This window comes from Carassius gibelio, chromosome A23, assembly GCF_023724105.1.
Source record: "Carassius gibelio isolate Cgi1373 ecotype wild population from Czech Republic chromosome A23, carGib1.2-hapl.c, whole genome shotgun sequence".
NCBI classification, from domain to species: domain Eukaryota; kingdom Metazoa; phylum Chordata; class Actinopteri; order Cypriniformes; family Cyprinidae; genus Carassius; species Carassius gibelio.
This window is the reverse complement of record NC_068393.1, coordinates 21,408,769-21,459,307: the sequence shown is the minus strand read 5'-3', so window position 1 is coordinate 21,459,307 and position 50,539 is coordinate 21,408,769. Positions and strand designations below refer to the sequence as shown.

Here is a 50,539-nt window from a genome sequence, read left to right as displayed (position 1 = left end):
GCAGTGAACCGATAAAAATATTGTGCATACTGACTTCCAGAAACTGCGTGAAGCAAGCTGATTGGATTTGAGATTTGTAAGAAAGTTCTTGCTGTTTTTGTGTGCAATATGCAGATGATGCTGAAACTAGTTGGTGGCAATCTACAGTCTGGGTAAGATTTACACAAAGACCTTAGGCTCAAGTTTTATTATTCCAATACTGTGTCTTAAGGTGTCAGATAAACTTACTGATGCTGTATGTGAAAAATATCTTACTTTAAGAGGAAATTGCATAAGTTTACAGCTTAAATGTAATAGTTAAAGGAATAGTTAACTTAAAAATGAAAATATACTCACCTTCAGGCCATCCAACTGTTTGTTTCTTCATCAGAACAGATTTGGACAAATTTAGCATTGTATAATTTGGTCACGAATGGATCCTGAATGAGAGTCCAAACAGCTGATAAAAGCATCACATGAATGCAAGTAATCCACACCACTCCAGTCCATCAGTTAATGTCTTGTGAAGTCAAAAGCTGTGATTTTTTTTTTAAATACGTAATTAAGAAATTTAAAAATTCTATTCAAAATACCAGTAAATAATCCATAATAACACTTGAAATGGGGAAATAGTCCATTGACACTGATATTTTTGTTAGATGACGACACTCTGTCTGCAATGGATCCATTGGTGAGTAAGCAATGTAATGCTTACATTTTTCTAAATCTGTTCCAGTGAAGAAACAGACTTAACTGCATTTTGGATAACCTGAGTGTGAGTTAATTTTAAGAAAATATAAATTTAGGGTGAACTATTCCTATAAATTATGTAATGTTTACAATTTTTGATGTCTATATCCTTTAACTTTCACCATTCATTGGTTTGTAAATTGTGAGGACAAGTTTCAGGCCAGAAAAGTCCAATTTGAATTTCATTGGGTCTTCAAACTAGTTGTGTAACTTATGTAATAGGACATCGTTTGCAAGACAAAGTATGGATACGTGGGATTGTGCGAAATATAGTGACATAGAATATATCCATGACAGTCTCAGTGAATCATATTATGGTAAGGATTTAGTTCTAGACTTCAGACATTGCGGAGTCCAAGATGCATGAACCCAGGCGTCTCCCAGGACAGACCCCTGCGGCACCCCGGGAAACTTGTTAAACTGTATGCAGTGACCCAAATGGCACAACCTTCCTCTTGTCTGCCAGACAGACATCTATCATTGCATCTCTATCCCACCACTACAGGGGGGATGGATTGATGGATCTACAGTAGCATCTTGCTCCTTGAATAGCAAATGGACAGTTTGTATAGATCCTGTTAACCTTCATAGCTTCAACCATACTTGTCAGCCTGATATTTCAGGATGTGCTTTGGGCCTTTATGGGCTTACTTAAGGGATTGAAAATGTATTTATTGTGTGTGTGTGGATGTGGGTGTGTATTTGTTTCTGGCTGATGGTATTTAGCGAACATGTTGGCTCTGTGTCTGAGATGATCTCATTCAGTTATGTCTGTGTAATCATTAATAACTTTCATACGACACCTCACTATGCTGATGACATCTCAGCTCGTTTTCTGCTGTGCTCTGGTCACGGCGCCGGCAAGTATGCATGGGTCATTCCCCGAGATCAGATCACAGTCTGTTTTTTAACCAGTCATCGGCTTTAAAGGCACAATATCCAGAACGTATGTACGTTTTTATTATACAGTAAAAACACTATTTCAGTTGTTTGTTGTACTTTCCATTTCTTTGTTATTATTTGTTTGACTTACCAGCAAGTTCTGAGTAAATAAATTGTTTCACCACCCAATTTTTTGTATATGTATATTAACAGTGTGGATTAGAGTGTATGCTGCTAAAGCGTGTAGCATCTCCAAACAGAATAATAATCTCTGTTTTCAAACAGGTTTCCCGACTGCCAAGTTGTAGTGTCAGGGTGGTTTTACTGATTATTGATCTCAATGTAAACCTCTAACTTTTTTGCATTAGCTCATAGGTGGAAGAATAATTTACTATTTAATCAAATTATAAATATGAGGCAGATTGCTGCTGTAAGGAGGTTCTGGTCTCCTGTGCTGATATTCCTCTGGTCTGAGGGACAGTATGGAGATCAGGTGATCATTTTCTCTCTGACACCAGTGGCAGAGTTCACATTTCCAAGTCTCAGAGTGACTGAGAGTGTGATTTTCTCACCCTCTTGAGTTGCTCTATTCTTCACTGTCTCTTTACGTGTACTCAGGCAGCAGCTTTTACGCTCAGTAGAACTTTAGTCTTACATTTATTATTTTGTGTTTAGTGCTAATGTGAACGGTTTCATAACTTATGTATATACAGTAAAGGTATAATCTACCTAAAAAAAAAAAAAATGTGTCAGAATTTACCCTCAAATTGTTCCTAAACCACTAAGAGTTTCTTTTTTATTTTGAACACAAAATAAGATATTTTGAAGAATGTGGGTAACCAAACTATAATGAAAATAATAAATAATAAATAAAAGACTGTTTAAGACATTGGAGACCATAAAGGCATCCACTTTCTCCAAGATATCTTATTTTGTGTTCAGAAGCAGAAATACATTATTACTGGTTTAGAACAACAAATTAATAACATTCTCCCCAAAATCACTTACACATAAAATGTGACATATGCTTATCTGAATTGCCATAGCAACAGCTGCCAGTCTAAACCTATCAGAGGCTGTCATTCTAACAATCCAGTTGTCAGCACGGATGGCTTTCAGGATTGACTATCAGGTCTGTATTATACACAAGACTGAGCTATATCTGATGTGTGGACAGTCCTTTGGATATGACCATGCAATCAGCAACCTCTTTTAACCTGTCTGTGGTGTAGCACTAAATAGAAGTGTCTAAAATGCCTGTCATTAGAGGTTGAAAGATATATATATTTTTTTTATACTGACAGCTGTCTCTCTCAACATTTAAGGACGAGCTGTATTATTATTATTATTATTATTTTTTTTATGTGCAATGCCATGCTACCCAAATTTACCTTCTAAAGCTGAGTTCAAATGACTTTTTTAATGTGAAACGTGAAGCTCATTTCAGACCATCCCACAGTTTATATAAAGAACATGTATATTTTAATGTTTTTGAAAGTCTCTTTTAAATACCAAGGCTGCATTTATTTGATCAAAAAGGTGTTGTCCAAGTGACCATTGTTGTACTTTTTTTCTGAGAGTGTACTGATTTGTAAATGGTAGCAGCGATATGCATAAAAGTTGGAAAACCACTAAGTGTTTCAATAACAGAATGGTGCATTGTCTAAAATGGCACCAATTTAACTGCAATTTAACAGGTTTCATGTGTGAAATTTGATATTTTTTGTGGTAACATCATACGTGCAATAGATGCCAATAAAACTTGTTTTGAACCCGACTTTATTCAGTTTAAGATCCTTATTGATATGTAATGATCATTGAACCACGGCAAATGTCATTGTGAAAGTGACTCAAGGGTGGATGTGAAAATGGTGTGATCCTAGATCTCTTGGTTCTAGTTTGGCTCAAAATGCGAGGAACAAGCAGATCATTGTCAGATAATGGAGATAATGGCCTGCAAAGTGTTGATTCATTTCCTAAGTTGTGCCAAGTCATGCACGAACTAACTGTTCATTTCTCGTTAGTCTCCCAAATTGTCCCATTCTGACCTTTCCTCCCCCAGTGTCTCACAGACGTCATGTGGAGGTCTCAATATGGACCGTCTATCCACAGCTGTCAGTCAAATACAAACTATTTCTATTAGATACCAGGACAGCCGGCCTTTAATATCTACATCTAATCTATTTTGCTCTTGGTATACTTCTTAGTACTTCCTGTTGTGTTTAACACCACAGTGTGTTCAACTTATTAACAAATGGGGTCAAATGATCTGTCCTTTCCACTGTTTAAAGACTCATTACTCATCAGTATCTCCTTTCAAAGGGATGTTTTGTGACCTTTCTCTATTTTAAAAAACAGGACAGATATTCCCATGATCCCATAAGACCTGAGATCACAGTCCCAAGCAGTTGGATGGAAGTCTCGAAAGTCGTGAGGTGTCCATGATGCTTGTCTTCATAAGTCATAATCAGCATTGTCACTTGATCTTTTTCCATCCACTCTCTGACTCTTACAGTTAAATGGGTGATACTTGCTACTGTCCATGGAATGCTGTTATGTGATTTATCTTACTACAAGCCAAGAATAGCATAATATTTGAACTAATTTATTGTTAATGCATTAGTTATCAGGAACAAATGATGATCAACAATATGTTTCCCTGCATTAATGAATCTAGGTTAAAGTTACGTTATAATATTATACTAAATACACCATTAATATACACTGTAAAAAATAAGTGTAATTTTAACTGTAAATTTTTGTAAAAACGCTACGGAAAAAAACTGATAATAGGTTAACAGTAAGTTCCCGTACTATATACAGGGAAAAACTGTAAAAGATCTAACAAAGCATTTAATGTAAATTTACAGTAAAATTCTGTTAATTATACAGCTTTTAGAAGTAAAAAAAGAACAAATCAATGTATAATTTACAGTCTAAAACTGTAAACTGATATTCCCAGAATTCCCTGCGTGACACTCCACGTTTGAAAGTATTTTGTTTAAATAATCATGTTTTTAAATAGTTCTTGTTATCAGTTATGTACATTTGAGCTTTATGTTACATCTTCTGTTGCTTAATGAAAGTTTTTTGCATTATTTAAGTATCACGTGTGTTACCATGATGGTGTTTTGTGTTTCCATAAATGTGCACCTTCTATATGTTAATATATACTTCTGCTTGTGGTGAAGCTACTTGTGATGAGCTTTGATACTTCATGTGGCTTTCTCTTATACAGTACCATCTTTATTATTATGGTGGTTGTCAGTATTTTCAAGGTACAAAACAGATTTAATTTTGTGTGTTGTTGAATTTACTGGTTTATATTCACATTTTATTGTTTGTAAATTACAGCTTTATATTGTAAAATTAACAGTTTTTGACGTAAATGTGTTTACAGTTTTCTGTATTTTTACAAAATTATTCTGGCAACCACAGCTGCCAAAAAGTTTTTGTAAAAACAACAAGAAATTTTTTACAGTGTAATAGTATAAACTGAACAATTGAAATCTTGTGATCTTCTTGGCAAACATTCCCATTCAGTAAAAAATAGCCAACAGATCGCCATATCTAAAATGGTGACAAATCGCCATGAGTTTGTTTTGATTAATTAATGCTTTTGTAGTACATTATATGAATGAGATCTAACACTTTATTTTTATAATCAGATTTTAATTTTATTTAATTTTACAATTAATTTTTATAATAATGATCATATTTCACAATATTTATTAATAATAATAATGATTTCCTTAATTTTATCTCTATCACACAGACACTCTTTCTGTTTGACTCAACAGTGCTGAGGAGGGATGTATTCCTGCTGTGTGTGTGTGTGTGTGTATACAGTGTGACCTTAAACTGCAGGTCAGAAGGGGCAGGGTGTCAACGTGAGGTACACATGTGCCCATGCCACAGTCATGCTATTCTGTCATTAAGCCCACACCCATAATGCTCTCGACATGTTATTATCAGCTATTATAGCAATTAATGACCCTCTGGAGCCTTGTGGCTCTGACTGGCATTTGCCAGCAACTGTGGCTGTCATGTGTTTTGGGATTGGGAATTGCAACCAGCAGATAATATAATATTTCTCTGCTGATAATATTATGATCTCCGAGTATTATTTATATTATATTAGAATTATAGATATACTACATGGTCAGTGCATACAGAATTTATGCATACCTAATTTCACAGCGTTTGATGCATTTTTTATTTTTATTTTTTGATTGCGTAGGTGTTTGTCTACAGTGGCTTCAACAAATATTTCGACTTTACTTTAAAATGCATACATGCCACTGCATCAAATTAAACAGTTAAACCAAATAGTATTTATTTTAACTAATTATTGTACTAGTTATAATCATACATACGACTGCCTTTTCCCAGGTATTTTTGTCTTTCATGATCTCAAGAGATTTTCCTTTACGCTGGACTGATCAGAGTTTACTGATGACATTGCTGCTGGAAAAGTGTCAGGTCAGTAATCTGAGGAATAGATCTGGAAATGACATGCTCAGGGTGTTTTTGGTGGTCTACTGTGTGCTCTTGACATTCAATCTTGCTTATAACGTGTTGTTTTAGAGATTTTTGCTAAGATACAAACAGTCTTGATTCTAATGCTAAAGACTTTCAAAGTTGTTTAACACCAACACTTCTTGCAGGACAAAATTTATATTTTTTTATATTTATTTATATTTATATATTTTATATTACAAGAACCTGTTGCATTCTAATAGCTTCTAGGAGTGCTATAGTGTGCAACAGCATAAACCATTGTCAGTTTATTTGTTCAGTTCAATTTTTGTCATGCATCAACAGTTTTCTGAGAGAGTTTATTACTGTATGTAACTGTCAACATATTCTGGATTAATCTGCATATTTATGTAGAGTGCTTTACTGTCTTAATGTTCTCAGACTTACTGTACATAAAAGTCATTACACTTGAACTGAATGACTACAATAAGTACTGTATATGGATAATATTCATAAACTCAATTATCCAAACAGAGATCCTTATATACCTCATATACATATACCTCCATACAAGCATGTACAGTTGTGTTCCAGGATGCAACAAAACAAAATTGTGTTTCAGGATGCAACAAAACGTGAAATCAAATTTGCATAACTAGCTTGATTATGTTCTGGTTTCTCTTATATAATGCGCTGCAGCAGGAAACACATGGCAAGACATCTGAAGGGCTCCTTACTGGTTCTATTTCCTTTCTGACATCACAGGTGTGTTACTGGGCAAGTCTTACACATTCAAGTGGTTACTCATGCACTTCTACCAACAGCAGGTGACACCAGCTGAGATGCTCTGAGATCAGCGTTTACATTGTGAGCTTTATTTAGCCAAGTTGTTGGTGTTCTGCTGTCCAGGATTAGGCTTCGGTAATTCAGCAATTCCACAGAGACATCTTTGCGACGTCATGGAGAATTCCCAGCTGCCCATTTAACCCTTTGACTTTATAATTTCTTTTAAGTCATCAAAGCTAAGGCATCGCTATTGCTATTACTTTAGCTTGCCCCAGAATATAATGAAGACTTGGGTCTTTGGTCTGCAAGTATCTGTCTAGCTCCCAGAATCACCACTCACACAAACCTCAGGTTTTAAAGGACACTAGGGTGGTGGTTAAGTGGTAAAGGCTAATAAGGATGCTGGTTTGAACCTCACAAGTAAGCAATGAGCTCTCACTTTAGGCATTAAACCCCAGGGTTACTCCAATAATAATAAATCCACGTGGCATGTTATGAAGACCTCACACGAACGTTGTGAACATCTATTATTCAAGACCTCATTAAAATGCTGTTATGGAGCAGGAAAGCCTTTATTACTTTATTACTTAATATTTACAGATTCAGAGTGAGACATAGAGAGATTCAGCGCTCCACTGACATGTCTAAGATTACTGGCACCAAAACAACGTCACACTTCCTATTTCAGGCACAGGTGCAACATTTCAGCAGTGGGTCGAGTAACTGCGAGAGCAGGATTGAAAGAGATACATTAGGACTCTGAATGAGGAATAGGATGTTAATACTGTTAATACTTCTTAACAAGGCGCTATTTAAATATAGGCACTTTACTATGTTGGCATGAAGCATCTTCTGCTTTTGCTTTTGTTTTGTTGTGTTTTTTTTTTTTTTTCATTTTTAAAGGATATTATATGTGGTGGCTAAGTTATTTCTATGTGGTTAATAAGGTTGTTAACACATTGGTTTACACATTTGGTTGCTTACTGCAACAAGTCAAAAATGCCCACTCCCAACTCTTTATGACTGTCTAGTCCTTAGATGACTCAGGTTGCTCCATAAGCCTATACAGGTTTGTTGTCTGATTTGTAGTCTGTAAGGTGAAAATAAGCTTGTCAGATTGCAAAGAAAAATAATAGCACGGTGAGCAGAAAAGGAATATTAGTGCTAACATTAGCAATCATAAAAAAAAAAAAAAAAAAGCATATGAAGTCAAGAGCATAGAGTGTAACTTTTCAAAGCACTTGCATTTATTATCTGGAGAAAAAAAATCATACATTTTTTAAGGGTCATATCACAACAATAAATAAACATTCCAAAAGCATTTCTTCTTTATAATATTGTCAAAAGATATTTTACTTTTCAAAGATGTGGACATTTTTTATTTTTTAAACAAGGCTGGAGAATTCAGACATGTTCCCGCAAAACAATTACCATACACCAAGTAATTACAGCCCACGTAAAGTGCAGTTAAATAAGGCTTAAAAAAAATATTATGAGCCCATTATCATGTTAATATTATGAAGCACTAATGCAGTACTGAAATGGACTTTATGACAGAACATCAAAACATCTGCACACGCATTTAAAGTTTATGCATAATAGATAAGGCTCAATAACTGACTGCCATGTATGTTTAAATACATGTTATGCCTGTTGCAAAAATGCTTATATGGTTACAAAGAAAAAATGTCCAAGATGGCACGGCAACAACTGCACTGTACATAAAGCACTCTGGAAAATAAAAAAACAATAAACAATAAAAGAAAGAACATTTTATGAGAATGACAGAAAGAAATTAAGAGAAAAGGCAATAAAGGGTTCATAGGCACAGAAATTCACCAGGTCAGAGAATGTCCACTGGAGTTTCTTTCCAAAGCACTTCAAACAGCGCAAAGTTAAATGAAAGCAGCATTCTTTTGAAGTTATTAAGGAAAATACATAGGATATTCTAGTGGGCTGCAATATAAGGTACTTTGATGTGGTGGTGTTGGTTACATATACAAAAAAAAGTAGATTGTGTTCTACAGAAGGTCAAAGTTTAGTTTATGCTATTGGGCGAAAGTGTCCTTTGAAGCTTGCTGGATCCTGTTCACATGATGACAGTTTCTGTGTGCCAGGAATATGAATTCAAAAATTGTTTGGGATTCAGGCCAGGGCTTGTTGGGCTAGATGTGTGGGTGATTTTTCTTGGGTTAACCCATCTGGATGGACGGCGTTGATTGGCTGGTCGAACAGGACGAGAAAAATGGCTACTGCTGGTCGCAGGAGATGACTCATAGTTGACCTGGAGAGAAAAAATGTTTTAATGTAAGTGTCTTTATGCATAAATTATCAATACTTGGGTGAATCTACTTGTATTTTATGTACCAAGATGTTATGACTTTAGGTAACACTTTATTTTGATAGTCCACTTTAGACATTCTACTAGCAGTAAGTAACTTTGCAACAACATGTCAACTAGCAGTTAGTAGAGTATTAGTAGACTGTCTGCTTAATCTCTTCTAACACTTTCTTTGTCAACTAATTGTCAACTTATACTAAGCCTAAACCTACCCCTAACACTAACCCTAAACCTACCCTAACAGTCTACTCTGAGAGTTAGTAGACATGTAGTTCCAAATTTCTGAGATTTAGTTGATATGTAGTTGACATATAGTTACAAAGTTACTTATAGTCAGTAGAACATCTAAATTGGACTATCGAAATAAAGTCTAACCTGATTTGATTTGACAGATATGCAGAAACAGAAAGCAAAGTAGCAGAATGGAAAGATTGGAGAATGGGATCAGGATCACAGTTCCTTCGCATTAAAAGCAACATTCCTCATTCTTGGTCTACTTGGTCTCATGGCAAAAACGTACCTGTGGGGAATTTTTTTGTGAGATGCAAAATACATACCAATTAGTATATATCACTGCAGTTTCCAAAAGGAATGAACACTAGAGGTAGTAAAACTCAGACACCTTACTGAGTTTCGATTAATAAAGCGTAATTTCGGCACAATTACTTATAAGAATATTATGTTATGACTTCAAAACCATTTTACTATTCTGGGAGATTTGAAAACAGATGCTTTTGAGTCTTAGCATCTCACATATTCAGCTTCACATCTATGGGTTTTCATAGACGGTAGGTTTGTTCGGTAGCTCACTGAGTATGGAGATGTACTTGAGAGGTGAGGAGCTCTGGTTCAAATCCTGTGTAACTATGGTTTGACAAAATTTGCATTTGTTAACATTATCGTAATGTGCAGTAGGGTACGTAAAAACAGTGTTGCGGAAAAGTACCAAAGGTAGATATTTTAATGAGACCAGGTTGTTCTTGGTCCTGGAGAACCACTTTCCTATATAATTTATATCCAATTTTAATGCAATGTGCTTGAATTAAATAATCAATGTATTTGTGTTTACCCGAAAACCAAATGTGTTAGAGCACACTTAGAAATATACTCTTCATGAAAGTGGCTTTCCAGAATCAGGAATGAGGAACACTGGACAAGACCATGTGTACCATGACTCAAGAATATAAATACAGCATTGAAATTTAGTGTGTGTTCTGATCATATTTGTACCCTCTTCACCTGCTTGTTGTCCAGTTGCTGGGAGGATGTGGCCCTCTGACATATGTTGTTCTCTCTTTCCATCATTTCCAGAAGTTGCTCCAAGTTGTCATTTCCCAGTCTCATCATATCAACACCATGTCCTCTGTGTACCTCACTGGAGTTTTGAGATCCTACTCCCAGAAAGGGGAGTAGGCAGTCAGAGAATAAGTCCTTACTCTGGAACCCTGCTTTGTGGACTTTAGACATTGAAGCCACCTTGTGATACTCCGAATTAAGGTGAGACTGTGACTGGCTTAAGTTATAGGCCAAGGCATGCTGTTCAGGAACACAACCACCCCTCCCACTGGGTCTGTCTCCATTGAGGAGGTGTCTAGAAGGACCAGCTGCCCAAGACTCCTGACTGTGCTCCAGATCTGCTACCAGTACATCACAGTCTGCATGGCGTTTCTGGACGTGCGCAAGTGAGGATGCCCGCCTTGCATCAAACTTGCTCTGGCAAATAGGAGTGCTGGTTTGCCTCGGAGGTTCGGTGGAGACGATGTTGGCCAAAACACCATTCTCTATCAGGGTTTTTCCCTCATTCTCCTGCAACATGGCACCAAACTTACGCAACACTGATGGGCTGCCAGATTTCCTGTCGAGCAAGAGGCACTTCCTGTCAGGTTGCTTTGATGATTCATTGTAAGTGGAACGAGGGGTTACAGGAGAAGAATCTCTCTGTCTGATTGTCAGTTTGGAAGCTGAGGGTAAGTTTTTAAGGGTAAGGTTATTTGATGAAACCGGGACTTTACAGATAACGTGGCAGGCTTGGGGGTCATCCCAACTTGATTTCTTGTTCTTTTTGTTCTCAGCCTTATCAATCTCATCCAGAGCAAAACACGAGGCAGTCCTAAAGTGAAAAGACAAATCAACCAAGCAGTCACAAGAAGGAACTGGGCAAACACTTTGCTTTGGTCTATAACCAACAAGAAGCATGCATGATAATAGGACTACAATAGGAATTAGACTGATAGGTTGAGATCGAAAAGGCTTTACCTGTTTGTCACCAGGCTGGTCTTCATGCTGTCTTGATAACTGTGTGTAACTGGATATACCTTGGGGTTCTGAATCTAAAAAAAGAGGGAGATATGAAGGGACAATGTGTGAAGTCAAATCCTTGAGGTATAAGAGTCCAGTTTGAGGAGATATTTATCAATAATGAAAGAGGTACTCACTCTGTTTGGAGCTCCAAGATTCCCTGGGTTCCTTCTAAAATGCGGGTCCTGTTGGAGGTATCCATTGAGTATGTCTACGGTGGCATCTAGCCTTTCAAGATCATGACAGCTGGCAGGGTAATGGCTGCCGTTGCTCAGAGGATTAAGCATGTAATTGTTGGAGCAATTACAGTATTCACTGGGGTGGTGAAACCCAAAGCTTTGCGTAACTGAAGGATCTGCTTTTATTTCAATGCATTGACGAATTGGGAGGCTGTTGTTGGGGTGACCATGAGGTTCGTGATAACCATTGGCCTGGTGGCTATACTGAGAGTTTACAGGAAGCAAAGCAATGTCCAGGTTTTTATTGTTTGTGCTGCTCTCGCTGGCTTCTCTTCGTGCTTTGACCTCATTATACAACTGAAATACAATCACAATGTTAAAGACAAACTCATTTGTATGGTTTCAAGTATGATTTTTTGCCCACCTACATGAAAGCAAATGTTTTAAATCCACAAGACAGTGAAAACAACTGGCATAATGTTCTGCATAGACTAGTTATGCAACATTTGCATAAGTAAACAACATGGGTTTCTACTTTAGAATGGGTCAGTGAGAGGGAGGGCTTGCATGCTCAAAGGTTAATTAATCTACCAATATATAACCTGCTTGCTTGGCAAGTTTCAGCAGGAATGCATTAACTTATTGTGTTTTGGTGTGAGAGAGATTGTTTGTGAATGTTTTGTAAGTAGCATGTAACCCCTATCCTTTTGAGTTTAATAAGCTTGTCAACATCTGTCACAGTCATGGTGTTGTTGGGCGAATCACCTTTTATTATATCCAGGAAATGCAGCCAACTTAAGCAACATGGGGTTAAGATCCCTTTATCCAATAACAATTCTAGTTTGTGCCTACTATCACAACATCAACAAATCCATGCTGTATTGCAGTGCCAATGGAACTTTATGGAAAGTTTGTTTACATTTTTGAATAAGGATCTCTCTCTCCCTCTCTCTCTCTAGATATGGAGATGGTTGAATGGATATGGATTCTGTCACAATGATTGGCATCACCTCTGTTAAAAAAGTGTCTCACCTCTTCAATTTTTCTCTGCATGTCCTGTAACTGATCTTCCCATTCCTGCATCTCTGAGTCAAAACTGTCAAGCAGGTTAGCTCTGTCTCCAGCCCACACACAACTCGCAGGCTCTGGCCCACAGTGCAATTCCAATGCAGCCATTCTTCTGTGAACGTGTGCCTGTGCTCAGAATCTTACGCTGCAATTCCTGAAAGGTCACTGGAGTGACCACATTGGCAAGTCCACCAATACCTCTATGAAAACAAAAGAGATATTCATCAGTGAGAAATAGCCTATTCATTATTTAGAGCACTCTTAAGTAATCAAAGTATCTGGTAGTAGTGGTTTCTCAAAGTAGATGACTGTTATGAATGTGAACATAAGTGAAGTCTTCATAATTGTATTGCATTCAAGGAGACGAATGGAAGGAAACAAAGTCTCAGCTATTTGCCCTGGACACCTGTTTTAAAGCTTTGACCCATTTCTATATGCATTCCCTGTCCTTTAAACCAGCACTTAACTGTCAAAACTGTCAGCACGCTCTTTAGACACCAACTTCATTAGACATGCTAAAGTTACCTAAAGGGATTTTAAAGTCAGTTTTATAACACAGAGAGGCTCCTTGGAGTAAACTGGTCGCTCTTGATCAAAGGCACAATAGTAAAATGTAACTGGTCTATCCTTCCCAAACCTACACCTACAGCCAAGCTAGATCTTTAACTGCAAGGTTACACTGCTTCTTTTGGGTTAGGGATGAGGTCAAAGTTCCAAGCAAGTGCAGAGCCTTTTACCCACTTGGATGAGCTCAGAATAGAAGCATAGTAGCAGTTTTTTCTGCAACGCAGATTGGATTTACAGCTGGTATTAGGGATGGAATTTTCTTCCATCAATGAACATGACACCCAGTGTAACTAATGAAATTTCCAGAATACAACACCATAAGACATTAGTTATACCCTCTGTAATTGTGTGTTATAAAATTATATATGAAATTCACCTTTTAATAAAAAAGAGATACACACTTACTCTCTGTATGTAAAAGTAGCTGATCACAATAGTAGTAGATCTCAGTGAATTTATAGTTCCATAAATTATTTACATATTAAGGACACATTGTTAGTTAGCATTCACTGAGTAAGTATATGCACTTACACAAGTCAGTACATTAATTTAATTTTTAACTTTTATATTACATTACTTTTAGCGTAAAGTGTGACCAGTGAGGCAACAAGGTTATTAATGTTATATATTCAACATTTTCAGCCCAAAAGAAAGATCATAGAAAAGTGAAACATTTAAAATTTTAATTTAAAATGGAGTTTTCTGTTCTGTACTTGTATAAAAATCATTGTTAATCCTTACCGGTTGAATCGTATTATTGGTTCCTCCAGTAACTCCCTCTCATGAGTTTTTGATTAATTGAAACGGGTGCTCCAGAATATGAGTAGTATTTGAGTAACCTGTTCAAGTACAGGTTTGTTGCTTAAATCAAGACTGCGCTTGTTTCAGTACCGCCTCGCCTTTGACAGCTCCTGTACTCAAATGGGATGTTACTTTGCAAAGACCGCGAAGGATCGCTTCCAACGGTGTGACGTAAAAATCCTGTGCATCAGATCTTAAATGTTTCCTCTATCCGGCCCTACGATCCTGTCCGGAACTCAGGGGGTAAACAACTGCTTTATAGTGACTCGAAGTATTTACCCTTGCAACATCAGACCTGCCAGGTGTCTGGCGTCATAATGTCAGATTTATTCCGGCATTCGTGGTCTCCATGCAAGAGACTGTGGTCAAAGACATTCTAGGTTAAAATTACAAAGGCAGAAGGAGAGTGTTTACATGGCTATTTTAAAATGCCCAGTTCTACCCCACCTCTGTGAAACTGTCTTGTTGCTAGTCTGCTTTTAGGACTTGGCAGACTGCAGTCTTGTGACTCCTGTTCCAGTTGTTTCAACTTCTACTAATGCCCACAGGCAACTGGACTATTTGTGACACTTAAAACACTCTGTCCATTTTATTTTTAAGATTCCACTGGACAGAAATAGTGGATACTAAGGGTGCTATCCGCAGTTCTTAATGGGCACCTCACACTTTTATTTATCTAACACGTGTGTCTGTTTTGCAATAAACAGGCGGCCGACAGTTCAGCCCTAATATTGGCCGCTGACTCAAATATTTTCCAGGCACAATATGGAGAGCAAAGAAAACAACAGCGAAAGCCTCTGAGAATGGAAACACAGTAGAACTTGTACATTTTAGTACAGAGTTGTATGTTTGATGTTTTTAATGATAAAGAGATGACTTTCAGCTGGCAGAAAATTAAGAAGAAATGACTTGCGATCCCCAAAAAGAGACTCATAGAAAACAGATTAGTTGTTTTCTTGTCAATCACTTATACCCATCTAAACCTAAACAAATGTATTTGTTCTCCAAATAAATTGTGAAACCAACCCTTCAACAGATATTGTTTTTGGAATTATTTTAATCTATTTACAGTTTTAATTATTTAACTAAGGATCTACTGCCGACAACTTGAAGACTCAGATGCTTCAACTGGCACTAAAACTGGAGATGCCAACAAGCTAAGTAAACTCATAAAGAAAGCAAGCTCTGATTTCCAAATTGCTAATCCATAACATGCTTGCAGGAATGAGGAGAACATTCCTCAATATACTGATCCTGCTGTGGTGTGTTACGTTTATGAACTTTCTGTTCCCTTATTTGGTTACCTTCCTCGTTTTGGTTAATTGATTATTCCCCACCTGTCTCCAGTTCCCTCATTACCTCATGTGTGCTTAAATACCCTGTCTGTTTAGTTCTTTTTGGTCCGTGATTGAATGTGCATCTGAATGTGAATGTCTATGTTAATGCTGAATGTAATATAGTATATTGCCTGTTTGTCTCCTTCGTCATCCAGTAAATTCCTCATTTTGATCACTATCCTCCTCTTGCTCTTTGTCTTTCGTTTACCCCTACCTCATTTTTAACATGGTGCAACAGAAAGCGCCAATCCCTGCACATTTTTTGTGCAATTTCTTCAGATAATTGTGCAATCGATCAATCTATGCAAAAGTTGTTCTCGTCACAGAAATTACACATGCAATCAGATGATCTCCAGTCAAATACACTATAAACCCTATTACTTATTCTCCATTCATACACATGTATGCATATTCTTTCTGACTTCTTGGAGTATACAGTTATATACCATGTTCTTACTCACCTTTGCATGGTTCTGACAGGTAATCCTTCCAGCCAGTGTACAGTATCTTTAGAGTGCTGTGGCAGGCACTCCGAGTAATGTGGTAATGTGCGCTTTAGTAGTAAACTGCAGTTGCATATTTCATTGCAAGCCTTTGGTGGCAAAGCAAGCGTCAGTGTTCCTGATAGTCATAGTCCTCAATGAAAGAAATGTCTTCTGGGTAATGTAGTTTCCAGTGGCTCAGTGTTTTCTTGTGAGGTGTAATTATTTTTAGTTGCAAAAAAATAAACCTCTTGTTCTGGTGATGTACCTTCCAATGGCAGCCATACATATGCAACTTAGATAAAACAGTCTCCAGCCTTTTGGAAATTAAGGTTTTGCAGACTTCTGTGCTTTAGTCTTGCTGTCTGTGCTTGGAAAGTGACCGTCCTGTGATTCTTCAACCATGGTGACATACACAACATTGACAAACAAACACAACAAAGGGCGAGACTATGCTAATGAGTGAACGGATAGTGATCACAGGACAAAAAAGAGGGTAAAAAGAAATACAAGTTTAAAAATGGTGGCATAAGAGAGTGAGGAGAACAACACTAGTATGAGGATGAATAAAATGATGGGCTGAAACATCTGGGTGAATAACCAGCAGAATTAACCAACATGCATTAAAGAACAGGGGTGCGTGGGAAGACAGGATCAGAGAGAAAGAGAGAAATATTATAGCCATTAACATTTTCTGTTTGCATAGTTTAAAAAAATCTTGGCAAATAATAAAAATAATAATTAAGTGCTAAATAATAAAAGCAGACAGGAGATGAACTCTGAAATATGTAGCGCTTTCTTGTTCTTCACAATCAAACTCACTCCCTTTAAAGGAATAGTTCACCCCAGAATTAAAATTGTCATAATTTCCTGTGGTTCTCTTTACTTATGTGGAATTTAAAGGGGTCATGAACTAAGAAATCTAAATTCCCTTCATCTTTTTACATTGATACTGTTCTATAAAAACATCCTGTAAGTTTCATAATTCGAAACTTTTCTCATTATTCTAAAAACAGCTTACATTGCAGCCAATCTTCCATAATGACAGGTTATAGAATGTGCCACTTTATGAGGTAATAGTGTGGCTAAAGATCAACATCTGCCTCTACATCACAGCCTGTTTAACCCCACCCACCGATTAGTGCACGTAGTGTAAATAACTAGAGAAGCAAACATGGGTCTATGCAGAAAACAAAAATAAAAATGCCCAGAACACAACAAAACGGTTTGATATGTACTTGATACGTGACCTAAATCACAGCAGAGTCCATCTATGAAGAATATGGGCTGTCAAACATACACTATTAGCCGATCGTAGCAGTGGGTGTTTATTTCTGAGTCTACAATCCACATACATTTTCAAACAGTGCGTTCTGATGAGGGGGTCAAAACAGGACAGAAAATAGCCTATTACTTCTAATTTATGATGTTTTGTCTAGGTTAAAATCTTGAGATTAATATAAGTTGACCTCAAAGAACAGTACAAAATTATAAAAAGGCAGTTCATGACCCCTTTAAATAAAGGTATGAGTTCGCATTATTTGGTTTCTGTAGCAACATGATAGCTTTGTTAGATGAACAGACCAAAATATAAATATTAACTGAAATTATTTCTGCTGCAGTATAGTTAAAGAGTTTTTTATACTGTTATAGTGTTTAAATAAAAAAATATATTTATTTTATATTTTCAGGTTTTATTTTAATTTGAGTGATTTTATGTGCTTTTGTCATGTTTATTAGTTTATTTTTAATATTATTTTTTATTTATTTTAGTTTTATTTGTAGTGATTTTACTATTTAAAATGCTAAAGTAATCCTTCTCATTTCTTGTTTCATTTTAATTAACACAATTTTTTAAAATATATTTGTAGTTTTTGTTAACAATATCAACACTGCTCTGCTATAAGTCACATCTCATTTGTGCTTACATTCATTCAATAAAAATTTAGATCAGTAAAATCAAATATCAGTAAAATCAAACATTATATGTTCTGGTATGTTTTGTGACCAGTTGTCATTTATGTCAAACTCGACATGATGAACCTTGATGCAAATTAACCTTTTAGTGAATTAAAACCTTATTATTTTATGTTTCTCACTTAAAAGTATATGAATTTAGAAGACTTAGAATAGAGTCCATTTTACAGCCTACTAATATGGTGCTCTTTTTTGCCCTTTTATTAGCTTGATTGCCCCTGTTGCATAAACACAACTATGTTAAGACTGTGTTTTAAGATTAAGAACTAGTAAGACCAACTAACAGTTAGCCAAGAGATAATCAGTCCCACTTTTCTGATTTAAATTGGGCCAGTCTACGTTTTTGTAACTGACTTTTAACAGTTATGACGAGCAAAAAAAATGAAATGGCTAATCTTTTAAGACTAGTCTAAGCAGTTTATGCAACCAGCCCCTTACTGTTTCATGGAAGAAAGAGAATCAAGGGTATATAACAGAACTTTGAATTTTGGGTGAACAATTCCTTTATGGTGTGTCACACATTCTTGTTGTGCTTCACATAGACACACAGACTCTTGCCAGACTCACAGATAATGGTTCTTCTGAATCTCTTTCCTCGGGTTTTGGGACTTCAAGTCGGTCTATAAACCCCTGCAGCTCCTTCCTGAAAGCTTTCATTTGAGCATTGATGCGGTAGAGTAGCTCGTGCTCCCTGATTCGCCCACCATCTTCGTCATCTTCCATACACCCAAAAAGATTCCCATTAGCCACGAACACCCGAGCCTCTGCAATGATGGTACTGGTGTCGGCTATGAGCCGGTCAATGGTTCGCCCCAAATGCTCTGCTTCCGCACGGATGTCAATCATCTGTTGCCTGTCCCGTATGGAGCGTGAGAGGAGCCGAGCGGATTCAGGAGAATAAAGAGAACGAGTTGGCGTGAGGCACCGAGCATTGCAGACTTCCTCCGAGTCACTTTCTCCTCCAACTGGACCCTCACGTTTGCGATGGGGAGGGAGGCGAGAGGAAGATGAGTCGTCATCGCTACCTCTACGCCCTCCAATTCCAGGACCAGTGTCACTCTCTGCGTCGCTGTCCCGTGGTGTGATGGCTAGGTGAGATGCTAGATCATACCGTTGCATGTTGGAAAGCAGCACACGGTTCTCATACTGCAGCTGCATCACTTTCCCACTCAGTTCATTGATCTGCTTCCTTGCTCTCTTCAGCTCCTCCTGCAATGCCTCGGCTTTGGAGCTGTCTCCTGCTCCACTAGCGGCACCCATTGCATTGCCACCCGAGTTGTGCCTTGTACCCTCTTTAAAGCGCAGTTTGTTCAGCTCACATATCACTCTCTTATTTTGTTCCTCTACATCGGCCAAGTTCCTTCTTAGAAGTTCTGCCTCATCCTCCACCAACTGCAGTTGTTGCCTTAGCTCCGAAAGCTCCGACCCCTGCTCCCGCCCCGTCCCTCCTTCCGCTCCGGACAAGCCCCCATTAGAGGACTCTTCCCCTCGAAGGTCATCCAACTCTGCCCTCAAGCCACGGTTCTCCACCTCCAATTCGACTATTTTCCGTCCCAGGATGTTGGCCTCTTCTTCCACCAATCGCAAGCGGAGTTTAAGCTCGGATTCCCTTGTAGTGGGAGGGCCACCAGCTTCACCCTTTGGATGAGGGCTGTCCAGATCCCCATAGAAAGAACGATACTTTTGTAGTTCTTGTTCCAAACGGTCCTTTTCCTTGTCAACCTTGGCCATTTTCTTTCTCATTAAGGTAGCCTCCTCTTTAATGAAGGCCAGCTGGCATTTCAGGTCCTCATTGTCCTATGGACAAAAGTGCTTTGTTAAAGTGTTGTTTTGGCAAGATTTTGTGGACAAAAAAAGATTGATTGTTGATGGTTTTGAAACGTATCCCAAATATGTCACTTTTAAACCAAACAACTTTCTGTTGGTGAACAAAGCTTATTTGAGTGACCAGCTTGATTACAAGCAAAACCTGAATGCGCAACTTTGTCTCCTTCATGTACAAAATAACATGGATTTCTATTGAAATAACTGTATTTTGCCCACAAACTTCATAATTTCATAGAGCAAGGGTAAATGTGACAACAGCTTAACATTTTATGAATTGATATATATATATATATATATATATATTTTTTTTTTTTGATTGCATGGCATCTTTTCATTCTGTATATTTAGTAATGTAGTGCACTCCATATCTCCATACCAAAAAAATAATAATAATAATAATTACTGGTTGCATTACTGGTTGTGATTTAAATGAATTACTTAAACTAACAGCCTTCATTTGATCCTAGAGTATACTGGTTGATGTCAGTGTTTCATTTTCACCTCTGTAGGAGTCTGAGTTTTCCTCTCAGGCTTTTGTGCATCTTTGCTTCCTCTTCGTTTCTGAGTCTGGAAACAACAAATGAAAGCTACGCTATGAATATGAATTTAAACCTATTCAGATCTGCTGTAGTGATTTTTTGTTTGCATTCCTACCTCTTTGGCTTTGTCCAGCTCATTTTGCAAGGCTTGTTTGGTGACTTCCACCTCAATAAGTTTCTGTCTCAGTCGCTCATTTTCCTCTTCTGTCTTTGTTCGTTTCTCCTCCACGTTCTCCAGCTCATTGTGGAGTCTTACAGAGACATCCTTGGCAACCTGTCAGAATGTGGGGGTGTGGCTTAGTGGTTAAAGCTCTGATTTGTAAACTATCAATGTGCTCTTGAGAAAAACACTTAACCTTAGGTTGCTCCAGGGAGACTGTCTTGGTAATAATTGCAATGTTGCTTTGGATAGAAGCATCAACTAAATGACAAGTTAGTAATTAGATAAAAATGGTGCAAATAATTGCTTTTGGATGGGTAATTATCAAATACCTTTTCTGCTTTCATTTAAAGAGAAATACATGGGTACTTGCCTTCAAATCTTGCTCTAAGCTCCTTAGGAGTTCTTCATCAATTTCTCCAGTTTGTGCATAGCGAAGTCGTTTGCGCTCGGCCTTACGGAGTCTATACTGAAGGATACGACTATTCTTATTTGCACGCTCAAGTTCACGCCGCATTTCTTGTAACTGACAGGTGTCCTCCTCATAAAAGGTGTCACGCATCTCCTCCATTTCCATCCGCATCTCCTCAATCTCATTCTATGAAAACCAGAGTGTGCTCATTAATAATAATAATATTAATAATAATAATAATTTGAGAAATCCTTATTTTCATGCTTTCTATTCTGCAGTTATATCTACATTTACATGATTTGAATAATTGCACATTTCTATTAATTGCATGCTTAATGAATCCTTGGCAAACTGTTGCTTGAACATGCAAATTAGTGTTTTGCACATACCAATGCCATTTTCATAAATGTACTATGATTTGTTCTGAAACAGGGAATGAATTGTTACAATGTTGCATCTCTCATTGTTCCGTTCACTCTCAAAAGGTAACAAGTCACCTGAGAAAACTGCCCCCTCATCATCATAATGTTTATGTCCTCTTTATGTTAAAGGGTTTTGATCAGAGTGTTATTTCAAGATGATTGGACAATCATCTCTCCTCCTAGCTATTTCATTCATCCATCTTTTTTAAACATAATACATTTAATCGCCATAATTTCTCAAGCATAGCAAACAAACCCTAAGATCTTCGTTTTCATCCTCCAATCTCTGGATTTCGTCCTGAAGGGCTTCATTCTGCTGTGTCACGGGCTCGTCGACGACGCTCTTGGCCTGTGCGGCCGGTCCCGGTTGCGTCTCGCCTGATGCTTTGCGTTGCATCCTGTCGCGTTTCTTCAATCTCTCGTTGATGTGATACTGGATGAGCTCTGACTGCAGAAGCCCGAGAAGCAGCGCGTGCCCGGCGGTGGAGCGCGATCAGTCCGCTCCTCGGTTTCCCAAACCGCATCAGTTTCAGCACCATGAACAGCTGCCGCACCTCTCACCCTCACGACACGCGCTCCTCGAACAAACTGCTCTCCATCGCGTCCTTTAATGCCTTTCCTCCGATCTGCGACGCAGCGGATGATGAGGAGCGCCTGCCGATGGGTTTTGAGGCCGGTTTGACGGGGGTTTTGTCCGGGAGATGGTCGCCTCCTCCCTTTGGTTTTGTTCGCTGATGTTGGAAAATCCGCAGCGCCACTTGCGGCAGAACTAATCATGTCCTATATCAGACCTCCAAAAAAACAAGAGGGGAAAAAGAGAGTGTTAAATTAAACTTTATTGTTATTGTGCAGAGTACAAGTATAAACAATGAAATGCAGTTGTCTTTATATAGCAGTCATATTAATATATAATTTAATAGCCTATATTTATAAATACAATTAACATACAAACGAACATAGCTTTTCTGAGAGAAAGTGAATTCGTATCGTTTAAAGAATTATCTAGGTGAGTATGAAACATTCATTTCAGACTTAGAAGCTACATGTATTTGTCAGTCAAGTTTATTGACATTAATTTCAGTAGGCGTCTTTCACAGTAGCTAGTAAAATGTTCTGAGAATCTTCTGGTTCTTTGCAAGTTTATAGCCTGTCCAAATAAACATATAATGATTACATCTTGGTTCAGTCATAATTGAAGTTATTCCTCAAGAAAATGTAATATGTTTTCTTACCTGTTTATAAACTGTAATCATGTGTGAGACAGTTCACTTCAGCTCGAGGTACCAGGCACTGCCTATGCACGCGAGACACTGACGTTTAATATTCATGAGATGACGTAACAACAGATATAAGGAAGTGTGAGTACCATGTTGTCAAAATAGTTAAGTACCATATTAACTACCATGTTCTTAAAATGCTTTATATAAACAGTTGATTAAAAAAAAATCATTATAAATATAGGCAATAATATTAATAATATTTTTATATTATTATATAATATTTTATATAATATTTTTATAGTTTATAGTTCCCTTTAAATCCTTATAAGGAGGAAGACTGAATTCTGCTGAAGTTTGCTGCTTCACAGATAAACTGGTGAAAATGCATTGTCATTCCCACACACTTTTATGCATGAATAGATTCGAAAGGTCAGTCTGGAATGTGTGCTCCCGACAGGTCAGTACTCAGACAACAGAAAATATATTTTTTTTTTTTATTGCAAATGCAACAATTGCACTAAACTAAACATTAAACTATGATATTATTTCAGTTAAACCAACAGTCTTGGTCTTTCACTAGTCTTTGTCTGTAATTTAAATCAGTCTCTCACATATTAAAACCATCACTGATCGAATGCTCTAATCTAGACTGCACTGAATTGTAAATGTAAATGTTATAATTATGCACACAGTGAATCTCAGGTCGTGATATCAGTCTGTAACACTGCCTGTAAACACTGGAGAGCGCTGTCTGTCTGTGTACTTGAATTGGAAATCTTCTGATGAATAGAGGATATAACATTTCCTATTACATCTAAATAAGATGTGGGAGTCTGAGTTATGTGATAGGAGGCTTTTTGTGTAGACACAGAGAAGAGCTAATAATCTCAGGGAGTGTTTGTAGTGTATGTTATCAGAGGAACAGTTTGGGAAAAGGTGAAACCACTTTCTGTTAATAGGGCCAGTGGAAATCTCTGGCCTGTTTGCAATCCTCTTATTGACGAACATCCTTGAACAGACACAGGAAGAGAGAGAGAGAGAGAGAGACTGTAGAATGGGTTTGGAGAATAAGAATTTGAAGATGATAGCTATATGCAAACCAAATGCATTTTCTGTAAGATATTAGATTAACTAAAACAATTAATTTAGTTTTAGTAACTAAGTTTCAGTTTGGTTATACTATGTCAAAAATAATATTAATACTAATTATAATTATAATTTTTTTTGCACTTCACATAAGTATTTTTTAAGTGTCAGAAACAGACAGATTAGACTGTCCTATTAAAGTAAAAATAATAAAGAGAGTATTATTGAAATTATTGTCATCATTATTCGTTATTGAAATGCATTTAAAGAAACTGCTTTAGATCAAAGACTGTATGTTGTGCTAACATATAAAAACAGCTATGACCATTTATGGTTTTCATTCATATGAATTCTGCTGGCTGGTTTAAATGGTAAAATTACAACAACAACAAAAAATGTTTAAAAAATGTGTACAGGATTTTTTTTGTTGCAAAGACCTTTGCACTTCATGCAAATTAGACATTTTAAAGAGCAAAAAGTATGGTGGTTTGGTTTTTGGAAATGTAATTGAGAGAGCTAGTTTTTGATTTTACTAGTTGTCAAATATAAAATTCCCCAAAGAATTAAATACATTTTTCCTAGTTAGAGCAGCATTCACTTCTCTTTTCCTGCATGATGGGCATTTATTATCTTATTTGGCATACTATATATAGAACATTTCTAACTTATTGTGGATATATGCATGTGTAATTGTCATGTCTGAAGTAATTTATTGCATCCATCTCGTCTATTTAATAGTTTTAGTTTAGTACCAGTGTAAGTTTCCCCCACTGTGACCTGAATAATGCTACAAACTCTGACGTGGATATAAGCTCTTTTACAGCGAAAGCCAATTTACAGCCTGATTAGTCCAGATCTGTCTGCCCAACCCCTCAAAGCTCTGGCCTGGGAGCTCCATCGCGGTCGGAGGACACTTATTTAAAGGTCCAGGAAGGAGAGTGGTGGACGCAGAGGGTCTGCTAGAATAGGCAGTCAGACATCCTCTTCTCATATTAAAGTCCTATGCCATGGATGGTTTAGAAAAAAGCTAAGGTGTTTTGTGCCTTGCTAAGTAATTGTTAGGGTGATCCTATGTGGTTGATAGGGGTGTTCTGGTGGTGTCTTATTGGCTAAAGTAATACCAATCACTTAGAAAGGCAACAGAACATCTCTCTTAAAAGGCTCCATGATTTGAGATGTCATCAATGATTTACACTAGTATATATATATATATATATATATATATATATATATATATATATATATATATATTCTCATAATTGCAAGACACAATGCCCAAAATTGTGAGATAAAAAGTTGCAGTAACCTTTTTTTTATTATTATTATTGATTTATTCTGTGGCAGAAACATGATTCCATTATAATAGCAATGCTTGAATTAGCAGAACAAAACAAAAGAGTTATTTGTAAGTAGCAAACACACGCATGAAGGAGAGTGTGGGAAGACAGAAAATAAGGTTGACATCCTGTTTATTTATACAAGAGGAACACTGACATTTGTCAAATCTGTTGTACACAATGTGCAGATCACAAACACAGCCAGTGTACTTCCTTTGTGAATTTAAGAGTATTCAAAGCTGTTTTCAAACATGTTTTGTCTCCCTTCTTTTTTCCCCCCTAATCATGGGATTCTAATAATACAGGGAACGTTTTTCATAAAAGGGAACAAAAAGCAAAATTAGTTTAACTGTAATGTGATATGACTTGCAAAAACTTAATAAAAAGCTACATGCACAAAGCAATAAAGAGGAGTACACATACCTGAACAGACATTAAGGACACAAGTATGTGTGTGTGTGTGTACGTGTGTGTTTGTGTGTATGCAGTATATGTGTCTAATTTTACATATGGAACAAAAATATATGAAACTACCTGAGTATATAGCCATAACACCATCATTACTGCACGCCAATCTCAGGAACTTGTTTTGCACAGGAAATTAAATCAAAATAATTACATTCTCTAATGCAAGAGTATAAACCCACCAAAAGTACGGTGATTTTCTTTGGTAGAACTGTGTTGCCACTTAAGCAATTTAGTAATTTGTAATAACGGTCACCTGAGCCCTAGCTTAAACACCAGTTTCACTAAAAATGGTGATTCAAACAGACAATAATAATAGATGTAAAAAAAAAAAAAATTATCCTCATGTTTTATAGAAGTGATTCAGACTTAGCATCTTGAATGATTCATTTCTAGATATCATTTTTTTTTATGGCCTCAGTCTTTCGGGATTCAAGAGTGTCACGAAAGCTGAGCCATTTATATAAGAATCTTTCATCCGCTGTGTATACTAAATAAAAACTTTTAAGAGAATCAGCTTCTGTTTATGTGAAAAAGCATATTCAATTTTAACAGTGATTCTGTGGGGGGGGAAAAAAACCCTGACTATTCTCCCCCCGATGATAACTAACCATCTCAAAGTAGTTTGCTATTCTGAATCAGTAAACCATAAGGGACATTTCAGATTATAAAACTGTCACAAGTAGCCTAAACAGCTCAAAAGAGATGACTGAGAAAGTGACGTCGCTCAGGATTGGTTGCGTTGGAAATGTCCCTAGTTTGAAATACAATCAGCAAGTTAACAAAAAAAGACCAAATTTGTTTGCACATTCACCAAACAGTCCGTAGCGGTTGAGGTTTCATGGGTAATTTTGAAGCCCATGAGACACAGTGTTTCACTTCGTTCTATGTTTCTTTTCAGTCATGCTTTCCTTTTCCTTTCTTTTGTTTCTTGCCATTTTCCACGACCTCCGGTGCCTTACTGGTGCCATTGGAGACGCCGTTAATGGCAGATTTGGCCGTCTTGAGGCGTGGCTGGCGGCGGTAGGTCTGGTAGTAGAAATTGGCAAACAGGATGATGAACGTGACGGCGTAGCCAATCAGAGCCCACTGCATCCAGGCCGGGAATGGGCAGTCCGTGTAGAGAGAATGAGCGGCATGGCCAATGGTGACGTGGAACTGGATCTAACATAAGCAAATAGATATGTAAAAAAAAATTGCAACTTATCAAATTATCACTTCTGAAGACTTATTTGATTACTTCAAGTAGTCTAGAATCAGATCGTGTCACAAAATGACAATTTCACCACCAAGAAATGTTATATCTGACTGATGTTGTTTCACCTCAATAGTTTAAACACAAGATTTCACTGCATTCAACCATAGGACTGTAAATATTATTCAGTGATTTGCTAGATGGCCAAGGATTCTGTATTTTTTTTCTCTAAATCAACATATCGATTCTTAATTATTTTCAAAAAATCTAAAAAAAAAAAAAAAAAAAATACACAACTGTAACTGGATAAACTATTTACACTTTAGAGGACTTTGACAAAAACACACAAGATTGTACATTCACAGACAAAATAATTGTATTATAAAGCAAATTAATGATTAGTTTATTAAATGCTTATAATAGTAATTATAGCTTATTATTACATTCTACAATCATTACATGGCAATTTCAAAGGTTGCATTGCATTTTAAATACCTACTCAGCTTATTTACCTTATTTAACTATATTTCCTTTTATTGGAAATGTAATAATTTTTGTATGAAAGCTTGTTTCAGCCATGAGATTATATATATATTAAATCTCACAATTCTGGCTTGTTTTCTCAGAATTGCAAAATATAAATTCAAAAAAGAGATATTATCTCAGAATTCAAATAAATAAATCAGAATTGCAAAATATAATTTTTTTACATAACTCGCAATTCTGAGCAGAAAAGTTGTAAGATAAAAAGGCTCAATTATTATTATTTATTTTTTTATGGTGAAAAAAAAAACTGATTTGTGAGAAACAAAGTCAGAATTCTGAAGAGTCATAATATGTATAACAAATAACTTAACTTTTTTTATTCCATGGTGGAAACAGGCTTCTGTAGAATTGTATATCTTGAGTTATGTGAACTTATTATAAACTAATAAGCAATCCAAATCAGTTTGGTAGATGATCGTTTTCTTGCAACAGTTTCAGAGGGATGTGGAGTGTTTATTTACCATCTGAATAATAGTGAGGTATTTCTTCCACCACAGGTACTTCTGGATCTTTGGGCCGAACGCTGCCAAGCCATAGTAGCCGTACATCAGCACATGAATGCCTGAGTTAATCGTAGCGCCAAAGAAAGCTGTGAAGTGGGAAGGAGATTTAGTTACAAATATTGAGTTCTAGGATTACTAAAGAATGGTAAGATCATGGTGTACTTTTTGGGATAAAGGGACGGTTCCACGGAATTCATTTTCTTACATAAACAGTCACATTTGTGTGAAAATCCTTCTGCTCGAGTTTCATGAATAAAGCAAATTTCTTCATGATGCCATTCGGTTCATGCTTGATTGCTTAAGTGAACACTATTAAATATCAAGCAGTGAATATGAAATGTTCTGGAAGTGTCACCAACATTTGTTGAGACACAAGATTACAACATGCAGTCATCTCAACACATTTCAGATCATTATCCTTTGTTCACCCTTTCTTACCCTTCTGACCATCTGTACACTTGCAAACCCTTTGACCCTTTCCACATCCCCCTTAGCTCCCCTGACCTTTCCTCAAATCTCCTTATCCTTCTGTTTTACGTTCTTTTCTTCTTCATGCCTCAAAATGCAAAACAATTTTAAAGTGGAGACGTTGTTGACAATGGTTCTGATGGAAATCAATGCTCCACCTTGCTGGTCTACAATTTAATTTCCTCACACTGGTGTTAATGCAGAAACATCTAACACAACAATATTTAAGCAAAATGAGAAATGCATGAACTCAGATGTACACCCTGATAGCAAATTAAAAGGATCATTCACCCAAACATGACAGTTGTCATCACTTACTCTACCTCAAGTAGTTTCAAACCTGAATGAGTTTCTTTCTTCTGTTGAACACAAAAGAATGTATTTTGAAGAATGTTGGTAACCAAACAGTTGTTAGTCCCCATTGACTTCCATAGTAAAAAAAAAAAATACATTTATAATATGGAAGTCGATGGTGACAAGAAACTGTCTGTTTACCCACCTTCAGAAGATGACAGTGTGAAGTACCCCTTTAATAAAGCTCATAAAGAACTGTTTTAAAGTCTTTCTTCAACTATACAGTACTGTAGATTTTGGCCTCTTTTTATGTTTAGGCTTAATATAGGCTTAGCCTTAGGACTTTAGGCTTTGGCTTAGGCTTAAGCCTAGTCTATTATAATCACAATTGGCTTAATTTGACAACAATAGAAGTTAATTAGTTATTTAGTTAGGTCTTCTAAATCAATATATACGTGTGTGTGTGTGTGTGTGTGTGTGTGTGTGTGTGTGTGTGTGTACTCACACTGTCCACCAGGAACCCACTTGATGCCGATCCACCACAGGATGAACATTGTGCAGTGGTGATAGACGTGCAGAAAGCTGACCTGATTAAACTTCTTCCTCATGATGAAGAACACTGTGTCCAGAAACTCCACCCCCTTAGAGATGTAGTACCACCATAGTGCTGACGCTATCTGCAGAAACACCACCGGTATCAGTGACCATATGTGTTCCCAACTATCTATCTATCTATCTGTCTGTCTGTCTGTCGGTCTGTCTGTGTATCTATCTATTTCTTTCTTTCTTTCTTTCTTTCTTACTTTCTTTCACAGGTCTGCACTGGTAACTAAATGGGTGTAAGTATAAAGTCAACTGTGTGTGGTCTGTGAAATCCCATACCCATTGAAGCCTTGATCAAGACGTATCACGTAAGCTCTTAAGTCACATTAGATAAAAAGGAATAAAATTATTCATTGCAGTTAATTTGCCAATGTGTATATCTGTAGCAGGAGCCGTGAGAATGGAGGTGTGGCCTACAGGTGGGGAGACTCCTGACCTCATCTCTGTCCTCACGTCACCAGGGAAACCAATCTTGCCAGTGAGGGTGATGATGCTTGCCAAGACAACAGCATGAGGGAACTCTAGCCGATGTCAGAGAAAGCGAATTCAGGGATTTGTATCGTAGCCTCTTGATTAAAAATAAACCCCGCTCTCACAGAGACCTCCTCAACTTTCTCCCTGTTCCTTACAGCTGTAAAATACCCTCTGAGTGCTACAAGATCATGGTGTGTTTAGGGGGAAACAGTGCGTTTCTTACCCGGACTTCATTCACATCATTGGAGTAGTTCACGGGCTGGCAGAGGTAGCTGTATCTGGCCGCTCTGGAGCCCAGGAGCAGCTAGAGACAAAAACACTTTATTTATTATCATTCATTTGTGCAATAGACTGTCTGTGTAATACTGTCTGTGTAAGAAGCAATAGTCAAACATGTCACAATTCTTCTTCTTTTTTAACCATTGATAGTCCCAAATGTCTGTGACCTGTCTGTGGTACAATATTGCACATGTTGTGCTGAAATCAATGCCATTTTCACACAGTGAGCACTTCAAGCATGAATAAATTAAAACCTGATAATGCTAAAATCATGTTGCATAATAGTAACATTAGGCAGGAGCTATTATTATAATTTATTATTATTGTTAAAAAAAAACATTGTTATATTTTTAACATTATATTATTGTTATATTTCAACATTGTAAATATTTGTTAATGTATGTGTGTGTGTATATATATATGTGTGTGTTTACATGTAAATATATATTTTTATTTTTTATTTATTATTTTATATTGTTTTATTTTAAACAGTATTTTATAATTCTTTTTTTAACAAATACATATTTTTATTTTAAATATTTGTAAATTATAAACTGTATACACACACACACACACATGTATATATATAATTGTTTGTGCTAAATTCTTAAAACGAGACAAAACTTTTCCAACAGCAAAAGAAAAATAATGTAATACTAAAAATACTGAAGAAAATACTTTTTTGCAGTATAAATTTACGCAAGGAACACAAACACATCAGGACGCTGTGATTTTACTGTGTGAAGTTGGAAAACTATGTAATGCATAATGCAATTTTAATTACATTTTTTTATCATATATATTGCAGTACTACCATATTTAGCATCGTACCACTAGTATTTTCTAGTACTCTGATACATCCATGCAACTAAACTTGTTGAGGCCTCTAGTCTGTAAACATGATTTGTCCTAATAGATTCAAATGGACTGACAAGCAGATCAGCAGACCTCTTTGCAGATGTAGAAGTTAAGCAGCACCATGCTGAAGTTGTACACAATGAGGGTTTTTCTGAGCAGAAAAGGCTCCCGGTTCTGCATGTAAAGGGGTCCGGCCCAGAGGAAGAGCAGGTAGAGTATGCTGATCCCCAGGGTGGGGAGCGGAGATGACATCATCGGCCATTCCTCCACACGCTTATCTGAGATTTAAACACATAAAACCCAATTCGATTCAGAATATTAAGCTATTTATATATTTCTAAAAGTATAAAACTACATATGTTAAAAGATTCTCACCTGCTATGGTAAGGCTCCATTTATAAAACTCTACAGAGTCATTCACAAAGTGAATGACTGTCTCCATGGCTCTAGCTCTAAGATGATTATCCTGTGAAGGAACACACCAAATAGAAGCATTTTTAAACTCTTTTCCTTGCACAATAAGAAAATAATTCCTTTAGGACTGCCAGCCCGACAATACAAAAATCATTTCACAAGAACATAAATATTAGATTTTGATTGCTCATCACATTGTGCCACATAAATATGCTGTAATAATATTCTGTTACACAATTACTGAGCTAAAATATAGGATGTAGGTTACATGCTGTGTCATTTTTTGTCTTTGTTTTTTCCAGATAATGCTCCAAAGGGCGAACCCAGCAACATAGGGACAGATGTGTATTACTCAGTGTCACTATTTTAATTCAGCAAGTTGCAACTAAACCATATTCCACACCTGAGTGCCAGGTAAGCAGAATTAACAGAAGTCACAGTCCACCAGTGTCATTACATAATTAGCCCGTCTTCTGCGGCCCTGCTGACGCCTGTGCATTATTTAGGGCCCCTATCGTTTTGCACTGAAACAAACGGAAGGAAAACAGGACAGCTGTATACGGTAAAATTCACAAGCAAAGCAGGGTGAGAAGAAGCTTTGCTAAAAATACTTGGTGCTATGTAAGGTTAAACTTGACTGAAATCTTAAAGAGCTTTACCGAAGCAAACAAATGAAAGCTACATATATTTATGCATGTACATAATGTTCCCAAAAAAATATTAGTACACTTTAAAATGTCTCATTATAGGGGAGACTGGGGCTAGTTGTCACAATATCTTTACCTCAGTAACTAAAAGTCAAGCTGCACTAATGTATGTGTGCTCAGTGGTTGTATATGTTGGTCTATAGTTTAAACTAGGAAATTACATTTATATAGAGATAAGTTGTCACCTGTTTCATGTTGTGGTTTTATGCAATTTATTAATTGCAATTTCTTTTACGAATTGCTTTCGTGTTTTGGACTTGTTTTACTGCTCAGAAGTCAATAATTGGCTGTTTAATGGCACTTTGTACCCCATATAGTGTGCTATTTAATGTTATTTAACATGCCCCACTACCTACAACTTTTAAAGTTTGTGCCTCATATGGGTTATGACAAAAATAAACATCCACAGAAAAATATAACTAGCCCTGGTTTCCTTTCCTTTTATAATTTAAGCCTGATTGTTTTGAAAAGGGTGTTTGTGTTCTTTCTTTAATCTTATAATACCTCTTAATATTTTGTATCTATTTAGACAATTTTAAGTGTAAAATTAAGTCTGTAAATATGTTTTGGGGCAGCTTAACATCTGCAAAGATGACATAGATGATTCTGCAGTATAAAATGGAAGAGATGTAGCTCTGTTAAAACAAACATGTCGGCACGCAGTGCAAATTTCCTGTGCATCCCCACCGAAGACAAAAGCCTCCGTGCGCGTGTGTCAGCAGGTTTCACCAGCATTTGTCAGTCAGGCTTTAATTCCTTTTGATCTAGCAGCTTAAAGTGTAAGTACAAATGCCCATCGACCCACATCTGAGGCCGCAGCACATCCCACAGAGGGATGATCGCCATGAAGGTTATCACCACCAGATGCTCCAACTACAAGCTACTGAGCTTTAAAACTTTTCCAGAAACTAAGAAAACCAACTGACCATATGTACTAGCCAGCCAATTGATATAAACAAACAAACTGTGCATATACTATATATGAAATTAAACAAACATGGGCAACAATAAAAGGAATATGCACAGAATATATTCAGGGTTCTTCAATGGTTCTTTGCAGTATCTTGAATTCACCTTCCAAACACAAAAATGTGTTTCAGTTAACCTTATATGGAAAATTAACTGGTCAAAGTCAAATAAATGAGTTATCTATTTGCCTTTATGCAACACGCTTACATTTTTATCAATTCTTGTTCTTTCCCTCCTGAGAATCAAATCAATGATATTGTTGCTGCTGTCACCATGCGCTACTGTTTATTACTATATTACTAATAAATAATATGTTGTTTATTATTCTGAATGCATAAGGTTAAACCAACCATTTCTAGCTACAATGAGTCTCCATGTTTAGCCTACTATTTTTGAGATTCATGTTTCCTTACATGAGTATATTGGGTTCTGGGTTCTTTAAAGCTTTGGTTCAAGATGGTTCACTAAAGAACTAAAAAATAAAAAGCTATGCATCTCACAAAATGATCCTATTATATTAAGCTCTAAAACCTTTGTGTTAAATCTGAAGAGAAACTTGAACGCTTTCAACAAGTGCTACTGAATGATTCCAGTTGGGAACCACTAATCTCCGTTAAAGCGATTTAACTAACGACGTTTTGCAGTAAACTGTCATTTGCATTGAAATGCGTGCACATTTCCAAGCCAAGCACGTCTAGATTGCAGTCTGATACTGATGCAGAAAAATACACTTTTGACAGTCTTACCTTGCGAGCGCGTGCCTATGCCGACATCAGGTGCGGTGCAGCCCAGGTGAAATATGCGCGTGAATAAATGTCTGGATTTAAATCTACAATGTGCGTTTAAACACATCAACAACGCAGGTTTGGCAATAATAACGCGAAGGCAAACAGGATGTAACTAACGGGACTGGAGCATATGAGGCAAACGCATCTGATCAGAGTGTCTGACACTGACTGGACACCGGTCTGTCCGGCACTGAGCATGCGCAGTCGCGCCATGTGGGGCTCATGCCGGTGCGCTCGGGTAACTCCTTTGTTGAGGCGTTAAAGCGTAAATCTTATCCGGCTAGTGTCATTAGATACATAAGTAGCATCTTAACATAAATATGATCTATTTGGGACCCAATAATAGCAACTTAACATGAATATTATCTATTTGGGACCAAATAAAATATTATTTAAACGTCATAGTAGGCTATATTGTAACGGCAACAGTTTTAATAAAATACACGTGTTATCCAGGTTTGATCATATAAATATAATTTTCAACTAACCTCCAACCTTGCGCTTGCTAACGCAATGCTCTACTACTTGAGCTACACGAACACGGTCTTGATCACTATGTTGTTATTTTTGTACTTTTAGAAATATACATTTTGCATTGCATAATTTCATATCTAATAATTTGTATTTTTTAAATGAATTATTTTTATTATGGACTATAATTATTATTATTCTACATATTTAATTATTAATATTTTATTCAGTTTTGATCATTATATTATGTGGTATACTATTTCTTTAAATATAATTGTTTTCATATTTAATAATATTAAATCTATTGTTATTATAAAATATATTATTGGGGATATGTTTTTAAACTCATATTGTAACTTATTTTTAATACATGTTTTAAACAGGTTTGATCAATATTATATTATATGATGTTAATTTGTTTAATTTATAGTAACTCAGTTTGTATTAACATAATTGTTTTCATAATAATTTATTATCTAATAATTATAATATTATATTTGATAATTTAGTTCTGTATCATATGTTATACAATTGGCATACATTGATGTTATATTAAATGTAATTATTATTATTAAATGTAATGACTTTTTATTTTTCCCTCTGACAGGAATATTAATTTGTATTCAATATTTATAAATATAATGTTCATGTTAAATACTTAATATCTAATTATTACATCATTGTATTATAGTAATATTTCATGCTATGCATAATATTGTATACATCACACATTAACATGTAATTTTCATTAATGTTATATTGTAAAATGTAATAGTAATTTTCCCACTGTCAGACCCTCTCAATAAAATCCCCAAATCAATGCATACTGAGGAGTAGTATTCTGTTACAGGAAATATTTCATCCCACTGCGAGAACCCAATGTAGACACAAGGTGGCAGCAAACTTTAGAAAACAATTTCACAGATGGGAAAAAAAAGGTTACTTTTAAACAGTTTGCACTAAGAAATTGCTATTCATTTTCACAAATAATCATAAAGATACGGCAAGTAACACATTTACTATTTTCTAGTAAAACATCTTTATTTTCGTGTAGGCTAACTTATTTACAGTGTAACTATAGGCTACATGGTAATCTAAACTTCAATCAAAAACATCAAAATATCTGTTTTTATGCAGACTTGTGAATCGTGATTGTATGAAAACATCGAAAACAAGATGAATTGCTAATTACTGTGCATTATGCAACGACATCTACGTTTCATAGCAGGCTATGGTCATTTATTTTTGTTGCAAATTCAGCTAGTGGAGTCCAGTTACCTCCGAAATTCCAAGTCAAACCTATTTGGACTGTCCAAACAAATAATGGGTAAAGTCAGTCAGAGATCTTGAGTGACGGTTGTCTCACTAGCGCCACGCACACTCGACGCAATTAAGAGTGACTCTCCACGTTATTGTCAGTTTGAGTTATGGCGTGTCCTGTAGTCTTCTGAGCGAGGTATGAGATTCAGACGTTGAGGTGAGAAGCCAGCAGGGTGAGGGCTAATTGCACGACGGCTCAGCTCTGTGATCGTGTGTTTCTTGCGGCTCACAGGTGTTCAGTTAGCCGCGGTTGGTCTGTGATCATTCGCAGCAGGAGCAGATGTGCAGTGTTTGAGAGGAACAGGAGCAGCAGGAGGTGATGAAGAGGGAGACACATCATCTCACCTGCGTGTCACGCTGACAACTGAACGACAGCAGTGCAACACAACACCGTGCTGTACAAAACACTCCACAGCTTTGCTCTCTTTCATGCACAGTGCATTTGTCCTTCGTTTCTTGCTTCCTCAATTGTTAAGTGAGTTGAATCAGTTCAAATAAATAAATTAATACTTTTATATAGCAAGAATGCATTAAAAATCATTAAAAGTGACAGTAAGTTTGATTTTGACATTGGTGGGGACATAACAGTGTGCAACTCGTTTTTAAGTTAGCATATTCGTCAGACAATATTATTATATTATTATTGTTTGATTACTCAAAATTGAATATAACGAAATGTAGCTTGATTAATTTTTGTTCCCTGCTAGCTAAATTTCATATGCATAAACAAAAATCTGTCTCTAGTATATGGAAACAAAGCTCTGTTAATTCTAAATCAGTGAAACTGCATCCTCTCTAGATGTACATTTATTTTACTAGCCTATAATAAAACCATGCTATTTCAAGCATTCAGAATTATTTCGCTATTAAAGAGTTGGATTATCATTCAATTATTATCATGGCCAAAGTTTTAAAAATGAATAAATAAATGCAGCCTTGGTGATAATAAATTAATTCTTTCAAAAACATTTTAAAACATCCTCACTTCTTTCTTTTTTTCTTTCTTAGAAGTTAATGAAGCTGTTTCTCACTTTATGTCTTGAGATTTCCAGGACATAAATACAACATCTCTGCTTTCTGAGTCATCTGCAACTATTGCTCACTTACATTAGGTAAGAAATACATTCTGAGTCATAAATTCATGAATAAAGGCTGCATATGTGGTTATGTACATACTGGTAATATATATATATATATATATATATATATATATATATATATATATATATATATATATATATATATATATATATATATATATATATAGCCTGAATGCACTGTAAGTCGCTTTGGATAAAAGCGTCTGCTAAATGCATAAATGTAAATGTTCAACAGTGGAAAGAAACAAACAGCATGTTGCAAAAAGACTTGATGTAAATATTTAGTTAGTAAAAAATACATTATAAAATTGTGAAATATTTGTAGAATTTAAATGAACTGTTTTCTGTTTGAATGTCTTCAAAATGTCATTTAATCCTTTGATTGCAAACCTGAATTTTTAGCAGCCATTACTCCAGATAACATTCAGTATTCCATATTTCCTCAGAATGATCTGAATACACATTCATACAAAAACACACACCTGGAGGTTATTTTGAAGTGACTATTACATGAGGAAAGTATTTTTCATTTTTTTTGTATTTTCATCTGTGCAGGCACACATATGTCCAGACAGTAAAGCGTGTGTAGAGTCTTTCCTGAATGTAAGTTCATGTCCATCTGTCTGCTGCCTGGTTCTCATTCACAAAGTGATTTCATTTTGTGTCGCTAAGGGCTTTTCATTCTCCATTTTATAAAGCTTAACTGAGATCATCCAAACAAACTAAAGGATACTCACATTTCAGCTCATGGGAGTGTAACGTGTGTCTGTTGTTTTAAAGTGAGATGAAAAAGAGAGAAGGCCTGTTTTAATTATACAGAGCAGAGGTGATGAGTCTCCTGAAAGCAATGCTGATTTGTTTAGTATGTGCACTCCATTAAATAGAAGCTGTTCTGTTTGTATCCAGATTCAAACGCTCAATGAGATTTTCATTGTGAGAGAGAGAACAGTCTGGTGATGCAGCGCATAGACTGGTTCTGGTTCAGGTCATATACACACACACACACACTTTAACTTGGTTGTGTTGTACTTTAAGGAAGTATTTTTACTAATTAAAAAAAAGAATCATTACCTTTGTTGTAACTATTAAACATTGAGTTTGTAATGGATTGCTTTTAAAACTTAAACTTAAAATGAAAATTAGACATGTTTCCATAGCAACTAACAAAACAAAAATAAAAGTACTAAAATGACTCGAAATGAATAATAAGTTAAAGCGATATATCTATATCTATATATATCTATCTATATATATCTATCTATATATATATATATATATATATATATGTAATGCGGTAATGGTTGTATGAATGGTGCACCACAAAGAAGTGGAAGATAAGTCAACCAGACCTGTGAAAATAATTTTTAATCAAGGACAAATAATGCACATAAACTGAAGTCTTATAAAGACCAACAAGTATAAATAAAAAAACTAATATAAGTTAGAAAAATTACAACTACTTAAACTGAAATAAAAAATAAAAATGCTGATTCACAATATTAATACAAACAATATTTAAATAATACTAAAATTGTATTGACAGGGATGTATAAGAATCAAGCTCTGACATTAAAACTTTATTAGGTTTTAATGTTTTTTTTTGTTTTTGTTTTTTTACACATGGCAAGATAAATATACTAAATAATGCATAACACTTCCTCAAGTGAAAAAGTCCACCCTACGTTATCCCCTTATACCAAATCCATATTTTTTTTAGAACTGTTTTGCTTGAAAATAGTGCTTGACCTGTGCATATTTCTCTCTTGATTCAGAAGAGAGGACTTTTTCACTGGAGAAAGCTAATTTATGGATTTTGGACTCATAAGAAACATCTTTATGGATTTATTTCTTACTGATAAAAACACACAAGATGTTAATTGATGGACTGGAGAGGTGTGATTACTTGTGGATTATTGTGATGTTTTTATCAGCCGTTTGGACTTTCACTCTGACGGCACCCATTCACTGCAAAGGATCCAATGTTGAGCAAGTGATATAATGTTACATTTCTCCAAATCTGATGAATAAACAAACTCATCTACATCTCGGATAACATGAGAGTGAGTACATTTTTCGGCAAATTTTCATTTCTGGATATATATGTATTTTATTAAATATATGATGGATACACGAAATGTACTAGATAATAGTCCCAGGTGTATGTGTTTTTGTTTGTGTGACTAAATCTATGCTGTGAGGTTTGGATTGAGAGTGATGAAAAGTGATGAAGCCATGTGTGCATGTGAAGTTTTAACTCAGTCAAGATGTGAATGGTTCTCATTCTCACACTGTTTGGAAAGCACAGCATGCCGAGAGCCGCTCACACGTGACAGCATATATCACTTGTTATCTCATGCTTTCTTTTACCTGGGTAAGTGTGAAACTGTGAGTGTATGAGAGTTACATTTTGCATGAACATGAAGCTTTGATGAGAACGTACTTGTCTAATATCATAGTTCCTACTGAGCATTGTGTATTTTAACTCATGTAATTTGCAAGTAAATGTAAGTGTTAATGCATGCATGTGTGTTTATATAAAGATTCTGATTGAACAGAGACATTGTGGCTAACGGCACATTGTTATTTCAGCTGGAACAAGAACTCTTTTTTTTTCCTGGTTGTAAAAGCACATTGGCGTGTGTAAGAGAGCGAATGTGCTGAACATGGGTCAGAAGAAGGGTGCAACTGATGTCGCACACATGCAGCAAAACCACTCGAGTCCTCAAATGAACTCAGAAAAGAACACACCCTCAGACACGGGCTGGAACATGTGGACGAGAGACATTCAGTTTATCCAGTCTGTGCCTCTCTATCCATAAACTCAGTTTCTATTGCTGTTGCTTTAAAATGCATTGGTGTTGCCAAATGGTTTACAGCTTGGCCATGTACAGTAAGAAATTGTGCAAAATAAAATTGTAATAAATATTTAAAAATTAAGCAGAGAGAGAAAGGGTTCCTAATGCCCTGTGTGTGTGTGTGTGTGTGTGTGTGTGTGTGTGTGTGTGTGTGTGTGTGTGTGTGTGTGTGTGTGTGTGTGTGTGTGTGTGTGTGTGTGTGTGTGACAATTGAAATTACAATTCATGAACATTCCGCAAGAACAGAATTAGTGAAATAAAATAAAATAAATTACATAACAATGTGCAAATGGAGTAAACTAAAATGAGAAAATCATTTAAATGAAAATATTAAATAATATAAAATAACAGCTGTAATATCAGCAAACAAACAAGATAATACAATATAAAATAACTTTATATTATAAAAAAAGTAATATAAAGTTAATATATATTTCATTTATATAATTCTTGTTGAATCTGAGTGCTTTTCTCTCTCTATGATTTTATCATGTTCTGAATATGTTGTTCTTCCCAGTAATGTGTTCCAGTCTGTGGTGGTCACATGTAGTCTGTGCGCAACTCCACCCTCGTCTTCGTTACTCATTCTCAGAAACTAATTATTGTATTCATGAAAATAAAGCCTGGCAGTAAAGGTCATTGCCGTGTCGACAGACGAGACTGCATACTAGAGGAGGCGCGTTGACCTTTTTGTTTGATGTAAAGTGATCCAGCATCGAATAAGCACCGCCATTCAACTCCTATTGAGTTATCTTTTGATCACGGCCCAGTTTATCAAACGTCTGGCTAATAAGTCTAATGCATCCTGAGGGAGAGTCAGACTCATCTTGTTATAGAACAAACAGGCATGACCCATCCGTCAATGAACCCGTAAATCATACCGCAGTCCTCTGATCCTTCCATGAATCCGCTTCTGTCAAAATATGCAAATATTCCAGTAAAACATAATGTGATTGTTCAGTTGTTCCTTTAAGATTTACCATGATGTACTTGATTGTATTGTTTATTTCAGTCAGTGCCATAACCAACAGACTAATCTCGCTCATCATGGTCAAAATGATTGCAGTGACCAATCAAATCAAAGAAGGCGGAGCTTTATTTACTGTTCACAGAAATGGTAGCTTAATATTTAAAGGCAAGGAAGGTGATTTGGTTCAAAAACATGTCTGTACTGTATATACATAATATATATTAAAACAGCTTGAATATTTATCAATCCTTGTTACCTAACATTGTTGGAGTCAGAGGAGGAGGGGGCAACATAGATGCAAAGTGAAAACATAATGAAGCCGTGGTTTATAGTCTGCATCATGTTTAACAACTCCTCTTAGCTGTTATAAATACACTGAGACCACGGCTTCTGGTGGCTTATTGCTATAAAATAACCTTTATTTGAATAACACTTTAAAAACATGATGCTACTGTATTATTCCCTGATAATCTTTATTTTTCTTAAACTCACTACAAGGTTGCGTTGAGAATTAAAAAATGGTGCAATCTTATACTACACTTATGAGAAGCAGTGCTTTTTTATTTTGACGCAGAAAAAAAAATCCTAATGTAGTGGTGGCCTGTATAGTAAAAACAGAACTGAAAAGAGTTTTATGTAAAGGGTACCTCGTAAAATCTGTTTATGGTTGCTTGTAATACATTTATTGTTCTGTTCTGGGCATGATGTTTTCTGTATGTGACGCTCTCAAACTGAGTTTTGTCAAGCCAGATTGAACAGTAAAATTAATTTTGTATTGTGTGTAAAAGTTGTGGAAGAAATCGGGTGCATTTCTCTCCAATGCTCAGATGGTGTGTACTGTTTCCCATAACTAGCGGACTTCCAGGGTAAAACTGGAGCCAATCAGATCTGCCAGAATCCTTCACCCAGAGACTCATATTTAGTTGGGAAAGTTTCCTGATGCTCAATCCTTCTGGACTGTTGTGGCTGGAGGGTCTTCTCTTCTGTGCATGGCTACAAAACGCAAAAACAATGGTGCATTGAGGAAGTGAGCAATCATGGGGAGGAGACCAGCTTAAACCAGTCTAAGATAGTCTGCTGGTCTTAGTTGGTCTCCCTGCATTGGCCTGTTAATAAGTGACCACAACCATCAAAAACCCAACTTGAAACTAGCCTGAAGTTCAGAAAAGTGTCTTAGGTTTTTTATTTATTTATTTATTTACTAGCAGGGTTTACACAAACAAATTAGCTGCTAAATAATTTTGATGTAGTTCTCTTTTTGCTGAGATTTTGCATGGAGACTCAACATGAGGTGCCCAGAGAGACTGGAAAGGTGCATTCTCTTCCTTCTATACCAGTGACCCCTGAAAACTCCCACAATCCTCCTCTGCTCTATAAAGTCTATCCTCAAGGGCTCATTGAGAAATACTTCCACTTGCAAGCTGCAAAGGTTTTTGGTTAGTACCAGTTTAGAAGTTCAAACTCTTCCTCAACTGAAAAGAGAAAGAAAAAGTGTGGGAGAAATATACTTGTAAAAATATATGTTGTCAACATGTAAAGTCTAAAACTGTCTAGATATATAGATATATAGATAGAAATTTAAATGTAAATTTAATTGTAAATGGAATAATGCCAACGAATAAATGAATAAATAAAATATAACAATCATAATTATAATAATAATAAATATGGCAATTTTACAGTTGTGTAAAATAAAATTATTTTCAGAATTTTTTTTATTTTAATTTGACATCTTCACAGCTTCACACTGAAATTATTTTAATATTACAGATGTACTGTAAAATTTTTTACAATAATATAACATAATGATTATAATAAAATAAATTATCAGCAACCTCAAAAATAAACATAACAAACCTATAGAATTAGTTTTTCTTTATTATTATTATTATTATTATTATTATTATTATTATTATTATTATTATTACGTCTTTGCGTAATTCCGTCACGTCTGTGCACATAAAGAAGGAGTCCCGGCCAGGCTATATCGCATGTGTGGATGCTGCAGGTGGTGGATCATTTGTAGCCTTTTCTTACAGTAGCTGGAATAATCATTTTATAATCAGTTCTAATGAACATTAAATTGCTTTTTTTGTGGTTAAAAGAACAATTTATTTAGATGAAATTCAAATTGTATGAAAAACTTGTTCAGTCTTTTTTTTTTTTTTTTGGACATAATTCCAAAACTTCCATTAACTGCAATTGCAGGTTTCAAACAGAGATGGCGACAAAGAAGCAAAACTTACTGGCTGCAGTTTTAAAATGTATTTATATATATATATTTATTATTTATTTATTTAATATTCTTTCTTTATTTCCATCTGTCCATCCCTCAGGGGGGCAATAAAGTAATTTTATTCCAACTGCATGTTTTTTTTTTTTTTTTTTTCATGCAGCGCTCAATTGGCAGGTTAAGTTAGGTTGAGTTGAGTTGGGTTGGGTTAGAATAGGTTATGTTAGGGTGGGTTGGGTTGGGTTAGGTAATGTTAAGTTAGGTTAATCTGATTTATATCTCATTAGCATTTCAAATGGGAGGGGTTTAGTTTCTTAGGGGGAGGAGTGGTGTATTATGACATGTTGGCTGACGGCCGGGCCAGCTAATCAGCTCTGCTAGTATTCTAGAGTCTCTTATCCACTGAACTCATTACTCATCATTCTGTGTTAGAGGTAAGCCTCACAAACCCATGCGCCAGTAACCCTGTGCTCTCGCCCATAGCTCCCCTCACATCAGAGCGGATCACATTAGCTTCTAATGATGGGGCAGCGCAGGAGGGATTTTATTGCCATGGTAACAAGCGAATAAAGGAACATATGAACTCTTGACTTGAAATCGAGTCTGTGCATTGCACAGATAAAGTGTTCTGAAAGCTGATTCGTCTGTATGACACAAGCCAACAAATCCAATTCAGGGGTGTATGTTTATGTCAAAATGAATCACTCACAAATTTGATTATAAACTTGCTTAAATGAATCCAGATATATTTACCAAGCAGCTTTTGAGAAAATTAATTGGTAGCTGTTAATTGCTTATTACTTTCTGTCATACAATTTATACAGTAAGCATAAAGACAAATGACATCTTCATTAAAATGATTCATACTTCTTCCATTCCTTACACTGCTTGTAGTTACATGGAAGCTCCTGGAATTAAAGGTCTCTACCCTTTTTGAGATTTGTAGCATATTTTCCACCAAGTCAAGGCCTGTGCAAGCAGCGCTTCAGCCAAAACAGCTGAACGGAAGGAAAAAAAGTCATATTTCTTACAGCCACGGAGTAAAAAGCCATGCTAAACAATATCTATGGCCTCAATATTCATACACTGAGCTGGAAATAAAACAGCAAAACTCTTTTTGTGAGGACAGTTTGGTCTTTATGTTGGAAACGGACTGCAATGTGAGCTAAATTATACACACACTTAACGGAGATACTTCTCATAATGTGACATCTGATGCAGAGCTGTGAAGCAGCTCTAAAACACATAGCAGAATATTACAGTGAATATAATGTTTATTTGACACAAAGCAAACTAAGATGTGAATGGGACTCTATTAATCACTAGCCAGTATGACTGTGATATCAATATCTGATGTATCTGTCATGAAGCATTGGTGATGTGTGATGAAGTGATGATGGTAAAGGGCTTTTTCGTCTCTCTTAGGTCTCTATTTCACCATGCAGAAGCTGCTGTCTTTAACAACATACACACTAAACTTAATATGAATTAATATTCTTGTCACCTTTTTTTTTTACTGAGCTGAACAACTAGTTACTAATTTGATGCTTTTTTGACTGTGTGTATTGATAAATTGTCTGATGTGCAGCACTCACAGAAAATGAGGTATTTGACTCTTTTGTAGATTTTGACACTAGTTTGTCTCTTTGCTGTGTTAGAAACATCCAGAAATTTAATAAGCAAGTCAGTCAGTTTATTTTTTTAAAGCAAGTATGTAAATGTATGAGAGGAACCTATTAAAGGTTCTGGATTTGTCTGTTCAATGTGGAGTCCCAGCAAACTCAATGGCAGTGAAGGAAATTGTTATCTAACATTAAGGGGCACATCGGATGCCCAGTTTTTCACAAGATGGTAGGATTCTTTATGGTCTTCATGAAAATCATGAAAGTCTTCATAAAATTCCTTGATGCGTGTGTAAAACAACACCTTTTTTACCCTGTCAAAAACTGTTTGTTCGCAGCGAGCTGTTTCGGTGCATGTCTCTTTAAATGATAATGGGCTACTGCTTACCCCACCCCTTTCTTCCATTTTCTGAGTATTCGGTGGTTTGTTAACATCAAAAACAAAACCAATACATTGCATACTCAGTGGATCTGATGTAGGGACCCTTATGACTCTTATGTTCACTTTTATATCCAACTACAAAACACCTGCATTGCTTACGAGACATTGTTATCGCTACATCTGCATGGTGTAGCATGACAGCTGGTTTTAACTGGTTTAAGCACATGGCCATCTTAAACCAGCTCATAAGCAGTTTATAACCAGATCAGGACCAGCTTAAACCAGCTCAAACCAGCTCCCACGCTTCAAAACATACCTAGCCAGTATATGCTGCTTTACCAGTGTTTTCCATATGCATTGATTATCTTCAGATATTATCACATAGATACTGCAGTAAATGCATGATATGATCAGAGGTTTAATAAACGCTACACATCAAAAGTTTGGGGTCTTTTATTTTTAAACATTGTTTAAAAATATGTTTTTTATGCTCAACAAGGCTGCATTTATTTGAGCAAAAATATACGATAAATACAGTAATACTGTGAAATATTATTATAATTTAAAATAACCATTTTCTATTTGAATATGTTTTAAAATGTCATTTATTCTTGTGATGCAAAGCTGAATTTTCAGCGTCGTTACCCCAAGCTTCAGAAATTATTCTGATATACTGATTTGTGGTCAAGAAACATTTACCAATATCAATGTGGTGCTTAGTATTTTTGTGGAAATTGTGATACAATTTTATTTTTAGGATTCTTTGATGAATAACAAGTTCAAAACAACAGTATTTATTTATAAATAAATATTTTGTGACATTTTAAATGACTTTTCATCAATTTAAGATTACATTATTCAGACATATTTAATAAAAATATGAATTTCATTAAAAAAAGAAAAGAAAAGTCCTACTGAATGATACACATGCACACAGTGTCTACTTTGGCTGGATGTGAGATTTCAGGTCTCACTGTATTATTTTATTCAGGGTGCAGTTAATCTGGCCGGTCTGACAGGAAGGGCTCTGAGTTCATGATCTGTATTTTCAGTTACAGTTTGTATTTGACGTGATATGTTGTTTAATAGCATATGTGTTTGTAAGTTACGTCCAGATGGAATAATTTCCTTCACTGAAGTTCAGTTTGGTGAGAGTCCATGATAAATAGTCAAATCCAGAACCTTCGATATATTTTTCTCATAAATTGTGACTCAGTAACTCATATGCCTACATAAAAACAGAGCACCAATCATTCTTTAAAGCATAAACTCACTCTACAGCATGGACAGATTGTCGGTAAATCAAATGTTTTTTACTCATCCTTTTACATTTTCATGGTTTTGGACAGAGCTCTGCTCTGACACTGTCCAGTTTCAAAAAGTAAAAAATAAAGATGGATTGGCAGTGATGATGCTATTTGGCCCAGTATATATTTATTTATTTTGAGGAGGTTTTGCTTTTGTTTTTATAGGACAGTAGAGTGTAGACATGAGAGTGGGGCTTGGAGATTGGGACATGACCCAGGCTAACTCAAACCATGGCTCTCTGTGAGACAACAACTCTTATTTGTCCTAAACATACAGCTGGGAGTTCAGCCCAGAGCATGGTTCAAAATAATTTTAAATACATTTGCTTTAATTAGCTTTACTAGTGGACTGTGTACTATAGAAATATGTATAAAAAGTAGAAAACAAAATAAAATAAAAAATGTTTGTGTGTGTGTGTGAATAAATACAGCATATATATGTACAGTACAGACCAAAAGTTTGGACACACCTTCTCATTCAAAGAGTTTTCTTTATTTTCATGACTATGAATGTTGTAGATCCACACTGAAGTCATCAAAACTTGATGAGCTTCAAGAGGTAGTCACCTGAAATGGTCTTCCAACAGTCTTGAAGGAGTTCCCCGAGAGATGCTTAGCACTTGTTGGCCCTTTTGCCTTCTGTCTGCGGTCCAGCTCATCCCTAAACCATCTGGATTGGGTTCAGGTCTGGTGACTGTGGAGGCCAGGTCATCTGGCGCAGCACCACATCACTCTCCTTCTTGCTCAAATAGCCCTTGATGCCTTCAGTGTGACTCTACAATTTTCATAGTCATGAAAATAAAGAAAACTCTTTGAATGAGAAGGTGTCTCCAAACTTTTGGTCTCGACTCTCTCTCTCTCTCTTTCTCTCTCTCTCTCTCTCTCTCTCTCTCTCTCTCTCTATATATATATATATATATATATAGAGAGAGAGAGAGAGAGAGAGAGAGAGAGAGAGAGAGAGAGAGAGAGAGAGAGAGAGAGAGAGAGAGAGAGAGAGAGAGTGTACATACAGTATATATACACAGTTTTTATATATAACCTTTTGCTTGTTATATTGTATATACCAAAGGATATATACAGTGGGTATAGAAAATAAGCATCCCCTTTTAAAATAATCACATTTTGTTGCTAAATGAAAACAGGTACTGATTAAACAATATTCTTTTTTTTTGGACTTCATATGAAATGGTTATCAAAGAGCAAACATTGTTTTTGCCCAAATGTGTTTTTTACACACGTAATGTTGTAGTTACCAACATGTAGCTGTAACATCTACCAGCAGAGCTAACCAGACAAACCTTGACCCCTGCTCTAAGCTTAAGCCTTTTTCTCCTGGGCTTTTCAAGCCTGGAACCAATGATTCCCACTTCACTCTCCGGCCCTTCTTCTCTCTGGAATCTACTCCTTCAGCCCATACTGTACGTGAGTCTACTTTTCTTTAGTCCAGTTTTTTCAGAGCAAGAATGTCTTTGATGTGAGTAAGTCATTCCTTGTGGTTGTTCCGGACAGGGCTGGGGTCAGCGGGATGGAGAGCTTTAGTCGGTTTGCACTCTGCGGTGTTGATTATGGTTTTTAATTTATAGCTGTTGTGAGGGATCATTGTTTACCTTAGTCTTCTGATTTCAGGTTTGCAACAGTAAGTTATACTTATGATCAAATACAGTGAGGAAAACACCCAGTGCAATCTTACATGTGACCCAAATGCATCTTTTACACTGTAAGTATATTTACTGTGGGAGCTATGGCAAAAAAAACTTATAAAAAAACTATTGTGTGTGTGTGTGTGTACATTATACATACACTTAAAAAAATTATAAATGCATTACTTTTGTTTTTGCCATTTTTCATGAGTTTCCCTTAAAGAGCTAAGACTTTTTCTATGTACACAAATTTCTCTATGTATGTATGTATGTCTTCTATGTATTTCTCTCAAATATTGTTCACAAATATGTCTAAATCTGTGTTAGTGAGCACTTCTTTGCCGAGATAATGCATCCACCTCACAGGTGTGACATATCAAGATGCTGATTAGACAGCATGATTATTACACAGGTTTGCCTTAGGCTGGCCACAATAAAAGGCACACAGTTTATAAATATTTATTTTAATTATTGTATATTTAATTATTATAATATTTAAGTTTCTTTTCTTATATAGATAAGAACAAAAAAATCAAATTAAATGACTAAAAATACATCCTAGTAATTTAAATAATATAAATTTGTCATATATTGCTTCTTTTTTTTCAGCTGTATTGGATTTCCATATTGTTTGATGTTGAGGCCAAATAATTTAATTTGGTCTCATCTGCCTCAGAATCTTCAGAGTGTGTTTTGGCAAAGCTCAGTCATCACTGCATGTGGCCTTTCTTGAGGAGTCTCTTTTTTTCTTGTAGCCCTACAAGCCGCGTTTGTGGAGAATTTGTGATATTGTTTACTCATGACCACTCTTTGTCATAAATTCCTGCAGACTTTCTTGGTCACCTCTCTGATCAGTTTCTTTCAGATTTTTTTTTTTATCAGTTTGAGTGACATCCTGATCCTGGAACCAAATACCTTTCACTTCTTAATTATATTCTTAATTGTTCTTCTTAATTGTGCCTTTGAATTTTTTATTTATATTTTATGTGGATGTGGTCCTTTTTTCAACTCAGAGATTCAGTTTTTTGTGTTTTTATTTTTTTGTATTTTATATATATATATATATATATATATATATATATATATATATATATATATATATATATATATATATATATATAAAAACAAACTTTCTCTTCATTTCAGACTGCAAAATTTTACCGGGGGCTGATGCTATCTATCTAGAAAAGAAAAAAAAATTATATATATATATATATATATATATATATATATATATATATATATATATATATATATTATATATATATATATATATATATATATATATACATTATAGTAATACTATATTCTAAAGTTGATTCTAAATGTGTAAATATGTAAATAATAATATATTTCTAAATGATAAAACTGCATTCTTGCTTTAGCATGATTTTGCTGGTCTACCAGCTAAATTAATAGCAGGCTAAATAAACAAGAGCAGAGTGGATTTTTTTTTTTTTTTTACTTTCTCTCAGGAATATAATAGTATTTTCTGGCTGTACTTTAAATCCAGTAAATCAAATATAAAGAAGACTGCAGATTTTATTTCACAAATAGATTAAGAAGATTATGGCAGAAACTCATTCCTCTGGCCGCCATGACATCTTTTTATGTATTTGCTTCACTTTTTATCCGTCAACATCTCTGAATTATTTAGTCACACATTGTCTGCAGTACAAGCATGGATAATAAAAGCACTGGTATGTTTATATGTGTGTGTTGGTGGTTTAATAGTCACATCTTTACATCCCTGCAGCAGCTGTCAGTATGTCATCGCAGTAGCCAGCTTTTATTACTGCTATGAGACAATGTGTGTCTTGGAACAAGTTTACTTTGTTTGTCTACAGGTTTCAGAAGAGTATTGTGTGTTTGAGTCCTAAGACGACCCATTGAAGGCTGGTTAAATGTTACACTGTTGGCCAACCAAAAGTGTCATGTCTCTGTTTCTAAAGTGATTATGAAAATAAGGTGAATTTGAAATTGATATTGAGCTCCACTCAATTCCCTCTGACATTTGCTTTTATTTTCCGTTTCCATTGCAGTGGCTGAGGATGTCTGCACCTGCAGAAACTTACAATAGGCAATGCACAGGTGTCCCCGTTTATATATTAATATTATTATATTGTTTGCCAGCATTAATAAATGTATTAAAAAAAATATGACACAAAGTACTTGAAGGAATTTGCACATTGTATTTTAAAGTTAACATGAAAGTTTATAAAATTAATGGATAATATCATGGTGAAAAAAAATTATATTAAAGTACTTTTTTTTCTTTTTATCGCAGAAATAATTTACAACATAACATATATTCAAGTAGAAAAAGGTTATTTTAAATGTTAATCATATTTCACAATATTACAGTCAAATAAATGCAGTGACCAGAAGAAGCTTCTTTTAGAAACATAAAAAAATCCTGAAAATATTCCAAATCCTATTCAATGTCAATATCCTAAATATCCTAAATATATTTGACTGGCAGTGTATAAATCTCACATTATTCATTTATTGTTTGTTTGTTTGTTAATGTAAGATAGAGGCAAAAACTGTCTATCTTCATTCACTCATTCACTTATTTTCTCAATTTATCTCTGTAAGTATTTGATTTTAAATATGCCTTTTTTAAGCCAATCACCTGAGCCATACTATTTGGTGGAAAATGATGTCATAACGATGTTGATTGGATGATAGCACCAAAAGAATAAAGGGTAAAGATGTTGTTTTGGTTTCAAAAAATAGACAGGGGCATGTATTCAGCCAGGACGCCTGATTTTGAATGACGAAAGAAGATTTTTGTGTTTTTGATGATGTAGTTATGGTAGTTATCTGCCAACAAGGCTTAATGAGACACACTATAACCAGCCAAACCTTGACCCCTCGGGGACTCATGTTTTATAATGATCCAGCTCTCAGAAGAAGAGTCGAGAAATGTTGAGTTGAATGAGTCAATCACTGAGTTGACTGCTTGAATCCAGACACTAATTGAGATTAATGATGTTTGGGAAGTGGTTGGAGTTCTTCTGACTCACTTCATGCTCTAGACTCTTATTCCTTGAAAGATGTTTAGAGCTCTTCTGCCCATCTTCCACACGCCTACAGTAGGAGATGATGGTGGGCCCATTGTGACAGTAATATTTTTTCTGT

The 50,539-nt window shown here is 35.7% G+C and overlaps 2 protein-coding genes and 1 pseudogene across 3 annotated transcripts; all 3 read right to left on the bottom strand.

The window, feature by feature from the left end:
* Nucleotides 1-8,101: 8,101 nt before the first annotated feature.
* LOC127944860 (uncharacterized) lies at nt 8,102-16,249 on the bottom strand. Of its 2 annotated transcripts, none has more exons than XM_052541196.1 (6): nt 15,929-16,249; nt 12,727-12,962; nt 11,653-12,051; nt 11,474-11,547; nt 10,457-11,327; nt 8,102-9,160 (listed from the first exon to the last, which is right to left on the bottom strand). In XM_052541196.1, exons 2-6 carry the CDS (start codon nt 12,868-12,870, stop codon nt 8,966-8,968), a joined length of 1,683 nt encoding a protein of 560 aa, XP_052397156.1. In that variant the 5' UTR covers nt 12,871-12,962; nt 15,929-16,249; the 3' UTR covers nt 8,102-8,965. The 2 variants fall into 2 exon arrangements, with proteins under 2 accessions (XP_052397156.1, XP_052397157.1); XM_052541197.1 differs by lacking the exon at nt 15,929-16,249 and adding an exon at nt 14,071-14,612.
* Nucleotides 16,250-16,260: 11 nt separating this feature from the next.
* Nucleotides 16,261-22,063, bottom strand: LOC127944858 (protein SOGA3-like; annotated as a pseudogene).
* Nucleotides 22,064-25,044: 2,981 nt separating this feature from the next.
* LOC127944861 (elongation of very long chain fatty acids protein 4-like) lies at nt 25,045-33,699 on the bottom strand. The gene is made up of 7 exons (XM_052541198.1): nt 33,451-33,699; nt 30,990-31,080; nt 30,705-30,892; nt 29,701-29,781; nt 28,906-29,077; nt 27,597-27,724; nt 25,045-26,558 (listed from the first exon to the last, which is right to left on the bottom strand). The coding sequence occupies exons 2-7, from the start codon at nt 31,054-31,056 to the stop codon at nt 26,292-26,294; spliced, it is 903 nt and encodes a 300-aa protein (XP_052397158.1). The 5' UTR covers nt 31,057-31,080; nt 33,451-33,699; the 3' UTR covers nt 25,045-26,291.
* Nucleotides 33,700-50,539: the final 16,840 nt, after the last annotated feature.

Excerpts from the sequence above, each read along its gene's own strand:
- LOC127944861 (XM_052541198.1), bottom strand. The coding sequence starts at position 31,056 with ATGGAGACAGTCATTCACTTTGTGAATGACTCTGTAGAGTTTTATAAA. Across the intron at positions 29,078-29,700 it reads ATGATGTGAATGAAGTCCGG|ATAGCGTCAGCACTATGGTG; the intron begins GTAAGAAACGCA and ends GTGTTTCTGCAG. Across the intron at positions 27,725-28,905 it reads GTGGGTTCCTGGTGGACAGT|CTTTCTTTGGCGCTACGATT; the intron begins GTGAGTACACAC and ends CCCACTTCACAG.
- LOC127944860 (XM_052541196.1), bottom strand. The coding sequence starts at position 12,870 with ATGGCTGCATTGGAATTGCACTGTGGGCCAGAGCCTGCGAGTTGTGTG. Across the intron at positions 12,052-12,726 it reads TGCAGAGAAAAATTGAAGAG|TTGTATAATGAGGTCAAAGC; the intron begins GTGAGACACTTT and ends ATTGTATTTCAG. Across the intron at positions 9,161-10,456 it reads AGCAACTGGACAACAAGCAG|GTCAACTATGAGTCATCTCC; the intron begins GTGAAGAGGGTA and ends TTTTCTCTCCAG.